Source organism: Callorhinus ursinus, unplaced genomic scaffold (assembly GCF_003265705.2).
Source record: "Callorhinus ursinus isolate GAN/ISIS: 27379988/994484 unplaced genomic scaffold, GSC_fseal_2.0 scaffold72, whole genome shotgun sequence".
NCBI classification, from domain to species: Eukaryota; Metazoa; Chordata; class Mammalia; order Carnivora; family Otariidae; genus Callorhinus; species Callorhinus ursinus.
In genome coordinates this window covers 5103320-5174210 of record NW_027397134.1, presented here as the reverse complement: position 1 = coordinate 5174210, position 70891 = coordinate 5103320, and the positions used below count along the sequence as shown (strand labels likewise).

Here is a 70891-nt window from a genome sequence, read left to right as displayed (position 1 = left end):
TGAACTCCTTTTATCCCCATGTCTCGCGCACACACTACAATGCTGCCTACATGAGTTGTGTCTTTCCACAGTCAGCCTTATTCAATCATAAAGCAAGGTTAACATAATTGTTAACCAGCATTCCAAACTCAATGACATTTCACTAGGTGTGTGGCTTCATACACATCACACAAAGCAAAGCACAGTACAAAGTAACACAACAAACAAGATACAATAAGGGATAAGCAGTTAATGAACCAAGCACAAAGTCAGTCCATGAGCATGTAGTTGAAATCAGGACTTGGTCTTGCCCAGGTCCATTCTCGGGGCTTACTGCTTATTATGTTGAAACAGTGGAGGATCTCTATTATGTTCAGAGATCAAACAAGCATAAACTTTGGAGGGAGTTGCCTTTCAAATGCAGTCAGACATGGAAGGTTCAGCATCTGGAGTGTCTGACAGTTTGCTGCAAAATTCCTCCCTTCTTTTTAAATTTAATTTTCTTATGTTATGTTGATCACCATACATTACATCATTAGTTTTTGATGTAGTGTTCCATGATTCATCGTTTGCATATAACACCTTGTGCTCCATTCAATATGTGCCCTCTTTATTTTTTTAAGATTTTATTTATTTATTTGACAGAGAGATACACAGCAGGAGAGGGAACACAAGCAGGGGGAGTGGGAGAGGAAGAAGCAGGCTTCCCGTTGAGCAGGGAGCCCAATGCAGGGCTCGATCCCGGGACCTGGGATCATGACCTGAGCCGAAGGCAGACGCTTAACGCCTGAGCCACCCAGGCACCCCACGTGCCCTCTTTAATACCCATCACCGGGCTAACCCGTCCCCCCACCCCCCTCCCCTCTAGAACCCTCAGTTTGTTTCTCAGAGTCCATGTCTCTCATGGTTCATCTCCCCCTCCAGTTTCTCCCCCTTCATTTGTCCCTGCCTATCTTCTTTTTTTTTTTTTTTAAACATATAATGTATTATTCGTTTCAGAGGTACAGGTCTGTGATTCATCAGTCTTACACAATTCACAGTGCTCACCGTATCCCCAATGCCTATCACTGGCTCTTTCCATAGTTTGGCTATTGTGGACATTGCTGCTATAAACATTGGGGTGCACATACCGTTTCGGGTCAATTCATTTGTATCTTTGTGGTACCGTATGACCCAGCAATTGCACTACTGGGTATTTACCCCAAAGATACAAAAGTCCTCCCTTCTTAAAGGAGTTTAATCAGTGCTGGGTCTTTGCAGGCCACTTACCAGCTCTTGGTTCCTCCAGGCTCTCTTGGCTTTACTGGTTATCAGTTCTGAGTGCTGCCAGTCTGTGCTGGTTTCAGTGATGTCTGGTCCTACCTGCAACGCCCTTGGCTGCTTGTCACTGCTTAACATGAGTACTGCTTGACGTGAGTGGCTCCATCTTACTCTCTACACCCCACAAAAATGAGAGCATATTTTTCTGCAATTTGCTTTCCTTAATATTTTTCCAAGTCCCTTCATGTAAAACTACCTTACTATTTTCAATAGCTATATCATCACTTATGGGGGCACCATAATTTAACCACCCTCTTCCCTTGTTGATGGACCTTTCCACTATTTGCCATTTTTTATTATTATGAACAATGTGGTGTGAAAATTAATAAAAGGAAGCCTCATTCAGAATCAAGTTAGGAGGCCGGCAGGGGGCGCTCTCAAGCCCTAACTATCTTCAGTTGCAGCCCCTACAAGAAGAGACACACCTTGCATGCGGGTATTTCTTTACTATCCCAGCAGGAGGAAGAAAGTCTTTCCTTCTCCCCTGGCAACAGCTTAGCCAATAAGAGACTGTCACAACTCTGCCAATGAAAAGCCAGTGTACTTGGAGCTCCCACTTTACTCCAATGGACTTTTTGTTTATAACATCCCCTCCCATCTCCCCCTTGCCTCAATAACACAGCATTCCTCTCCTTTGTTCTGTGGACTTGCCAGTATGGTTTTGCCTAAGTTTGTGTATCTCAGCTGCAATTCTGTCTTCTCTGAATAAACCATTTTTTTGCTGGTAAAATAACTGCTTTTCTTTGTAAGGGGTTAAAATTGTCATGAACATTCCATTAACATATATATTTGGCTTTCTTTTATAAAATAACATTTTATGGTTTAAAAATAATGCATATTTGTGGTTACATTTTTATTTTTAAAAATGGTTTATTTTTAGGGTGGAATGAGTGGATTTTTTTTTTTTAAGTAGGCTCTATGCCCAACATAGGGCTCGAACTCACAACCCCAAGATCAAGAGTTACATGCTCCACCTACTGAGCCAGCTAGGCACCCTGTGGTTAAATTTTTAAAGAAAATTACAGAAAATATAACACATAAAGATGAAAATAAAAAATCATCCTTAACTCCATTATCATGGTATATTGAGTCTCAGTTTTCAAAAGAAAACATTTAATTTACCTTACCATTTTAATAGAAGAAAAAGAACTGAAGTGAAACCAGTCTCCCTCACCCTCCAAAATCCTTCTCTATTTAAAAAGAGATTGTGAAATAGTGAGAGTGGGAACCTTGTGTTTTTTATTAAACTTTGTTTCTCTTAATAGGTATAACTTTAAATTTCCATGTAGTAAAACCTCATCACCTGCCAAGTGAAAATCAGAAGACAACTGTCACAGTTCAGTAGACAATAAATACACACACATGGATTTAAAAAAAATTTATTGAAAGGGAAAAAGATTAAAACCTGAACCCACTAGAAGAAAATAATTGAGAAAGGCTGATCCAAGAAAAGATCCAATAAAAGTGACAGATTGCTTGTAGGGGAAAAAACAATAGGCATCCTGTGAAAACACTTATTCCTGCTATCTATTTTAAAACCAACAAAGTTAATTGTGGATTCAGAATATTAATCTCACTCCTCTCTCAATTTCTTTGACCTATAAGGGGTGGGCAACTCATACTTGTTTAAAAAAACAAACAACACCTTGCTAAGCTTTGACCATGTACATTCAAGCACCTCTGGCCCAGGGGAATCTTGTTTTGACATCTTGGACTTGTTTGAAAGCAGGTTCCTACCATCAGTTGACACAGAACTTAAAGGTGAGTACTTTCAAACATGGTTTGACAATCTGCTTTGTGAGCCAGCTAGAGACCGTAAATCAGAATCTTGCCTTATTTGAGGCACTCTTTTTTCCCTCCTCTTTATTTACTTTGATTTTTGCTCAGAGACCTATGGAACTTGCATTTGAGTGACATGACTCTCCTTTGCCAGGAAGGCAATAAAGTCAACTTTGTTTTAGATGATTTGGTGATTTTTGTGTCTTACTGTTTAAGTCACAATCAGTTGTCCAAAATCATGTGCATTTTAGCCTGACCATGATTTTCCAACATAGCTTGTGTCCCCCCAGATTTTCTAACTGCTCTCTCCCTTTCTGGCAGTCAGAGTCTTTTTTTTTTTTTTTAAGATTTTATTTATTTGAGAGAGATTGAGAGAGAGCACAAGTGGGGTGAGGAGCAGAGGGAGAAGCAGACTCTCCGCTGAGCAGAGAGCCCGAGGTGGGGCTTGATCCCAGGACCCTGAGATCACGACCTGGAGCCGAAGGCAGACACCCAACCAACTGAGCCACCCAGGTGCCCCGGTCAGAGTCTTTTATCTTCATTTCACTTTTTTCTAAAAAAGATTTTATTTATTTATTTGACAGAGAGAGAGATAGCAAGAGCAGGAACACAAGCAGGGAGAGTGGGAGAGGGAGAGGGAGAAGCAGGCTTCCCATTGAGCGGGGGCTTGATCCCAGGACCCTGGGATCATGACCTGAGCCGAAGGCAGAAGCTTCAAGACTGAGCCACCCAGGCGCACTCCCTTCACTTCACTTTTAAAGATTTTCAGACTTTTACTTACTCAATTTGCACAATGACATCTATTTCATCTGTATAATTTTTGTCCCAGAAACATCTAATATCCAATTCTGGTTTTGACAGATTGTATTGTAGGTCTGCTGAATAGCTATTAGGTTGGAATTTTTTCAAACTTTTTCCTGCTTTAGTTTCACTATTTCCTTCTTTTTTTTTTTTCCCAGTCTTTTCCCTGGACTCCTTTATTAATTTGTTGGAGTACAACCTCAAAGTAGTTTTTTTTCAGAGAGGGTGTACAAGAGAAAGTTTCAGAGTCCCAGCCTGTCTTCAGATATCTTCTTTTGTCCTCACATTTAACAATATGGCTGGAGATGGACTTTTCATTCAAAATAATTTTCTCTATACAGAGTTTCATGCAACAGAATTTTCATTATTTTAACAATTGATATCAGAATTCATTTAAGGGAGGGGACTGTTTAAAGGATGGGAAAATATATACTGATAAGTTCTTGTGGGTAGAAGAGAAGGGTGGGAAGGTTTGGAAGAAACCAGGGGGAAAAGGAAATCAGCTATACTGCTCATTAGGAGACAAGGCTGGGGACTTGCACTGGTTCCAAGAGAGCAGAGGCTTGGAGAGGGTGTCTAATGCCCAGGATGTAGTAGAATATGTGGCTGTTAGGGTACTTTTAAAGAACTTTGTCCATAAATTCTTTAATACTCCTCTCTTCAAGAGATAGAGCTTAGTTCTCCTTCCCTTAAGTGTGGACTAGATTTGATTTGCTTCTAATGAATAGAAAACAAATAGAGGTAATGATGTATGACTTTGGCACTGTGGCTTCTGTCTTACTACCTTTAAGAGGACTTCCTCTTTCTTGGGATTCTTGCTCTGAGGAAAGCCAGCTACCACGCAGAAGTGGTGCCTATCCCGAGACTGCCATGCTGAGGGGAAGCCCAAGCTAGGCATGTGGAAAGGGAGCATCAAGAAAGATGTCCAAACTTCCTCCAGCTATCTGACTGTTTTCAGCTCAAGTGCCATGCAGAGACATGACCTAGGCATCTTGGTCATTCCTGTCTCAGAAGATACATCATGGAGAACAACTGAGGCCCCAGACATATGGCCCCGGATGAGCTGTCCCAGCCATCTGTAGCCATCTTAGGCATTCCAGCTGGTGTCCAGGATATCTAAGCACAGAGATGAGTCATCCATACTGTGTTCTGCCCAATTCCGACCCTAAAGAATCATGAGTATAAGAAATGGTTGTTATTTTATGCTACAAAATTTTGGTATGTTATTTAATAATAAACAAATGAAAGAATCACAATTTATAAATGTTAAACTAACTCAGGCATTCTTTTTTGTTTTTAAAGATTTTATTTATTTGACAGAGAGAGACACAGCGAGAGAGGGAACGCAAGCAGGGGGAGTGGGAGAGGGAGAAGCAGGTTTCCCGCAGAGCAGGGAGCCTGATGCGGGGCTCGATCCCAGGACCCTGGGACCATGACCTGAGCCGAAGGCAGATGCTTAATGACTGAGCCACCTAGGCGCTCCTCAGGCATTCTTTTTTTTAAAAAAAGATTTATTTATTTTAGAGAGAGAGTGAGCAGGGAGGGGAGGGGCAGAGGGAGAGAGAATCCCAAGCAGACTCCCTGCTGAGTGGGGATCCTAACGCAGGGCTTGATCCCATGACCCTGAGATCATGACCTGAGCTGAACTTGAGTAGGATGCTCAACTGACTGAGCCACCCAGGCGCCCCTAACTTAGGCATTTTTGAAAAAATCTTTACTAAACATTTTTTTTTTAATTGCAAAAGTAACACCTGTTTGTTGTATCACATTCAAATACAGAAGTATTGTTTAGCTTTGGGACCTTGTGGTACTTACCTCCATGACTTCAGTACCTAGCTCAGGACCTGGACTTCCAGAAGCTTGATAAAGTTTACTGGGTGAATGATTCTTGCCTTCCTTTTCCCATCTCCTTCCTTACCACCTTCCCTCTCACATTTTTTAAAATAATTTTATTTATTCATTTGAGAGAGAGACAGAGAGAGAGAGAATGAGCAGGATGAGGGGCAGAGGGAGAAGCAGACTCCCCGCTGAGCAGCAGGGAGCCTGAGGCGGGGCTTGATCCCGGGATCATGACCTGAGCCAAAAGCAGACGCTTAACCCACTGAGCCAGCCAAGTGCCCCTCCCTCTCCCATTTAAAAGAAGGTTAAACCCTAAAAGTTCTGAAATGGTGTGCCAGGGGTCATTTTAGCTGTTCTGGGGCTCAGGGGATTATCAGGCCTCATGGATAGTGGGCTGGCCAGGTCTCAGGCAGAAGGGTGCTGCCTTCCCCTATTCTAAGCCCATCTGAGCACCTCTCTTGATTAGAGGTTAGGTTGTGGCTTACACAACTGAACTCTGCCTATAAGTCCAAGGGTAACAACTTTGTGGGTATAGCAGCTCAACTACAATGTTATGAGGCATGTGAAGGGGGAGAAATTTCTGGGAGACAACAAGCTATCTGGCCTTCGGCATGTCATCTATTCTCTGGCCTCAGTTTCCTTTGCCAAAGCCCAGCCTGGGAAAAACCTGAGGTCATTAAAAGTGGGGTCTGACAACATCCCAAAATCCCAGGGACAAGTTCGCCCCTCTGATGCTTCAAATTCTTTAGAAACTGTGGGCTGACACCGTGGAAAGGACAAGTTACAAAAAAGTCCGTACAGAGTGTTCTCTGTTTGTAACTTTATCCAGTCCCTCTGCATAGAACCTAAGTTGGGGGAGGCGGTTTGCCAATATGTTATCTGAGGGGATGGGAGGAAATTATTCCTGGTAATTTTTATTTTCTTTTTGGTGTGCCTCCAAATGTTCTGCGGTGAATATCTATTACCTTTCATATTCAAGAAATTAAAAAAAATTTTAAATAGGCTCTTTTTAAACGTGCTCTTTGTTATGCTCAGTAGGTACACAAGTTGCTTCTAGGTAGCGGTGAAAAAGAAAGGAATCATCCGTGCAGCCTTGTTAGTGGAGATTGTGGGGTCTTCTCATGTATTAGCTTTCCATTGCTGTGTAACAAATGACTTAGGGGTTTAGAGCAGCACATGTTTATTATCGCACAGTTTCTGTGGGTTGGGAGTCCAGGCATAGCTTGGCTGACTTCTCTTCTCAAGGACTCACAAAGCTCCAGTCAAGGTGTTGGCCAGACTGCACTCTCATCGGGTGGCACAAATGGGAAGAACCTGTTTCCAAGGTCATGCAGGTTGGCAGAATTCAGTTCCTTGTGGCTGTAAGATGGAGGGCCCCAGCTTCTTCCTTTCATTGGAAGCCACCCTTCTCTCCTAGAGGCTGCCCACAGTTTCTTGCCATGTGGGCTTTCCCAAGATGGCCCACTTACTTCAACAAATCAGCAAGAGCCTCTAGAGCAACTTTGCTAGCAAGATGGAGTCTTATATAATGCAATGTAATCACAGAGGGACATCCCATCACTTTTGCCAGATGCTATTGGTTAGAAGCAAATCACAGGTCTCACCTCAGGGGGAAGTCCAACTCTAGCAGAATGGATTACTCAAAGGTGTTGTTACAAACTCGATGTTTTTGTCCCCACAGAATTCATGTGGAAGCCTTAACTCCCAGCATGTCTATATTTGGAGATGGGGCCTCTACAGGAGAAATTAAGGTCATATGAGATCAAAAGGGTAGGACCCTCATCTGATAAGGACTAGTGTCCCTATCAGAGGAGGCACCAAAGAGCTCACTCTCCTCTCACACACACAGAGGAAAGGCCATGTGAGGATGGAGCAAGAAGTAGCCATCTGTAAGCCAGGAAGAGAGCGCTCACTAGAAACCAAATTGGCAGGTCACCCTGATCACAGACTTTCACACTCTAGAACTGTGAGAGAATAAGTTTTTGTTGAATGAACCATCCAATCTGTGGTATTCCCTCAATGGCACCCTGAGCTAAGACAGGTGTGAGTGCCCGTAGGTACTGATCATGGTGGGGGCACCTTAGAGTTTGCCTGCCACACTTAATATTGTGAGGTTGGCTGGAATTTCAAGTAGAAATTCTGAAAGCTTCCAGGTAACACACAAGGTGTTAAAAAAAATGCAGATTGTCCCCATAGTTTTTCATTCTGTAGTCCAGTGTGTGGCTTGGAAAGTTTCAATGAGCTCTCCCATGGTGATTCTACTGAGGGAGTAGGTGGCCCACAGTTGAAGGTTAGAGTCCAGCAGCTTCAAATCCCCAGCTCTGCCACTTCCTAGCTATAGAACCTTAGATCAGTGACTCCTCCTTCCAGCCAAAGTCGCTTAATCTGATGTAATATGGCAAGTCCTAAAATTAAAAAAACCCTCCGGTGTCAGCAGTTCCTTTCCCTAGCCAAGCCCCAGCAAAAGGAGGCTGGAATTTCTGCCTTATACCCCCCATCCCCATGCTCTTAGTGTTTGGTGTTTCAAGGCCATGGAAAATTTGAAATCAGAAGGGGGACAGGATTTGGAGAATGTTCAAAATGGAGGTGCTTGTCCTTGCATTGCTCCTTCAGGGGGGAGCTGTAATATACCACTGCCAGTGAAAAAGGTGAAGGTCCAGGTATAGGTCTGGGGTACTGAGGTAAGAGCCAAAGTCCCTGGACACCAGGAGGAAAAGTAGTCCTTGACCATAATGTCCATGAGCAGGTAGAGAAGCCTCCATGTGGGGCCAGTTTTCTGACATCACTGACATCTGACATCACAAGAGTCCATGGCTGGGGGTGGGGATGCGTGTGAGCAAGTTGACTTCAGGGCAGTATTAAATGACCTATAGAGTGATAAAGGCAAAATTTCTTGCACTGGAGATATGGAATAAAACTCACACCAGAAAGGTGTCAAATGAGATGGTACATGTAAATTGCAGAGCATAGTGCCTGGCACATACATAACGTTTTTTTTTTTTTAATGAAAGTTACTGTTCTATTATGTCAAAATCTCCTAGTTTGATTGCCTATGATGCCTTTGTTGTTTATCCACCATCATGGATCCCACTGTTTTCCAGGCTGATATCTGTCATTTAGAGGTCGGGGTTTTGGTTAGAAATCTGGGTAAAGACCACCTACAAGCTGAGGGACTCTGGTTTTCCTCTGTAATGACTGGAATATTACTGTAATATAATGACTGAGTATTAACAGAGTTAACAGGCAGAAGGCTTAGCTCCATTCCTAGCACTAATAAATGATAATTATTAATACATATCGTAATATTGATACCAAATGCTGTCCAGAACTGGCAGACTGGGTGGCATGGATATGTTTCAGACTTTTTTTTTTTTTTTAAGATTTTATTTATTTACTTGACAGAGAGAGACACAGCGAGAGAAGGAACACCAGCAGGCGGAGTGGGAGAGGGAGAAGCAGGCTTCCCGCCGAGCAGGGAGCCTGATGCGGGGCTCCATCCCAGGACCCTGGGACCATGACCTGAGCTGAAGGCAGACACTTAACGACTGAGCCACCCAGGCACCCCTAAAGTTTTCAAATTTCTTACAGCCGTTTTTCTTGTAGGATTCTTTACATATCTTGGGCACCTTCCTCCATTATGAAGTTTCACAAGGCAGGGGTAGAAGGTGGACACCAGGGGCGCCTGCGTGGCTCAGATGGTTAAGTGTCTGCCTTCAGCTCAGGTCATGATCGGATCGAGCCCCACTTCGGGCTCCTGGCTCAGCGGGGAGCCTGCTTCTCCCTCTTTGTCTGCCTCTCCCCCTGCTCATGCTCTTTCTCTCTGTATCTCTGTGTCTCAAATGAATAAATAAAATCTTTAAAAAAAAAAAAGGTGGACACCAAAGGATTAGAGAAAGGGGGAGAAGCCAGAGCTGTGGAGAGTATGTGAGGATCTCCTCCACATTAACTTGGTGGTACCCACAGATGTGTAAAAGGAAGTAGCTGGTTTCTTGTAAGGCCCATGTGTGGGGAACATGGAAGCTTGACTCAAATTTTCTAAGTGGAAGAAAGACCAAGGAATGAGAGAAGCAAGGGAGGGGAAACAAGTAGGTTCTGCTTCTCCTTCTTAGGCTGTTAGGCCTAAGGACAAGCCCAGAAAGTAAAGCCAAAAGTATGTACTTAGCACAAAACAGGTCCACATAGATAAGGCCAGGCTCTGGAGGGCAGAATATGATTAGAGCAGGGCTCTTTGCCTTAAAAGAGGGAACTGGGAGAGGTATCCAGGCAAAAAGCCATAAACATAGCCTGAGCCCTTGTTCCTTTTTTGGGTGCCCAAGGCATGAGGAAACAGCAATCCATTTGGCGAAGTGCTAAGAACAACTTGGTATCAACTTGCTTCTCCGCCAGGGCCAAGGATGCCTGCTATTAGACTTGAGGTTTCTTGAAAATTTTCCACATTTACTTTTGATTACTGCAAGTTTTCCTGTTATTAGAGATAATGAAACATCTCAAAGTGGTTGGGGGTTCTTGCTTTAGGCCAGGAAGTGATGGATAGAAGTCATGTAACTACTTAGATCCTCTGTGGGAACCACAAGGTCTGATAGTCCCCTGTTACCGGCTGCCTCTCATGGAGACCCCAGCTGGGCCCTGCCTCTGGGGCTGGCTTCTTGGGCCATCTCAGCTCAGTCATGGTGCTGGCAGATGTGTGTGTGTGTAGACTTGGGACTCTGATTTCAGGCTTGTTTTGTCATATACTCTTCAAAATTTGTGGTGTAACTTAAATGATCACATTGTAAAACGAATAGTGTAAAATACACACAAGAATATACTGCAGCATAATTGTGCTGGTCACAAGATAACCAAAGGATTTATTTTAAAATGTTAATTCATAGTGCACTATAGGCAATGTGTTCTGAAGATGGGACAGAAGTTGAACACCATCTTGAGGACTGTCGTTGTTGTCTTTGACCATGTCAGGGAATCTTTGTGGTAAGAGTGGAGTGGGCTTGATGATCCTCCTGTTGCCCCCTCCCTCCCTCCCATCAACTCCACAGTCTTTGAAGCCCTGATCTGTGTATGTCTCCTGAGTCCTGGACCACCTAAAATAGCATCTGAACTTGAATAATTTCTCTGGGAAAACTATTTTCTCCCCAAATCCAGGTAGTCCTAGGCATCTTCTGAACTTGAGAAATCAAGAATTCCTGTCCAAAGCAGCCAGGCATTGAATCAGGCAAATGTGGCTGGGATCTTTCTGTTCTGTTGCCTCAGAAGAATGACAATGATGAGCCTGGGGCTCCCCAAGGTCCATCAGTGTTTGCCACTTGATGAAATACAGCTTTGGCCCATTTCCCTGACCTAATGACTAGGTCTGATTTCAGTTACTTTCCCTAAGACTCAAAGTCCTGGCAGTTCAGGATGGTGACCTGGGATAAAGCCATAGGTCTTCTGAGATATTCAGAATTATACCTCAACAGAAAGATATCCTTTATTCTTGTTGGTGTGAAGGACCAGGATTCTTAACTCTGTGACTTAAACTGGTTTTCTTTTTTAAAACAAGCAGCAGTTCAGAGTGCTGAGTCTCAATGTGATGCAGTGAAGTGGTGAGCCACTCATCTGTCTGGAGCATGCCCAGATTGGCCACCTGCTCTGACAGAGATGAGGAAGGACATGTTTCTATCAATGAGAATCGGACCTCCTTAATCCAGGTTTCCTGTCACATTTGCTAACAGGCCAGTTGGCACAGGTGGTATCCAAGGACCTCAGCCCACGAGGGAAATGGAATGTGACATGTTTTGCTGCCACCAGCACTCCCAAGGGTGATGGGGCAATAAGGAATTTATTTTCCTTATAAAAGAATATGATGGCAAGTTGAGGTTAAAAAGATGGCAAGGGAATGGCTGGCTGGCTGAGCTAAGAGGCTTCCAGGGTATTATTGCTGTAATATTATTGCTAACAACAACTGCTATTTACTAAGGACTTATTAGGTGCCAGGCAATGTGCTCAGTACTGTGTATTCATTCTTTCTCCTAATCCTCACATTCTTTGACACAGGGCCTGTAGGTACTCTTCCTTTTCTGAATAAATTGGCTCAGAGAGGTTAAGTAGCATGCCAGTGTCTTCGGCTTTGCCAATGCAGAAACTTCTGTGGCTCTGTCTACTGGAGTTAACAAGTTCTAAGTTTTTCTCTCTTTTTTAAAAAGATTTTATTTATTCATCTGAGAGAGAGAGCACGAGAGGGGGGAAGGCCAAAGGGAGAAGCAGGGAGCCTGATATAGGGCTCGATTCTGGGACTCTGGGATCATGACCTGAGCTGAAGGCAGATGCTTAACCGACTGAGCCACTCAGGTGCCCCAACAAGTTCTAAGTTTCTGCCTCTTATTAATTGATCTCATACTATTTTCTAACATTTACTGTGTCCTGTGCTGGTAATAAATTGAAATGGGATGGTTCAGTCAGGACTCTGTCTTTTTCATGAAAAGAGAAGACAACTCATACTGAATAGGTTTGGATTTACTGGTTTGCAAAAAATGTCCAGGGTTAGCTTAGCCTCAGGCATGGCTAGACCCAGGGGACAACAGTGTCTTTAAGGATTCTCTTTCTTAGTCCTCAGTGCATGTTCCATTCTGACAGGCAATCTCCTTGTGGTAGCAAGATGGTTACCTGCAGTACCAGACTTGTAGCCTTACAGTTCTAAATTCAGTGGATTAAAAACAAAAAGAAATGCCTTTCTCAGTTGTTTAAACACCCCCACCCTTTCACCTCTCAGAATTCTTGTTTTTATAAGATGGGTTTGGCTTAGTTCATATGCTTATCCCTTATCTAAATACCTTGACCAAGGGGCTGCAGGGCTCTGGTCAGTCAGTCTTGGTTGGAGCCAGGGGTAGTTAGCATACAGACAGAAAGTGGTGGAGGGCAATTCAAAAGAAGTGGGGATGGAGAGTAGGAATACAAAAGCAATAGATGTTCATAGCAGTGGGAACTCTGGGAGCATAAAGAATGGCTGGCTAATAAAGCCAACTAATTGATTTATGATGGGAGAAATATGCCTGGTTCATGGCCCAACCAGTAATCCACCTAGGGCATTGCACTTGTCAGTCCAGCTAGGAGCAGGTTGCTTCAGTAGCATAAAATTAGAACAGATGGAATGAGATGCTTCTAAGAAATATTCCCAACAAAGTATTTGTGGGCAGATTAGGTTCAGCTGTGAGGGACAGAAAACTTCAAATACCAATTATGTTAAGAGGATAGGAGTCTGCCTTATAAACAAAGTCCAGAGGTGAATAGTTCAGGCCTGGTATGGTGGTTCCTTATTCATCATAAACCTCGGCTCCTTCTAACTTGTTGCTCCATGACCATTCCCACACACCTCCTTTTGCTTCATGGTCCAACTGTGACATGCTCAAGTCCCCAGCCTCCAAGTCCACACTGTACTTGGCTGAATGGGAAGAGATGGGCACACACTCCTTTAAGGACAAGTTGCAGCAGTCGCTCATGCCCCATTGGCTAAAATGTACTCAGTGGGTTATACTTATATGCAAGGGAGGTTGGGAAATGTGTTTATTCTGGGAAGAACAGATACAGGGAGATAACCAGTCTTTGTCAGAATGTAGCACCCTAATGTACAGCTCTTTGCTGTAGATTGGCCTATCCAAAGGCTAAAGACCAGTCACCTGGAAACCAAGCACCTTCAAAAGGCAACCCTAAATATGTAAGACATAACTAACCATTACTCTTTGTTCTCCTCCTTTTTATCACTCTTCTATTAGCATATTCTAGTGAGAAAATGTCCAATTGCAATTTAATTGCTTCTTTAAAAATTTCAATTTAGAAATGAGTAAATTTTCTCTTAAAAAACAGCATGTGCTTCCCACAACTAGTGAAACAATGCCAATATGTACAAAGTACTAAGTTTCTCTAAACCCTTCAAGTTTACTCCAGAACTGTCTTTGTGTCCACCTTTCTCTCATAATCATTCATTCATTGACATATTTGTAGGTTTTGTTTTTACCAAAATGGGTTCACAATATACGTTACTCTGTAACTTTGTCTTTTCACTTAAATATATCATGGACACGCCACAGGTTAAGACCCAGAGGTCTGACTCATTCTTTTCAACAGCCGCGTAATACTCCAGCTTGTAGTTGTTCCACAAATGATTCAATCATTCCCTTTGACTGTCAAGTTGTTCCCATTTTTCTCCCACCACAGGCCATGTTACAGCAAACTTCTTGCACTGATGTCCTTGTTCCTTCCATCTCAGTGCTTGTAGTTCTTTGACATACAGTTCTTCAAAGTGGGACTGCTAGGTTAAGAGATGCATCTAAAAATTGTAATTGCTACAGCCAGGTTACCTTTTAAAAAGACTAGAACAATCCACACTCACACCAACAATGTACAAAAGTTTTCATTTACCCTAATTCTTGCCAGCACTGGAGGTCATTGCTGTTTTAAATTTTGCATCTGACAGGAGACCAATGGTACCGTTTTGATTTACATCTCCCTGACCATATGTACACTTGATCTGCTTTCATATGCTTATTGATATGCCCGAGAGAACAATGGTTTGAAGCATGGACTCAAGAGTCAAACCACTTGAGTTTGTGTCATAGCTCAAGCCATGTGACCACCTATTGCAGGACTTGGACAAGTTACTTTATTCCTCTAAGCCTGTCTTCTTAGCCGTACAACGGGGATGATATTACCTATCTCCAAGGTAAGTTGTATTAAATAATGCTTGTAAAGTGCCTGAAACCAATGTCTAGCACATAGCAAACTCCAAGTAAGTGGTTAGTGACTATTATTGTTGGTCTTTTAGATTTCTTGAGTTGCCTATTGGATCTTCTCTATGGGGATGATTGTTTTGTAGTAATCAATCTGTAGGAACTCTCTGTATGTTAGGGATATTAATCATCAACCTGTCACTTGTGTTGGAAATTTTTCATGTGTCTTTTATAGAACCAAGATTTGTTTTCCCCAAATTTGTTTATGTGGTCAAGTATTTCTCTAATTTCCTTGAGAACTTCTAGATTTTCTTTTGCTTATGATCCCCATCATACGATTAGAAAGCCTCCTCAAAATTCTTCCAATACTTCATTTTAACATTTGAATTTGCAGTCCCTTTGGTATTGTGTAGGTTGTGAGGCAGGTCTGGTTGCTCTCTAGGCACTTTACTGTAGCTCTAATTATATAGTAGTAACACATATCAGATTTAATTTAGAAACTTCATGGAAAGAGAACCTTGGAATCCTTTTTTCATATGAAGTACTACAGTAAACGCCAATATACAAAATTGAGCTATTTCTGTTTGAAGTGGTGAAAGGCTTGAGTAAGATAATGAAGAGCCTTGTAAAAAAAGTATAAAGTTTCAGAATAAAAGTTTAGATTTTATTCTGAAACAATGGAGGAACTGTTCAAAGGTTTTAGGCAGGGGAGTGACACAATCAGATCTGCGTATCAAAGATTACTCTAGCTGCTCTGCAAAGAACAGACTGTAATAGGACAGCAGTAGAGAAAGTGACACTAGAATGGCATCACAATAGTCCTGTCAATAGATACCCTGGACAAGGCTGATAGAATGGAGATGGTTTTGAGGTATATTTACATGATACCCCAGGAGAGTGTATCATTTACATGATACACCTTAATGACTAACAGGGATGTTAGGGGTGACAGAAAAAAGGAAGGAAGTGACAAGAATAATTCCCGTGTTCTAGTTTGTGGAGTGTGGAGCCATTTCTCAAGAAAAGAATGAGAAGAGCAGATTTTGAGGGAAAAATGATGGGGTCAGTGTGTGTGAAGTATCTGTTCATCAAGCAGGGGGATATCCAAATGGCAGGTGGACATTCAAATATGGAGCTCAGGAAATATATCTGGGCTGAAAATAGGAATCTGAAGTTATCAACATACAGTTGGAAACCAAAGAAACGGGAATGGGGGAGATTCTTCAGAGTAGGCCAAGAAGGCCTAAGACACAGGAGGGACACAGATTTTGTTGGGCTTCTCTGACTGTAAGTAACAAAAATTGGTCCTGGATACCAGGCCTTTGCTTTTAGTTGTAAAGGGATACCTTTTTACAGCCATATGTATTAGTCTGCACAGCTGATGCAATTTACTGGAAGGATACAAGGCAGTTCACAAAAATTTGAGAAGCTTAACATTGAAGAAAATCAGGAATCTGGGTAACTGAGGAAACCTTGGTAACATGAACTCATACGCCATTTACATATTATGTTCTGGTAGCATGGTAGAGGGGCAGTTTCACAAAGGGAAGGTGAGGTGCTGTTCTCAAAGGAGGCGGGGAGAGACACTGGTTAGGTAAATGCAACTGCCCACTATGTTCTATCCTTTGGCTGCCCAGGACATGCATTCTTCAACACGAATAACTTTATAAATGCTTCCATTCAACATACTGTACAAAATGGATTGTTCTTCCCAAGGTGAGAACTTAAAAATAACTTCCACTTATCACATCCAGGGTCAAACCTAAAATTTCTGGGTGATACTGTCCTTTAGTTCTTAAACCGTACCTTGAAATCAACAATTTATGCATCTGCTAGCATATTTAACCATCACCAACACACCTGTATATATTAGTGAGAAGACACTGTCAGTAGAATGGTTTCCTTATCCATTTCAAATTGTCCCACTGTCAACAGATACCTGGTTATCCACATTTTGCCTCAACAGGCACATGCTTCCAAATGACAAGGGGAAAGTATCTTTACTGGCTCCTTTGCCAATATAAATTGCTTATTTCCCCTACTCTGGGATACAGAGCAAGTTTTTGCTGCCTTTAGTGCAGACTCAATTCCAGATCTTCCATGTTCCTAAAGGTCTGAAGCCCATTTAACTCTCTGGTATCAATTTCTGTTATCATTCAGTCATTTGGTTGTAAGCAAGAGAAACCTGCTTTGGCTGACAAATGAAAAGGGAACGTATTTTAGGATATATGGTAGTCTACAGAATCAAAGAAAAATTTGAAAACTAGACCTTGCAACAGGAATCAGGGCACCATGGGGGAATGTCCTTGCACCAATTCTGATATAGCTTCCTTGGGACACTACCATCAGAATGACTCAATTCCTGATTTTGTTTGCATCACCACTCTTAAGATTCAGTCCTGGTGAGAGGGGAATTTTGATTGGACAAGCCTTGGATCACATGATCAACTAGGGGGCCACAAGGTGGAATACTGTAATCTACAGTTCCACTAGAACCTCAGAATGGAAAGGAATAGCACTCCAAAGAAAAAGTGGGGATTTATCATTAAAGGAAAGGGGAAATGGGAGGCAAAAATCAATGGATGGCCATTACACTAATATTTAAATGATGGGAAGAAGACAACTATCTACAATGGAGCAAAAGCCAGAAATGCAGGAAGAAAATGTGTCACAATTACCTAGGGGAAAAAGAGTGTGCCAAGGTATGATGGGAGCAGACTGTGCTGCTGAAAGTTCAGATAAGATGAATATGTACTAGACTTAGCAATAAAAAGGTCACTATTGAACTTGACTGTGGTATCAAAATACTGAAGGATTTCAAAGAAAAGGCAATCTTTTTCTTCTACCTACCTACTGTGAACACTGCAATAGAGGACTTAACAGATTAATCAGTTGAGAACTGGAATAATCTTTGATGAACACTGATACTAGGATATCCTGATAATCCAAAAAAACCTCATTTAAAGAGAGATGCTTGAAAAATTAAGAATCAATTACTGAGTTTGAGTTCCTCAAACAAGGTACAACAACCTTGTCAGCTTCACTAATGGAGTGATGACTATATTTATCTAAATATTCACTAACAGAAAAATGGGTATTTTAAATTATTTGACAAAATAAGCTCAGTGGTAAGTAACTTGCCCAAGTCAAACAGTAAGTACTAAATTTAATTTTTAAAATTCTTTATTTTTAAATAAAGTTTAAAAGTAATGTTAGTGGAAAATATTCAAATACAGAAATGTATAAAGCTGAAAGTCTCATGTAATCTACACTATTTGAAGAAAGCCATTAGTAGACTTTTCTATGCATCATAAACACAAATTTCTTAGTTCATACTACACACTTTTCTATTAAGTTTGTTTCACTTAATATATCATGGCCATTTTTCCATGTTCATACACAATAAATGTATTTTATTAATTTTAACAGCCATGTAGATTTTCTACATGGCTGAGCCATGTGTTATTTAACCAATCCTTTACCTATACACATTTAGGTTTTCTTCTCTATTTTTCTACCACGTAATTTTTATGCTTCTGTAGTAACTTAAACATTGTCACTTCCTGTTTCACTTTGTCTTCTGGTTTGGAAGACTTCAGTGTGGCCATGACCTCCAGTTTAATAAATACTTGAATTTGTCAAGTTTTGATGCTGGTAGACAGTATACTAGTCAGGACTGACTCAATTTTAAGCAATAGAAACCCAACTCAAAGTAACTTAAAGCAAAAAAGGGTATTTATTGGCTCACATAACTGGAAAGTCCATAGGGATATACTAGCTTCAGGCACGGTTGGATCCAGGGGCACAAACATTGTCATCAGGACTCAAGTCTCTCCATCATTTGGCTCTGCACTGGCTTCATTCTCTGGCTCATTTGATATGGTGGGCCCTGTTGGTTTGAGCTTTTCCTACTACAAAGCCAAGCAACCTCAGTAAAGAGAGCTTCTGAGCTTCTCCTCCACAGTTCAGTAGAACTCCTAGGGCTGAGTATCATTGGACCAACTTGGATCACACGACCATTCCAGAACCAATCTTTATGGTGAAAGAATGGACTATGCTGATTGATCAGGTCTGAATTACATGTCCACTCATGAAGCTTCAAGTTAGGCCAGACTGTCTGAATCATGTGGACTGAAGATACGGAAAAGTGGTTCCAAGAAACATCACAGAGTTGCTACAAAGAGATGGAATGGATGCTGGTCAATCAAAAACAACTGATGTCAATATGACCCATAATACTGAAAAAGTCTAGTATCTGTTCACTAACAGCTGGCATTTGTTACTTTCTTGACAATAAAAGTATTCTGAAAAAACATCATGAGTAAGTTTGTCCTGTCCTCAGGAAGCTTGTAATCCATTTGAATGGAGTAACTGTGTCCAATAGCATACTTTGGATGATGCAATAGTGTTTCAACAGAAGTAAACTCAGTGGCCTTGAATCTGAGAGCCCAACCATCTTGCAGACACAACACAGGACAATAAGCCTCCCCCTGGCAAATAGTTCTGCGAGGCTATTAAGTCAGTGTAAGTTTTAAGTTCAGTGGAAAACTTTTCTTGCATTCCTTTAGTCTTTTGCCAAGGTGAACCGGTACATTTCTGTCACCTCTGTATTACTGCAGAAGAGAGGAATGGACAGTGCTTTCAATCTGTAGTCCTTCAGATCTGGTAGAAGGGGTCTCAAGTGCTAAAAATGATGAAATATATATAGGTGTAGAGGCTTACTCTGCACTTAAAAAAAAAAAGGCTGCTGGTCAAGTAGTATACAGCACGGTCCTTCCAGTTGTGAACATTAAGTCCTGGGTGTGTGTGTGTGTGTGTGTGTGTGTGTGTGTGTGTGTATGAGATGCAGGTTGCTTCTATTCAGAACTCCTTGGTGGAAGTGAGTGTAAGATAGGCTGATACCAGTTGTAGTTCTCTCATGCACAGCCAGTCTGATTGCCAAGATGTCAAAAAAGGCATACAAGGGCTGAGTCTAAACAGGCAAACACGGTACCTTCAGCAGGGCTAGCCACACCAATAGCCAGGATGTGATCTGGAAAAATGGGTAGATTGGTATCGAAGCTCTGTAAATTAGTTTTTACCCTGAGTACTCCAGGGTCATTCCTTAGGGTTTACTCTGGATACGATTTTCTGATCTTAAAGGGCCAGTCAGGTATAGCAGCTTTCATTTTTCTGCTTATCTGCCCCAGAACTTTCAGCTCAGTAGAAGGCTATATTCTCAATTCAGACTTGAGGTTCTGTTGAGGAGTCTATGCTACATCTGGGAATGACAAGGTTGGGAGAGCCAGGTTCATGAAGGTTGGCCCTACTCTCTTTGGTAATCAAGTCTCCATCTTCTGAAACTCAGCCCATCTCTGAGAATCAGCTTATAAACAAGGCCTTAGATTGGTTGGATGGTGCTGCTGAAAGACTTAGACTGAGATCTGAGGCAGGGAGATAGTAGTTAAGATCCTAGGTTTGAGTTTTAGGCTTTCTTCATTTTCAACCATCAATTCTTATACACAGCGTACATTAGACTCTTGAACAGATGATCATCCTCACCTTAAGCCCCTCATTTTGACTGCGTTTGACAGGATTAAAGGGAATGACTGGCAGTGTAGATCAGTGTCTTTTTCTGTAAGTACAGAAGAGAAAATCGAGCTGACATTTTGAAGGTAGTAGAAAAATGGAGTTTGTAGATAACTTCTTATTAACAAACAATAGTTGTATATACAAGCAAGCTAGTCATGAGATTTTTATTAGTTGAGGATGCGCAGGCCTTGTTTGATTTGTAGACAGAGTCATGTAATCAGGGTTAGTCTAGAGAATAAGAGACAAAGATACAAAGAAACCATTCCCAACATTTAACCAGTGCATTCATTAGAGTATAGTTGAGGACAGCTGACCCTTAAGCAGACTGTGAAGTAAGGGATTGAGATTTTTCTCATGACACAAATTGAAGTCTACTTGTTTGACATGATCTGGTCTGGGAGTTCACGAACTGAATCCATCCTGCAGAAACAGGTTAAGTGTCTTAATGCCTGAGAGTATCTCATAGCAAGGAATGAAGTCAGCCACTCTGAATCAGTGTAAAACAACAGTATAAAACAGATGAAATTCTATGAAAACATCCACAAAGACAAGACACTGGTCTTGTAACATTAGGAAGAAGCTGCAGGAAGCTCTTGAGTCTACTGATAAAATCTTAGCTGCAGGCTTTGTAGATTTTCAAGTCAGTCTACATTTCCAGCATAAAGGTAGATGATATGTAACTTGAGATGCCCAGCAAGCAAGCTACCATGGCCTGGTCAAGAGGCCTACCTCCATATATCCCTAACACCTGCAGTTGATGGTACCAGACATCAAAAGAGCCATCATAAAAGAACACCTCTCACTGGTTATAAGAAAATTTTCCAAAAGATCGCATTTAAAATCACAGAGATGAGAGAGGATGTTCAAAAATAGTCTCCTGTGGATCAGGTGTTACATGTAGTTAGAGCAGAGTATTCGTAATTGTTGGAGCAGATATGCCAATGATGGAGTAAATTTTTTTAAGGTTATTAGCTCATTTATCCTGGAAACAGCAGTTAAACGGAATAATAACCAAGGAGCAGCGTAACTGCCACTGGTTGAGTCATAGTGACTTGTGGTTTTGAGAATAAGATGAATAACCAGGTATCCTTTTAGGTAATGTTGCCAGAATTTCAGTTCTACTTTCATAGTTAATGGTTATGCCTTGCACACGAAGTAAAGTACCATGGCTGATGATGGGAGGTCCAATGTACAAGTTGGTCTAATATGGCCTCAATGAGGCACCATCAACTTTAGTACCAGCTTCAATACCTGGCGATTCAGGTATCCAAGGAGGATCAAGACTTCAAAGTTACATATTTCAAGTACCACTAGAACATCTGGTGTTTGTTAAAGAGGCTGGGTAAGGGGGTGTGTCAGTGTGGCGTACATATGAATTGCTGACTATATTGAATCCCAGTAATCACTGACTTGAAATCCATCTGGGGGTACAGGGCTGCTAATCTAGGTCCATCTGATACCACTTTCAGCCCACATGACTACTCTGGGGGGGCAAAGATATGCCCATCTTCTTGCACTTTTCTGATTCTGCCCACAGTAAGTATTCCTAAGAATGTGCAGCATCAACTGAACACGGACTGGGTTGGGTAGAGGTACAGATCAGAATGCCATTCAGGTTGCACATGTTGTCTAGGGCAGTGGTTTTCAAACTGTGTTCTGAAGAATTCTAGGTGTTGTAAAGAAGTCTCCTTAGGGGTCACCATGGTGGTAAAGGAAGATGCTTGTGTGGCAGGTTTCAGGCCCCCCACTCCTGCTTCATCTACAGCAGCTTCTCTTTTACTCTGGGCTTCCACACAGTTTTCATCCAAAGGGCTTCATGGTCACAAAGCCTTTGGAAAACCAATGATCTAAGAATAAGTTGTTCACAAAATGCTGAAATACAAAAAATAGGTCACAGAAACCAGAAACTGTGAGCAAAGTCTGTGGTAAGCCAAGAAGGTGTTTTCCTAGTCATTCTTTCCCTAATAAGGGCCACATTACAGAATGATGAAGTTAACATTCAAGTTTGCTATAAATTCTGATGGCCTCAAATTGGGTTTGTGACTATCAGAGAACAGGCTATTGGTTTTAAGTGACAACAGCACTGGATTTTTGCAGTCAGCATACGTCTGCAAAATGCATTCCATTTCTTTGCAAATATTATCCCAAGTCCATGGCTAGATGACTTCTCTTCAAGCACTGGTAAGATCTCAATGGGCCACAACTCAAATTCTAAGAAAATATTTCCTTCTCATCCCTCCTCCCCCTTTTTTCCATCTTTCTCCTCCTCCCTTCCCTTCCCTATCTCCTCACCCACCTGAGATTCAATGCCTTTGAGCTAGATTTACAGCACAATTCTAAGGACAGAGAAGTATATTGCTAAATGTCATGGAACTCATCCAATTTGGGGGTCAACATTAACTTTTCCCCATTCCCTTCCCATATATCCTCACAGATCCTCTAGCGGTTCCTTTAACAGAAAAACAGAGGTAATGGTCAAGATGTAGGACTCTCAAATGATAAAGACATAGCAATTCAAGCAGTTATTGACAAAGTCAGAAATGGGGGGAGGGGCTTCAAAGATGCTGTTTACTCCTAGGTCTCCAGTACTGGCTATACTGCATTAAAGCAGTTTCCCCATTCCATTTAAAGGAATGCTGCAACAATAACATTCAGTGTTTGATTATACTTAGGACACACTGGGCTAAACAGCTCAATGAGGCTCTTTGTTGCAAGCCTTCTGAGATCCTTTAATACACTACAGTCAATCAGGGGAGGGAACACATATTTTACCATCTTACAGGACTATGGAAGCTCTATGTATACATGTTATGAGTATGCATCAAATCTACATACACACATATATGAACAGCACTGCTCTAAAAAAACATAGGACTCATGTCAAGTACATGTTTGGGGGTAGAGGACCATAGATAAGATCTTGGTGTCTAGGAGTTATTAGTAAGACTTAGAAAAAAAAAAAAGAGGACAAAACATGAACAGGGATCTCCAATCAATTAGGCCATTTGGGAAGACGGGAATAACAGATCTAAAAGTAGGTTTGTGTTTCATGTTACATAGTCTTATTGTCAGATGAACGTGTGCCTTGTTGACTGGAATAATCTGCCACTATTGAGACAGTCCACTCTTAAACCTTAGGGGTATTGCCATGGAATTCTGGTCTAGGTACAGCCATCACAAGATTACACTTATGACATCCTGACTGTCTGAGGGTACCAGATCAGGAAGTTGAAAACTTTTCTGGGGTTACCAATCTCCAGTCATCTTAACACTGCAGGGTAAAGTCGAAGCTAAGTAAATTCCATGGAGAGAACTGGACTGGGAGTCAGAAGGCCTGACCTCTACCACTTTTGTAGCCGTGTCACCTTGGATAACCTTTTAAATTTCCATTTCCTCATTTGCAAAAAGGGATTATAATTTACTGTGTTATTTTGATAACTGAGATTAATGCATGTAAAAGTGCTTTGAAACTATAAAGTGCTATATAAACATAAGGGATTACCATTATATGTTCTACCTGGATGTATCAAGATGCCTTTTCTGGAATTTGACTGCAGGTTTGTGAGAAGCTGTTAGATAAAGGGATTCCTTGGTAGAATTCCTTAAATTTGTGTGAAAAGTTCTGGTTCCTGAGTAATCCCAAAGATGCTATGAGTTCACTGTGCCTTTGTTTTAATCCCAATATCTGCTGGTCAGAATATCTGCTTTCTATTCAGTAGGCTACTATAGACTTGAAGTGGAAAAAGAATAAGATCCAGTGACCTGGAGAGGATCCTAGACACTTCATGAATTTCAATCATTTGAAATTGTGGGGTATGGTCCAATGCTGTTCTTGAAAAGATGTTGTCATTCTTCAGTGTTGGTAACTAAAAATCCTCTGGTCCAAATTTATTATGTGTCTCTGAAGGCTTTAACTGAAGAAATGAAATGCACACTCAAGGAACAAATTGGGCCTTTGTTGTGATAGCTTCAGCTACTTGACTTAAAAGTTTGACTTCACTATAAAGGGCTGTGCTGAATCTGGGCTGGAACAGGACAGGAGTGGAGGTGAAGGCCACATCATGATGGTTGAATGCCTCTTGGATCACAGTGGTCCACTGGAATGGTGTCTTCGTCAGCAGTTAAGGTGAAGGAATCACCAAGGGCAAAAATCCAGGTACCAGATCTGTAGGCTGATGGAATAGTACAAGGAAGGTGGTCAGAAGGTCCAGGTGAACACTCAGCAATCAGGAGGCACAGGACTGGAAGGGACAGGAACAAAACAGGTAAGATAACAAATGCATGGAATTACAAACACAGGACACTAACACTAGGGTGGGTGTGCTGTCAACATATCAGCTGCCTGATGGGTACTCGTTCTCAATAAGCCTAACTAAGAAGCTGAAAAATGATAAATGGGGAGTAAAAAAAGCTTTCTGATTAACAATCAGTGATGATAATTGTTCTCGGGCAGGGAGTGCTTCCTGACTCTTGAGAACAAACTGTCTTAGGGAAGCAGCAAACAGGAATTGCCCTAAGTCTCGTAATTTGGGGGAGTGATTTGATTGTATTCAGGCTGCTGAGTAGTGCCTGATTGGGGAGAAAGAAGTGGCTCCGTTGGTAGCACAAGAAGAACTGATCATACATACCAACACCAAAGGAGATCTTGTCCTTCTTCCTTTTCCAATGCTTTCCTCAAATTATCTTACGACCTGTACTTTTTTAAAAGCTGTCTTTAACTTTCATTTTAACAAGATCTCATCTTGTGTGGGAGAGAATAAGGTACCCGGCGAATAAGACCCTGGTATTTGCACCCTTCTGTTAATACCCTATGCAATCTTTCAGTTTCTCTTCATGTCTGAGGGCTCCCTTAATCTTTTTAAATTTAGAATTAAAAAAAAAAAAAAACCCCACCATGAAACACAGAAAGAAACATGATCCATAACTAGTGATCTTTTTCCTAATCAAAAGTAATTAGGTTACCACACAGCAATTAACCAAACACTTACTGAGTGTTTATTCCGATAGCCCGCTCTCTATAAATTCGCTCTCTAAATTACTCCTTTCTAAGAAAGGCTCCATCATATGTAGGTAGTACATGCGGGCAAAAATCCTTAAAACAAAGCCCTTGCTTTCAAGGGGCTTGCTATCTGGAAAAAGAGCCAATGCTTGCAAATGACTACTTTATAACGTATGCTATGCAAAGATAGCTGAAAGCTAAACAACAGAATATAAAACTTAAAAAAAGATAAAATTAAGAAGTCTCATGGAAGTAGAGAGCATCTGACGTGGATATTGAGGAAATGGCAGTGTTCTGACAGGTGAAGAACCAGAGGAATACATTCCAAAGTAGAGCATGAACAAAAGTGCAGAGATGGTAAGTAAAGAATGAGGCATTTTGGAAAATGGCAAGTACCGTAGTTCACTTTTGATGGAGTGTTGCTAGAGTTTGCACTGAAGGTCTGGCAGAGACTCAGGTCTTCAAATTCCCAGTAATGGTGCTGGTGGCAGTGCTTGTTCAGTTGCTGTCTCTTCTCAAAGAAAGGTCAACAGCCCCCAAATTCAAAACCAAAAATATTCAGCTCCAGAGTTCCAGTCACATCCTGACACGCTCTTCAGGTCCCAGGTGTTGAAAATCTGGAAATCTGGAGTCCATGCCGTGGCTACATAGAAAAGCATCTGCTCCAGCTAGTGCAGAACACTGTAGTGAAACCTTTTCGGCCTCCTATCCTGGACATCTCATGTTTTGTCACAGAATTTCAAGCTTTGAGTTCCAGTTGTTTTTTTCCTCCTTTCTCCCGAGGAAAGCATCTTATAAGATCACCACAGTCTTAAGATTCTTTTGAGGTACATCCAGATAATAACAAAAGAGCTAAAAGACCAACATATTTTTTTCCAAAACAGTCCTTTCTCTGGAAGTGAGATCATTTGTCTTTGCCCTTTACGTAAAAGGAATAGTCAACTGATTTTCTCAGACATTTGTATGAAATAACAAAACAGGTAAACACCTAACCAGACAAAATACACTTAAATGTGTTTATGTTCACTTGCTTAGAGCTGTACCACTGGTAAGCACCACTCCACAAAATGAAAATGTTTGAAATCCAACTGTTCAAACATTTCTATAGTGTTTGCTGGACAATGGCCTGGAATTTGATAAAAGCAGCTGACAATTAACAAAGAAGCAATAACTGGCATTTTGGCCATCTTAGTAACACACTTGCAAGCAAATAGAATACAAAGCAGGCCTGGAAAAAGTTAAGCATTGAAACACTTCCAAATCTACTGATTTTGAAGTTCAGCAGAAGTCATAACAAAACTCTTCAGAGAGTGTTAACCTTCAGTTAATAAAGATAAACCCCCAAACATCTTCAGGAATTCCATGCCTGGTTTAGTCTGTACCAGTGAGTCAGCTTCCTAAAAATCCACCTGCACCATTAATTAGCTGGACTCGGCAGCACCATTTAAAAATAAGCCTGCTCAGTACCAACCGCACAGACTAAGAATATAAAATAGAAGCAAGTAATGGATGGCAACCATGGTTGTGGAAAATGGTCAATGAAAGAGAAAGGTAGTCAGGTACCAGTATAAGCAGCAGAACACTAAGAATTGCTGGGCCAAAGATTCAACAGGCTTCTTGATACTAGAGAACACACCCATTTCTAGTTTTAGCTGCTTTATGTTGGGTGCCATTGAACCATACCAACGTGTCAGCCACCCTTCAGGCACCCCATGGTAAAGGAAAATGACTCAGAATAGAAGCCAAGCAGTGGAGTGTTGTTACCCCAAATATCCATTATGCATAGAAACAGCTCACATATCCCAGGGATTCAAACAGGGGCTTCAAATCGGTTGTGAAGGGTCCCAATGACATCTAGGCCTCAGTTTCCTCCCTGTGGCATAAAACAATTGTAGTTCTTAACTCTTCTGTGTTACAGCCCCCTTTGATAACTTGCTGGCGATGGATCCTCAGTCCCCAAAAATGCACACTCCCACTATTTCTACATACAATTTTGGGGAGTTTGGGGGATCTCCAACTTCAATCCAAGGTTCCCAGGTTCAAAATCCAAAAACTGGGCAATTGCTAACTTTTCTTACAACTCAAAAAAAAAAAAACCCCATTACAAACAATAATCATCCCTTACGTACACCGACGCTTTATACTTTACAAAGCGCTTTCAACCCCACAAACATTGATAGGCAGAGGAGGAAACTGAGGCGCCGACAAATTACAGAGTGATTTGCCTAAGGTCACTCGGCCAGCTGGTGGCTAGGCCCGGAAGCAAACCCAGCTCTTCCGACTCCGGGGCTTGTCTCCCCACCCCGGAGCTGCCGCCAGAGCTCCCGCCCCTCACTAAGGGGGCATAAGGAGGAAAAGGCAAAGTAGAAAGCCCACCACCAACCATCCCCCAGCGCCCTCTTGCCCCCCCAACTGGGTCCTTGCAGGCCCCGAAGGGTGGCGCCAGGCCTCCAGGCCGGCCCCGGCCACCCCCGCCTCCCCGGCCGCGCCAAATCCCGCCGCCGCCGCCTCCCCGGGAGCGGGGCGGAGCAGCTGCCCGCCGCCGCCGACCACCCGGACGACTCCTCGTCGAATCGCAAACGCATAGGCCGCCGCCCGAGTTCTGCGTACGAGAAGAAAGACGCGGCGCGAGCGCCAACGGCCACCGGGCGCGCGCCGCGGCGGCCGGGCCTGCGCCCCAAGAGCTGGATGCCAGAGCAGGAGAAAGAGCCGCCAACCGATCGCTCGATCGACCGCGCGCCCGCTCCTTCGCCCTACCAGACCGGGGAGGGGGGGAGGGCGCGCCAGGGCTTCTTCGAGTTAGGGGCCTGACTCCCCGGCGACGAGACAAGATGGCTCCTCCGGTCCGCGCCGCAGCTACCGTCCCGGCTGCGTCGCTCGGCCCGCCCCCGGTACTGTTTCTTTAAATGGCGGAGAGGGTCATGAAAGCAGGAAGAGAGGTGCGCGCTCTCACGTGACAGGGGCGGGCCCGGCTAGCAAGATCCGGTCACGTGGAGACCCGCTACCCGCCAATCAGGAGGCGTCGCATCAGGGCGGGGGCGGGAGGAGCTGCGGCTCTGTGATTGGCTGAATGCGCCGCGGAGGCCTCGGGGGCTTGGGGCGTCGGGGAGTGCGCGAGGCGGCCCGGGTTGTGTGCAGTAGCGGAGACAAAGCGGTGGCTGAGGTGGCTGTGGCGGCTGCGGCAGCGGCGGCAGAGCAGCCCTAAACGCCGAATTCCGTGGTGCTGAGTCCTGTCATCATCTCATCCAGCGCGGCGCGTGGGCGGCTGGTCTCGCGGCGGCGGCGGCAGCGGCGGAGGCAGCACATGGTTCCAAGAGCGCGCTGCGGTTGTTGGGTTCCAATTCCGTGGGGAGGGACAAAGGCAGCTTTGAGCACCGGGCAACGCCCGGTCGGGTTGTGCGCGCTCCACACAGCCCTCGATCCGAGCCTTGAAAGCTGGGACTAACTCCTTTCAGTGAGGAGGCGGCGGCCTCGGAACCGAGGCCCAGGAAGGGCCTGAGAGCCGGAGGCCTCTGTCTGAGGGAAGTGGGGGAGGGGCGCTGCCCGCCTCAGGTGATTTGGGCGGGTCAGTTCTGAAGCATTTTTGTGGGTCAGTGTGAGGTAATTTGACCCACTACCCTGAGGAGATTGGGACGGGAGCACACACTAGGTTGGGTCTGGGCTTTGGAAACAGAAATCATCTTCAGCGCTTACGGGACCTTTCAGTTGGGAGGTGGTGAAGCCGGAACTAACGCCATATGCACTCCATCGACTTCATGGCCGCCAGCCTGGGGCCTATTTAAGAACCCTGGGATCATTGGTGGTGAAGAAATGGGTGACTGTCCAGTTTTATGACAGAAGTTGGTAAATTTCCGGATTGGTAAATTTTCTGATCGGAAATTCAGAGGAACACAAAAACTCGAAGAACGTGAAGATGGAGCAGTAATAAAACCTCCAACTCCAATACCATCTACTCCAAGGCCATCTACATTCAACTCCTTGAACTATCGCAATTGAATGCTAAAGCTCTTTAAGACTACAGATTTATAACAGTTTTTTCCAGAATATTACATCACAGTCATCAAGAAGATAAAAAACTTAAAAGCGAAATCAATTGTAGTGGTAGACATCTCTTAGAATATATTTTGGATAGATACTAGGTAACCTTGTTTTAACAGTAAGGAGCACAGACTTACCAAACCTTTACTAGAAGGAATCCTGCAAAATCTGTTCCATTGTAAGGTTATATTTCCCAGTTAGTGGGTGAAGGACTGGAGACCTCACTGCACTCATGGCTTTCACAAATTACAGCAGTCTGAATCGAGCTCAGCTAACCTTTGAATATCTGCATACAAATTCGTAAGTATCCTTTAGGTGCCACTGAGGTCACTGCTAACTCATGCCTTGATAATACAGAACTCCTTTTCCCAGAAAATTCTGCTTTTTTACTTTTGGGGATGTGTCACTGGATGAGTCTTGAGCTCTGTATTGAAGAACTGAGATCAGTGAAATATTTGTTGCTAATCCAGAAGAATATGATCTTCATTTGTTGGATCAAAATATATTTGACCAAATGCAAATTTTAGTTTTTTTGAAGCCCATATTTTGAGTTGTTTCACTCAAGTGTTTAATAGGAATCCAGCAAATACTTTTCTTTGGATCGCCAGAAGTTGGACTATTCTAGAATCAACTGTTTCTCTTTAGTGACAACAGCCAAAACAGTTGGGTTATAACAAGTCTTTTTTTTCCTAACAAGAAAAAAAAAGAATGAAGATCTTTAAATGACAACTGTGAGAAGAAATTATTAGTTTCTCTTTTCAGCAAACAGTTGGCCTTATCTTCCTGGGAAATTCGTCCCTACATCCAGTATAGATTTTATGTGCTAAGCAGGAAATGGTAACTTGTTTAAACCCACAATTTAGCCTTTCCCCAAAATGTGTGCAAATCACAGAACACGTGTGTTTATGGTTCTTGAGTTCATGAAGAGATTATCATTATCCCATGTTGACCTGGAATGTTTCAGGGTTAATTCTTATGCCCACTCTCTTGGAAGTAATTCGGTGGGATCATAACCACATAGTGTTTTAACACATTCGTTTGTCACTTTGGAGATGAAGGTAAGTATTCTACCATTTTAGTGCCTGGAGAAGTGATGAGCAGCTACATGAATGGCCCAGAGATCTGACGAACCACCCTGAGGTTTGAGGATATAGACTTCAATCATCTAGGAATAGTAAAATAAGTTTTAGTTTTTTATGGGAAAGGACAATATGTTATTTGTGATGAGAGTAGTTTTTTGTTTGCTCTTTTTCTGATCAAGGAAATAAGTTTTTTCTGGGTAGTGAAGTGAATTGCCAAATGGTGATAGCCTGGTTTTATTTTTGTTTAGGAATCTTATTGAACTCAAAAGTTTTAGAGTAGGTACTGTAGAGGCCATTTAAGTGAAGTCTCATGCTATTGATGATGAATCTGAAACCCACTTAGATAAGGTTGTAGATCAGGCTCGCTTACCTAGTTGATAACAGTCTTGGGCAAAATCTTCAGTATCCTTTTTTATATTTGAACTGCCATGTTTAAGAACAAGCATTTGAAGGCCACTTAGATGTTCACAGGTGATTGGGTTTGATAAATGGTTACTTCAGTTCTGAATTGTGGAACGAGAGTCCAAATTTGGAATGACAGATTATATGATAACGTTGGAAGACCATGAATGGGACTTGGGAAACTGGGTGGGTTGTTCTAGCTTCCCCCAAAGACTTTATTTGATAATAAAATAATAGTTAGAACAGTTAATTGCTTCTTGCTACTTCTAAAGATGTGTAATCTTTATAGTAACCTTGCTGGAGTAAGGATTATTCCTATTTTGCAGTTGAGGAAACAGGCTCAGATTGAATAACATGCCAAAAATTACACAACTTCTAAGTGGCAAATTTAAGGCATCAAGATTTAAGGCAATAAGATTTATTTGGCCACAGTGGTTAGTGTCTTTAACCATTAGGCAGTGCTAACTCTAGTCAGTTTTACCTTTAAGGGCTTGTTTTGCTTCTAAAGCAAACGGTTTACTTCCTACTTGGAAGATCTATTCAGTTTATCAAAAACCTTTAATTTGAAGTTCTGGAATATTACTTCTTTTGCTATCTTACTAATAGGTGAACAGAACTAAGGTCAAGAATTGAGCTCTAGTTAAGTCACTTGTTTAAAGTGAAACTGGAGAATTTCTGTGAATTTGACTTACCCGTATTGAATTGGAACCACCTGCTTGGATGAACATTTAAGGGTTGGATGTACCATTTTGGAAGCTTTAGATTTTCTAATCTGGGTCACACCTTTGAAGTTGTCTATTTTTGCATGTGTCCAGTCCTGCCAGAAGAAAATATGAACCCTAGAATACCATGATAAGTTAGCTTATAACCAATTTCAAAATTTATCGTGGTGACATGAATGGAAATTCATTTCTAGAGGAAACAAATTTTTAAATTTTTGTAAGATGTGACTTGTTATTCCTAGTGATGGTGGATGGATCTTCTCTGTGTTAAGTGATATGCAGTGTCACCTTTAGAAATAGGAAGATTTGTTTTATAGTACTTTCTCCTTTGGTCTAATTTTTAAAACATAAGACCATAATAGTGTGTCTGACATCTACAATATTGCCATATTGTGAATTATGAAAGGTATGGCCCTTTGCTTACCCCCCATGTAATTTGGACTTGCAGGCTGAACCCAGGCAGGCTAGAAGAATAGAAAGTGTGGTGCAATGGAGGGAGCATGCATGGGCTTGGAAGCCAGCCAAGCTTGGATTTGTCTTTTTCCTGGCTGAGTCTTTGGGCAAGTTGATTTCCCTGATCCTCAGTTTCTTCATCTATAAAAGGGGGCTAATCCAACAGTTTGAGGATTATGTAAAATGTTTATAAAGTAATTAGCTCATGCATGGTACATAGTAAACATTGAACAGATGGTGATTATTTATTCAGTGTATAATTTATATAAACCAGAAGTGGTCAGTGTAGCAGCTTGCTCTTTGGTGGTAGTCATTAGGCAGATACATTCTTAGTAAATTCTGGAGCATTTGTTGGAGACAGTAAACATCTGTCTTGAGGGGTTTTTTTTGTTCTTTTTTGTATGATGTCTAGGGTAACTGATGGTTATTTTGGTTACATTAGCATTAAGATTTAAGGCAGGCCTGGGAGAGTCTCATGATAACATGAAAGTTTTAGGCTAATTCCTTTTAATACAGGGTGTTGCTAGTATAAAATGATGTTACGATTTTTAAATAAGAACAGTTTTATGCTGTTACTGCTCTTTAGTGTTGGGTTTTGTGACTACTAGTAAAAAGTGCATGAGCAATCTAGGTGCTAGATTCCAGATATAGTGGTGGTAGTGATGTTCCTTTTTGATAAGGTGCATATCTTACATCACTGCGGTACTGCTGAGTGGTCTGATAGAGCAGGATGCTTAAGTATAAGATTCCTGCTCTCTGTGTCTATTTCTGTTGGCACATTTAATAAATTATCTTGGCAATATGATTTTGGCTTGTTTTATCTATATATGTAGTGAATATAGAGGAACGTGCCATCTTTAGAGACTTAATATTTTTTGGGACTTAGTTGAAATGTGGGTTAACACTAAATATATTAAAGCCATTTGAATGTAAAATGGTTGCTCTAGTTTCTCAGCTTTATTTTCTAGCAATTAAGGCAGTTAACTGTTGTCAACATCTCTAAGAACACAGGAGAAGCTATCACCGTGTGATGGACTTGTGGATAATCTATTGGCTTAAATTCAGGTTGAGTATAAATTGGGACACCATTTTCCTTACGTAATGAGTAGATTTACCCGTGAATTTGTCACTGGAAATGCTGAGCTGCAAAACTATTTTGATCATGGCACAAACAGTATAAAAGCCAATTGAAAATGAGAGTTTGCTAAAAATCCTTGTCTTTTTCCATGTGGTTGACCTTTCTTGGATAACATGCAAAGAATCTTTACATCTGTGAAAATAATTTTCTTTGATATTTAATCAAATACCTGTTTCAAATGCTAGCAAGCAATGAATGTGTCTCTTTGAATATTATTTGAAAAAAGGAGAAATTATGTCGGTATATTTCTGGTTCTTATGATTTTAAGAAATATTTAGAACTCTGACTTTGTTAGTAGGACCCATCAATCATTTGAAGGTCTAGAGAAGATGAGTGTTGTCTCTGCCCTTCCCATCAGTTGTCACAAAAGACCCCTTTTATGATGTGTCAGTACATATCACGAAAGTATCTGTTAGCTACGCTTTAAAGTTATCTGTTAACTTACCTGAAATATGTATGTGTGGAACAGCATTGATACTCTATGGAACAACAAAGGCCATTTGGAATGTTTTCTTTAAATTCTGAATTTATAAGGCACATTTCTAAACATTGTATAGAAAGCAGTGAAAACTTAGCCAGAGATACTTTGTGCTTGCACTTTTGAGATCTTACTGAATTCTGAATGTCTCTCCTTTTCATGTGAAGCAGTTAGAAATATGTATTGCTGAGAAGCAGTTGCCATTTGTTTTTTATTTCTTTGCCCTGATGGCAAAGGGTATCAAAATTAGTTTTCAAGATTATTTGTATTCACTATTCTCACTACCAGAGGCCAGTACTTTATTCTTAAACATACTTATTCCGAAGATTCCTGCATACAAGTTGTAGTCCCATTCTTACTATGGTTGTTTTCTCTTTGTTGTTACAGGAGCTATATTTCTGAGTTTCTTTGACCATGGTTAAAGTACAGGTTCTCACTGAAATGAGAACTTTTACAGTAGAATTTGTTATTTTATATTTTTATCTAACCTCAAAATTAAAAACATTTAGAGTATAGAAAGCTAACTCACTTTGTAAGTTTCTAAGCCATTTCTAAGACAGGAAAATGGTTGAAAGTTTGAGAGCAAATGTTAGATTTACTTTTAATTTATATTACCTTTAGCAAATCACCTTAATTTTCTAACATTTCTCCCTATTTAGTGTAGTAATCTACAGAATACTTCTCTTTTCTTCAATTGATAATTTGAAGAATTTAAGATGATTATAGAGACTTAAATTTTTAAATTAAAGATCTGTTTTATGCAGGTTTTTCTCTTAGAAATTGTTTTTCTTGTAAAATAGTTAAGGATTGGATTTTGGTCAGAAGAATTTGAGCTCTATTTTCTAAATTGGAGATAAATTTCTGCTTTGCGCTAAGACATTTGTTGGTGCCACCTGTGGATTAGCAGCAGATATATTCACTGATCTCAGGGCAAAAAGTTATTCCTAAAATTCCAAGAACTGCTTTTTCTTCTTTTTTTTTAATAACTAGTAGTTTTAATTCAGAATTTGCTATTGTAAAAATTTGTAGGTTTATTTGAGGGAAAACCAGTGTTCCTGGACAGTTCAGTTTTGGGTGTTTATTTTATAAGCAAATATTTTACAATTTGTTTTTTGTTTTACATGATATAGTAAGTGATCAGAGATCCTAGACACTGGTTATTTAATTTTGGTGTATTCTAAATTTTCAGAAATTTTCACTTTGTCTAGTGGCTGAAATGGTATACGAAAAAATCAGCAGGAATTTATTTTTGAAAAATTGATGATGGTAATGTATTATTTAGGTTAATGATTTTGTTTTTTTATCAAAAGTCAAGGTTTCTAGATGAACACATCCTAACTTTTACATCTAAAGAGGACTATTATGGGAAACAACACAAATTAAAGAGAATGTAAATGGAGAAAGAATTTAAGGATTCATCTTCTGCATAAATATCATATTTACTGAGTTCTGAATACTGTGGTAATTGTGTATTTACCTAACCCAACTTTGAGCAGTCTCCTGGAAGAGAGATGACCTTCTTAAAAGGGCTATCAGGGACCCTAGGAAGAATATACCAAGCTGTCCTTCTAAGAGGAAAACGTACAAGAGGGTCTTCAATTCCTTTCTTTAATGTGGAGAAGGTGGTTTTTAGCTAGAATTGAAATGTCAGGAAATAGATTATTCTCTCCTTTCTCCTCACTTTCATATGGAATATTTTGCTTACAAACTGCATAGAAACAAATGGGTTTTCTTTTTTCACCAATGGATAATATGCAAGTATTGGTAAAGCAAAATGTTAGCAAGTTGTCCATTGAGCATGCTTAGAGATATGCAGAAACTGATAGCTGGTTAAGGCAGTGAAAAATAAAACACATTTTTCTAGGCAGAACATGAGTAGTGAAAAAAACTGCTTTTAAATCTGTAATATACATAGAAATCTTAATGCTTCTCAAGGGTTTCTTAACATAGTAAGAATAAACATGAGTAGATAGCAGAACCTGATTAACATTTGAGGGGGTTTAGAAGGCCTTTAAAAGACTCTAATTGTGGGGAAGTTTAAATTTCAGTAGTATAAATTGACAGCACAAATGGCAATTTTAGATTTTTTTTCCCTAAAAAATAACATTTTATAACCTTATTAGGTGTCATAGTTCAATTCTGTAATTCTTCTGCTGATTCTTAGTATTTATCATTTCAGAACTACTCATGAATTCTTGTTTGGTGCTCTTGCTGAACTGGTTGATAATGCAAGGTATGTAGTCTTTAGGCATACAGTCTGTGCTTGAAAACTTTTTGGGTCATTGGGACCTTTGTTTCTGAAGATGTGGGAGGAAGACAATTCTGTAAGCAGCTGTAATTCACTCCTAAGAGGTCTCTTACCCCAGAAGTATTTTTAATAGCAAGTTAGTTGATATTTCCAGTTTACTTGATTGACTTTAATTCATCCGTTGCTTTTCCTAAAAATGAGCTTATGACCCCCAAAGTTACCTTCCCTTGTGTATTAGAGCAAGATAATTGTAGTGAAATGCAGGGAATTAAGATAGAAACGTAGGAATCAAGTTAATGGGACAGGCAAGATCTGATTTAATTTGTGCTGTCAGAACAGTACACCATTTAAAGTTTTTAAAATTATGCCACAGATATGTGTGATCTCAGAATGTATATTTTAAGGTCAATGACACCAATTGATCAAAGTGTCTTCTATTGTTAGCTGTGTTTGGAAAAAATTCTTTAGCACTGTGTTATGCTGAGTTCTTAGTGATGGAAGTCTATAAATGTTACTGTGTAAGACTGGAAAGAAGTTTGGTTTGGGTCAAAGATAAATAGCAACATCCAAATCAAGATTCTGTTAATAATTATGAAAATATTATCTCAGTTTTGTTTTTGAATGCAAACATAAAATTCAGACACATTGCTTATTGATGAATAATGAAGGAAGAGGGTAAGAGTGGAGAGTACTTTTTTTTTTTTTGGTAGAAGTGCTTTCTAAACATCCCCAATTAATGAGCTTGCCGATAATTTTCTGTCTGTATCTGTATCTTATACTATAATCATGTACCATTATTAGTTTTATTGTTATTCACCGGACTGTTTATGGAACTGTGCTTGTTAACAGCGGTTTAATCAGAAAACTCCCATTTTGTTTCAATCCTGGTTGACTCATAGTTTTTGTATTTAATTTAAAAATGCTGTAGCTTAATGGAACTATGTTTGAATTTGCCACTTGTTAGTTTAGTGAGACCATGGTGTGCTGTGGCAGACTGCCTTTTCGTATATCATATGGTGAACTGGAGATTCCTGGGAGTATGTGTTCCTGGTCATGCACACATATTGCCCGTCTTTCTCATATTTGAAACTGTTTTTATGTTTTTGGGAATAGGTACATGTAGAACTGTATGGATTTGAGTGGGTTTTTTGCATTTAGAACTTATGAAACTCTCTGTGCCTCATTTTCCTTCCCTGCAGTTGGCAGAATTGGACTAGATTAGTTTCAAGCCTTTATTGATGACTGAACTTGTATTTCAGCTGGTGGTTGGAGTCTAATGGAGTGCCCCAACTTCCTTTCTAGGTTAGGGAGGATAAGATTACAGGCTTGTCAATTAGTCTGCTGACTGTAATGTATATACTATGAAACCTGATTTTTCATAGGTTTTGTGGCAGATGATGTTTTTCTTTCTTTTCAGTATCTAGTACAAAAGAAAAATGGACAAGTTATTGGAAAATTTTTTTATGATGGCTGTCAAATTAGTGAGAGAAATATAGTTGTGAGTCATTTTTTAGTGTGTAAAGGGGAATGTTCTTTCATCCTCTAGGATATTTTTACTGCGAAATCTGAAATCCATATTAAAAAGATGTGTCCAGACCCTATGTGTCATGTGGTTATTTTAAATAATTTAGAGCTTCAGCACTGTTTTACAGACACATAAGGAAAATAGTGTTGCCAAGTATGAAAGTGTACTTTAATGGATACAGAATTTCTGTGTGACTTCCTAAAAATAGACTTAAAATAGTATGCATTCTGCTTAAAATACTATGTATTTTGATGGTTGATATTTCATATTTCATTTGGATCTTGATTTCTTTTGCAGAGATGCGGATGCCACCAGAATAGATATTTACGCAGGTAAGTTAGACGTCAGTCCTTTCTTCTGATGTTCAGTTCTTTGAATGCATGTATGGCTATGCCTAAGAAGAAATGCCTGGGAGAGATGGAAGGATTACTCCAGGTCATAGGGTAGAAATAGGGCAGCTCTGGTCAGGCATGTAATAGAAACCAAGAATATTGGTGTAAGGAAACTAACATGTGGTTCCCAGATCTATAGATCTATCTATTTATTTATTAAAGATTTTATTTACTTGAGAGAGAGAGAGATAGCATGAGGAGGGAGGAGAGGGAGAAGCAGGCTGAGCACGGAGCCTGACTAAGTGCTCCATCCCAGGGCCCTGGGATCATGACCTGAGCCACCCAGGTGCCCCTGTAGATCTATTTAGATAGCCACTGAGAGATTTATGGGATGATGGAGTAGAGTAGTGGGGAGTGAAGTGACCAAGTACTGGTGATTTTACTGGTTGGATTACTGATCGGTTGATTTTACTGGTACCTGGAGCCAAAGAGAGATCCTGTTGGAGGCCAGTTTCTCTCTCTGTAACCTCAGGGAGGACTTAGAGAGTTGCTGGTGTCAGTTGCACAAAACATTTGGGTTAACTGGGTTGGCACTGGGGTTTGCTAAGGAGATGTTTTCAGGCAGAGGTGTCAGGAAGGAGAGCTGCTTTGCTTGGAATATAAAGTTTTTTTTTTTTTTTTAAGATTTTATTTATTTGAGAGAGAGAGCAAGTGCACGAGTTGGGGGAGAGATAGAGAGAGAGGGACAGGCAGACTCCGTGGTGAGTAGGGAGCCTGACGCAGGGCTTGATCCCAGGACCCTGAGATCATGATGCGAGCCAAAGTCAGATGCTCAGCCAAATGAACGACCCAGGCACCCCGGAATTTAAAGATGTTATTAATGGTGTCTCCTGTTTTGCTTATTTAATTGGCTCTGCTGTTTGGTAGTAAGATTCTTTTTTTCTGGAGTGGGTGCAATAGTGGAATAATTCTTAGTCATTATCACTGGCTTTTTAAAAATTTTAAATTATTATTTTTAGTTTGCTTTCTGCCTGTTAAGTGTATGTACCAGCATGTTTCTGGTCATTTTAATGTTAGAAATTTGGAAGCAAAATAGAGGAAGATGGCTTTTAAAACCAATTTGACTAGCGTAGTATGTGTCTCTGACAAACTTTTCTAAAGTCTTGAATAACATTGACTAGCTTCTGAGAAGACTGAAGTGTTTTTGTGGGAATATACACTTACTTACCAAATAACCCATCTTTGTGGACTCATTTCATAAATGGGAACAAGCAAACTAAGAGGTAATTTTCAGAACCTCCAATGTTACATAATTTTATGAAGAATCTCCCAGATAGGATGACTTTCTCATCTCTGGTACACTTTGGAGCAAAGAAAATTCAGAACAGCTGAAAGTCAGCTGTACTGCTTAAATTCTGAAAGCCTTCTGCTCAAAAGGCTATGCCAAAGTGGTGAAAATAAGACTTCTTTTATTTTTAGAAGAAAGGAACAAAGTAAATATCAGGTGTTAGGGATACATCTCAGAGGCACGGCAGAAGAGTGTTACCCTAAGGCCAAATGGAGGCACCATTCCCAAGTCACAGTGTGCATCTTAGATCTCAAGTGTACTTTAATGAGGAGCAGTTACAGCTATCTCTGAAAGAAATGTTGTTTTAATCGTTGCACAGATGGTAAAGCAGAGAATGGGCCTCTATTCCAAGTGACATTGAAAGGACAAATCATCATAGCTGAGTCTACTTGAAAGAAGCATTTTAAACACAGATCATCCCTGCCTCCTCCTACCACCTTTGGTGGGTGAATTTCACTAAGAAAATTTAATCCTTGACACTCAGAATGCAACAGAACGGTTGGATTTCAATTTAAATGAAAAAGGCCCGCTGTGCATTTATTCTGTGCTCGGTGTTCTTACTCCTGTTGTGCTTTGGGAAGAGTCCAGAGAGGATGTGATGGGGCCTTTTCTAAGTTCTCATTAGAGAATTTAAGTCTTTAATTGGAGAAGACAGTTAGCACTCTGCAGATGGTTAGAGAACAATAACTTGATCTTGAGGGAACTGTCAAGGCAGTTAAGGATTAAATGGTGTGATAGAAGTACTAAGCACTACAGCATTTTATTTTTATTTTTTATTTATTTTTTTAAAAGATTTTATTTATTTATTTGAGAGAGACACCGTGAGAGAGGGAGCACAAGCAGTGGGAGTGAGAGAGGGAGAAGCAGGCCTCCCGCAGAGCATGGAGCCTGATGTGGGGCTCGATCCCAGAACCCTGGGATCATGACCTAAGCTGAAGGCAGACACTTAACGACTGAGCCACCCAGGCACCCCACACTATAGCATTTTAGAAAAAGACTTGATTTTCTCCAAATACCTCAAGATTGGGTATCTTGGCTGAGATATCTTTAACTTCACACTTTTCTTTCTTTTTGTTTTTTTCCTTTTTTAAAGATTTTATTTATTTGACAGAGACACAGCGAGAGAGGGAACATAAGCAGGGAGAGTGGGAGAGGGAGAATCAGGCTTCCCATGGAGCAGGGAGCCTGATGCAGGGCTTGATCCCAGGACTCTGGGATAATGACCCAGGCTGGAGGCAGACGCTTTAACGACTGAGCCACCTGGCTGCCCCAACTTCACACTTTTCTACCTCAGAGCCTTATTAACACATTCAACAGGAGGAATAAAAGCAATCTCATTTTATCAGTACAATGATAAAATTAGTAATACCCTAATAACTATAAAGTTCTTATTGTCAGTACACGGGGGAAAGTATTTTCCTGACTCCCATTCTGAGACTAGATTGATACTGAACTTGGAAATCCCCTTAAACATCAGATTTAGTTTGAATTCACTAAAAAGTCATGTTTTAAAAAAAGAGTGACAAAGGAACCAGACTCATAAAGTGTGGAGGTATTCATTTACCCAAAGCATTCCTGTTAGACGGGGCCAGACAATAATGTGCCTGTCAGAAGTAGACTCCATATTTTTACTGACTTTCTTGACTTCCTTGGATAGGCAGTGCCATTCCTCAAAGAAAGATCCCCTTTGTGATGCTAAACCATGGTTAGTAAGTGGAAAATTAGAGCACATGTAACTGAAATGAATACTGCTCAGATTGTAAAAGAACAATGAAGAACTTGGATATCATTTTATTACAACTTCTGCTAAGGACAATATTATTTTCTCATCTCTGATTTTTGACTTATGAGTTCCATTTTACATTTCATCTCCTGCTTCTTTCTGTCTTCTCCCCAGTGGGAGTTGGATGATGGGATGATGTCAGGCTAATTTGGAGAAGCCAGACTTGGCCATATTGGGGGGAGCTTAGATGTGCATCCTTCCAAACTCATTCTGATAACCTTACATAGCTGCTACCAGGATCTGAAGCACAACTATAAAGAAGGCAGTTTGGCTTTGCCTTCCCTGTCTTGCTTCCAAGATGTATGATGGGAGTGGGAGCATACAACACCCAGCTGCTTAGACTCTCCTCTCTCTAGAACTCCCCCTCCTTCATCAAAATCCTTTGCTTGGAGGCTTCAGATAACACTCAACTGACTGATAAGTAAATATCAGGTGTTAGGAATACATCTCTAACTGGTGGGATGTCTAGGGAGATCGTTTTGAGCTATCTGGTTCTTGATTCTCTAGCTTAGTGCTTCTCACAGAGTGGTCCACTGATGGACAGCATCAGCATGGGAGCTTGTTAGAAATGGAAATTCTCAGGTACCTCCTCAAACCCACACAGACTTTGTGGGGTGGAGCCCAAAATCTGTATTTTTAACAAGCTCTTCAACGGATTTTTATGCACAATACATTTTGTTCTAGCTGTTACTCTTAATCTCCTGCTTAAACCCTTCTGCTTAACTGATTTGCTACAGAGAGTAGCATCTATTGGACTGTAAGCTCCATGAAGGCAGTGGCCATATCTGCATTGTTTACTACTGTCTTTATCACAGAGCCAGGAACAGAGGAAGTGCTCAGTAAATACTCATTGAATAAACAAGTAATCAGGATAAGCGTTGTAGCCAGGTGATGATGCCACATTGCCTATTTCCAAAGTTGAAGAAGTGACTGCTGTGTCAGCTAGTCTTTCTTGGCCCTGAGGCAGTATTGCTTATGATCATGTGGACTTGGGTACTACTAGCTGCTTACAGGCTGTTGATCACTATGTGGCCAGGAGGATCCTCTACTGGTGGAACTTTTACCCTTGTAAACCATATGAAAAATATTTAAATGAAGTCCTTGAACAAGGAAGGGATCTCAGACCCACTGTTAAGTGATGATTATGTGCCTAACAAACACAGGAGCCTTGCAGTAATTTCCTATATAGTGTTCCAGGAATGCCAGTTGGCTTGAACCAGTTTCTAGATTCCAAAGCAGAATCTTCATGAATGTCTTATGGCTGAAGTGTACAACAAATGGCTCTTGGCTAGATTTAGAACACTTTTTTTTTTTTTTTACCATGCTCTGTATCTGTCCTAGTTTGAGTTTCCATGTAATACTTTGCTTCCTCCAGAAGGAAATTTTGAAGCCTTTTTGCACTTTTCTTGCACTTGCTCATGCTTAACTAGATCTCACTTGGATTCTCCACACTGATAAGAGGCACTGCCATAAGGAGAAATTTTCTTATCTACCTTACATGCTTAACAGGAAGGTCCTTGCTCTTGAACTTTCAAGAAGCACTTGTTATTAATGTTTCAGCAAAGTCAGCTTCCTGAACACTTAGTGATACTTGAAAATCTGTGGTTTATAGTACTTTTAAAATTGTGTTTTATTTTATTTTTTTTTTTTAAAGATTTTATTTATTTATTTGAGAGAGAGAGAGAGAGGGAGAAACAGCATGAGAGGGGAGAGGGTCAGAGGGAGAAGCAGGCTCCCCGCTGAGGCGGGAGCCCGATGTGGGACTCGATCCCAGGAGTCCGGGATCATGACCCGAGCCGAAGGCAGTCGCTCAACCAACTGAGCCACCCAGGCGCCCCTAAAATTGTGTTTTAAATTACACTAACTAGTCAATTTAACAGAGGGTGGTCATGACTCACTTGAATCTTTAGCCCAAGGGGAGGACAAAGAGTATTTTAAACTGGGATTCCTCAGCTTTGATAGTTGTATAAAGTTAGTGAACCACAGCTTGCGGGGAACAAAAAAGTAATCGGGAACTAGGCTCCAAAGCAGCCTTGGGCTTGTCCCTGTAGTCCCTTACATAGATTTTTTCCTTTTAGTAGAAGTGATCTCCTGATTCCAAAGCCTGTGCTGTTCTCCTTTGTCAATATAATCCTCACCTTGGAAACTCCAATATCGCCCCCTTCTCTATTTGGGAATCTCTTCTTTAGTGTTTGTGACATGCTTAGACCCATACTACTTTGAGTAACCACCTGCTGCTGCAGAAGACCCACTGAAATGGCAGCCAGTTTGTTTTGTTCCCCTTCTGTCAACCAGGAAGCCCTGCCATGGCTGCACTGTCAAAGGACTTAATCCTCTTGTCAAAAGACTATTCTTCCTTCTAGTCGAGCAAGTCCAGCTGGGAACCAGGCAGTTCTCACTGCATGTTGTGCCATCATATTCCTAGGTTAGGGAGCCATTTCAGGGACCCATAGCAAGCAGAGGATGTGGCAATGAATACAGATAGCCCAGAAATTCAAGTTAGCCTGGGGGTAGTCATACACAGACTTAGCAGTTTCTCTGGGTAGTAACTGCCACCACTGTGCCCACAGCATGTCTGGCTTGATCACATTGTCTGAAGGCTACCCCAGATTTAACCCACAAAGGAGATGCCCTGTTGAATTTGAGCAGTGTTGATAAGGTACAGTGTGTTGTAGTTGGAGTACTTTAGTGACTTGGGGTCCATAGCGGAGGGCAGAGGTGGAAGTAATCCAGGTGGAAAGAGGCAGAAGGATGATTGAGGTTTGCATTAAATACATGCATATTCAGGGGTGCCTGGGTGACTCAGACAGTGGGTTCAGATCATGACCTCAGAGTCCTGGAATCGAGCCCTGAGTTGGACTTCCTGCTTGGTGGTTAGTCTAGTGGACCAGGTATTTCCTGCCCTCAAAGATTCTGTCAATCTTTGTCATTAACTAGAAAGCATTGGAGAACCTTTGATAGTAATGTCTACCTTCAAGGACCCCGACATGTACCTTCTAATAGACTATTAGAAAGAGGAGCTAGGTTTGTCCTAATGTTTTTGGCCCAAATGTCACATTGATCCACCTTTGACCTTACCCATTTTGGCGCCCTCTGGTAGGTAACTACCCAGTAATGGCAGCTGCTTCTCTTACAGAAAGGCGAGAGGACCTTCGAGGAGGATTTATGCTTTGCTTTTTGGATGATGGAGCAGGAATGGATCCAAGTAAGTGATGAGATTTCTTCTTTTGGGGAGGATGTAACTCTTTTTACTAAATACTCATTGTGTTGTTTTTCTGTTGCCTTACTGTTGTGACTAGAAGATCCACCTGGAGAGAGAAAGGTCTGTTGCAACATCTCAGGCTTAATTCCACTAATGGATTTGCCAGGTCTTGTCCTAGCATGGGAGATAGGATCTGAATGGCAACCTGAAGTCAGTCAGATTACCCTGTCTCTTGACATTGTATTTATCAGCTTGCACAACATCCTGGAGCTGGAACTACAGAGGTCTTCCTCAGCCTTCATACCATGTTCTGGTAACAGAATAAAGTCATAGTGATGGTGGTACTAACAGGCCAGTCAGAGGTTGTCTCCATTTGCCTCATGGTTCTGAATTTCCTTGGGAAGTGGTTTTAGTAGACAGACAGCCCTGCTCAGATTTAACAAAGCTCAGACCTTTTATTTTTGAGGATCCTGGGGAAGAAATGCAAATGCTTCACTTTGTTTTGTGCCTGTCACTTCAGGTGACGCTGCCAGTGTGATCCAGTTTGGGAAGTCGGCCAAACGAACACCTGAGTCCACCCAGATTGGGCAATATGGGAATGGGTTAAAATCGTAAGTATACTAGAAGCCTGTCGTAGGACTCAATACAGAATCAAGCAGAACTCTCCTGCTGTTGTCCAATGAAAACTTTCTATTCCTTATCCTTCCATTAGTGTAACTCTGGAGCAGAAGAATTAAATCAGAAAGAAGTAGTAGTTTGGGGACTTAGCAACTGTCGTTCAAAGATTTTATTTATTTATTTATTTGAGAGAAAGAGAGCATGAGAGGGGGGAGGGTCAGAGGGAGAAGCAGACTCCCTGCTGAGCAGGGAGCCCGCTGTGGGACTCGATCCCGGGACTCCGGGATCATGACCTGAGCCGAAGGCAGTCGCTGAACCAACTGAGCCACCCAGGCGCCCGCAACTGTCGTTCAGCCAAGTTTTCCTTACAGATTGAAAGAATGAACATCCTAAACCATTTGGGGTGAGAGAAGCAAGCTATAGGTTTCTTTTGGCAATGTGCTTTGGAACCGCATTTTTCCTCCTGATGAAAATTCTTATTTTTACCCTGTGGTTTGAGGATGCAAGTGGTTGTTTTGCGGGGTTCGGATGTGTTTGAGATGCTAAAGGGGTTGCTTCATGGCACAGCAGTGTTCCTTGAGCACCTGCCACATGTCATGCTTTGAGCCAGGCACTGGGGATCCAGAGTGAGTAATAGAGATCTGAACCCTCCCTCTCAGAGGACATGGTCTCCACTTCTGTGTCCTGCTAGACCCTGTAGCAGCGACCTACCTAATGTCTTCAGATCCTTTGGGACTTCTTTCTTAGCCCTTGGTTCCCACTTGTTTGGTGTTTGGAATGTGTTGTTCTGGTTTTGAGTGAAGCCCCAAGAGAAAGGTTTCTATTTCTGAAATGCTCACTTCCAGCTGTACATACCTTTGGACGGAGTAAGATTTAGTGGAATTGGAGTTTGTACAAATGGAATTCTGAGTCACGTTTCCAGTCTTGCTGTGGAAACGTGTTGTTTTGTTAGAGGGTGGTGCTTTGGTCAGTCAACAGTATCAGTTGTCCCTCACATGCAGCATGCTTTAGATGTGTGGCAGGGAAAGAGCGTGCTTCCAAAGACATCGGAGACATGGTACCTGGACTTTTTGATTTGTCTTTCAGGGGAGAAACCAAATGGTAATAACAAGTACTTACCATGTGCCAGGCACTGTGCTAAAAACTTTACTTGGATGATCTTATTTAATCCTCCTATTCTCACTTTTTTTTATGTGACAGACAAAGCGAGAGAAGGAACACAAGCAGGGGGAGTGGGAGAGGGAGATGCAGGCTCCCCGCTGAGCAGAGAGCCCGATGCGGGGCTCGATCCCAGGACCCTGGGATCATGACCTGAGCCGAAGGCAGATGCTTAATGACTGAGCCACCAGGCGCTCCTATTCTCATTTTTTATTCTCATTTTCCAATGAGGAAATTGAGATTTATGGGGATGAAGTGATTTGCCCAGAGGTATACAAATATTTGCCTGAGTGTAGAGCTGAGATACGAACCAGGTCCTTTTGACTGCAAAGCCGGAGCTGTTATCCATCTCACTTCAGTCATGCAAATTAAAATTCAAATCTCATCTCAGCCACTTAATTATTGCTCTGAGCCTCAGTTTCCTCCTTTGTAGATTGGGATTATAATATATGCCAAGTAAGTTAAGGATTAAATACTGTCATTGCTTTGAGAGCCTTAGATTAGTTTCTGGATTCTTATTTTATTTCTCCTTTGTTCTTTCCATTAGCAGATTCCTGGTCTAGGGTAGGGTCTAGGAATCTATAGGTTAGGTTCCGCAAGTGATTCTGGTGCTGGTGCCCTAAATCCCAGTAACTGAGGTCTCTTAGAGTCAGTGCGAAAGAAGTCCTGACTTCCCATCTGGATTGTAGGCCAGCCTCCTCCTACCTGGTTTTAGCAGTTTTGTGGCCGCAGGCAAGCTGTTTCACATCTCTGAATATCTGTTTTCTAATCTAGAAAACGGGGTTCTATTCTCTGACATTCTCCCTTACAGAGCAAGTTTGAGGCGCAAACTAAATATGACTCTCACGGTGCTTAGAAGACCAGGAAGTTGAGAGTGTTCTCATTAGCATATTTTAGTAGAATGAGTTTCGTAAAGGATGCATTGAGTTGGAGCCATCTAGTGTTGAGAGTGTATTTATTTTGAAACCAGAAGTTGAAAAAGAGTTTCAAGAGGGAGTGATTTGTGGTGAGAATAGGGCTGAGAAGCAAGGAAGCCAGCAGAAAGGTGGCATTTTTGGGGTTGTTGCTCTTCAGCTTCCGAGGTCAGGATCAAAGAAGGAAGAAAGGAAGCACAAAGTGAGAGTTTTTGCCAAATTAGGGCAAGAACAAGCTTTGACAGAAAGCAAGGTAATATGCCTCATTTTGCTATCCATAAGCTTCAGGGAAGAAGGAGGAGGGCTGTGAAATCTGTCAGAGGAAGCAGCATTGCCAGCATCTTGGGAACTGGAAGAGGAGAAAGAGAACTTGGCAGCCCCCACGGTGTCTCTGGATAGTGTCCTGGGCGTTTTCCTGAGCATTTGGGGAAATGGGACATGGCATTCATTTATGTGTTTGGCATGCCAGCCTGGTTTGTATTTGTACAATGAAGAGAGTAATGAGGCTTTCCACTGCCATCCCCTCCCTGGGGTATTATGAAGACTAATGAGATAATAGCCATAAAGCCCCAGAAGCTGCTCAGAAGAAAGGAGCTAAACAGCCCCGTTGTTCACTGGGCAATGAACTGTTGGAACTTCTGCCCTGTTCCATGTTGCGCAGAAAGGCCTGTCTTTGCCTGTTTCTCAGATGATTTAATGTGGCCAAACAGGAAGGAAGCAGTTGATTCCATTCGGACTTTTGCCTTGTGGAACCCAGCCTCAAGGCACATTTCCCAGAAACCAATTGCATCTAAAAGCAGGGACCGCCTCTGTCATAAAGAGCTTGAGGTGGCGAAACAATTTTGAGACAGAAGATGGTTGTAGTTACAGGACATGAGCCAATTATAGGCCTCCTTAAAAACTATGATTAAGAAGAATTATGTTGTGTATGGTTAGCCCCTATATTTGGCTGAGCCTTGGGATCATACTGGGTTTTGTTTTTTTTTTTTTTTGAGGACTTATGAGTGTAGACTGTGGGCTGTGCCCTTGATGGTACTGCCATTTGATGAGTGAATGAGAAGGGAGTTTGTGTCAACAAAGGAAGGATCAGATGGGAACTGGATGTGGTTAGCATGGAAGATGATATGTTGAAGGTATCGGTTCCTGGAGAGAAATCTGATGGTGGCACAAAGAGTACAGCAGTCCTTGTGTAGCTGAGATGAACCTGGTGCATGGGCAGCAGGGTTACTTACTATGTGCAGCAGGTCGGGAGTTAACTTGGGGCTGACGATCCGTGGTCAGTGTGCCCTAGAAGGGTGGTGGGGAAGCCTTGTATGGTGGGTAAGTGCGGTCAGGCTGGTTGTGAGGAACAGTGAAGGCTGATGGAAAAGTAGAGGGAATGAGGACTGTGGACCTCTCATCTCAGGGTCCTGCGAGGGAGGGAGGTCTTGAGGAGAGCCCTTCAAAGGCAGTTTCAGTCATGTCCAGAGGGTGAATTTCCTCCTTTTTCAGATGAGTTTTTGAATCCCTGGGAGAATAACACATTTCTGCTTTCCTTTCAGGGGCTCAATGCGCATTGGGAAGGATTTTATACTCTTCACCAAGAAGGAAGACACCATGACCTGCCTCTTTTTGTCTCGGACCTTTCATGAGGAGGAAGGCATTGATGAAGTAGGTCCTATCCTCGTGGCCTAAGTCGTCATTTCACATTTCCTGGGTCTGCTTAGGTTATTTGCGATGCTGGGCTCATTGGGGTTGCAGGATTGCAGCAGTGCCTCCTTATGGGATTAGCTGGTTGGATGAACTGGTTGAGGGGTTAGGCAGACCTCTTAAGTGTGAGAGGAAGTAAAAATCTCAAAGCTTTAGAGAACAGTTGTCCTGTTTCTGAGAATGAGGCCATCAGGATGGCAGGAACCAAGAGTTGGATTTGCAGCTTCTCTAGACCTGCAGCCTAAATTTAGTCTGGCGGGGTGTTAATATGAAGAGTTTTATCAAGGGGAGTGTTTTTCCTTCTTTACTGTGGGTGGAGATCACAACCTGCAATAGTAATAGGAACTAATAATAGGAGCAGCACTGTCTTTCCCATATGATGGTGATTTTGTGGAATGTGCTATGAGTGTATTTTCCTTTTGAAGAAATATGTTGTTTTAATCATTTATATCAGAAGGTACAAGTAAGATACTTGTGGGGCCTGGGCAGGTAGTGAAGCAGGTGAGTATATGGAAAACATCATTGTAAGTTCTTTGCTAAATGACAGATGACACTTAGCCCTAGCTCATCATTGCTGTGCTGGAAAGAAGTCCTAATGAATTTGGAATATTCTGATTTTAAAACATTTCAGTAATTAGGTAATTATGTAAGCTAAACACATGCTCAGTTGATTCTCTTTGTGGCCTGGTGGCTCAGCCATCTACGGAGTTGGTCTGGTAAGGTCTGTGCTTCCTCACCAAGGGGGGTATCAGAGACAGTTTTAGTCTGCCCAGCCTCAGACTGGACTCTTCCTTTCATGTGTGGGAGGTGATGGCCAGAGCTGTAGAGACGGGGCTGAGAGAGGGTCTGCAGAGAGAAATCTCCAGATAGGTAAATTTAGTCAGGGTTTTAATCTGATTAATCTCTCTTGGTTAGCTGTGATTAGATTTGTGCTGGCCCTATTTAGATGTGAGCTTAAATCATAGCAAATTAGTTCATGGTGGGAAGGAAAGGCTGTCTTTTTCCACCACCTTTACTTGGCAAGCCAGTGGATTAGTTTGCCTTTTTGGTGCACTGTGTCAGTTCATCTATCATACATGCAGTGAGAGAATTGCTACAGCTGGAAAGAACGCTCCTGGGAGAAGGTAGGGCAGGAGAACTTTTGCCCAGGCTGTGGTTTTCAGGAATGTTTCCTGTTGGACTGTGGGTAGTGGGAGGAGGGTGGTCAAGTCCATGGAAATAGTCTGTTCAAGGCCCTGAGGGAGGGTGAGGGCTGTAGGAAGGGACTTGGCAGAGGGACTACCTGAAGAAAGGTGGTGGCCTCTGGACAGCAGGGAGAGCTAGGTCAGGCTTGACCTCAGGGCCTTGGTGAGTACAGGACTTTACTAACACCAGCCTTCAAAGGGAACTTAAGCAAGGGTGTGGCAGTATCAGATTCCCTTTTAAAAAGATCAGTTTGGTGGGGCCCCTGGGTGGCTCAGTCGGTTAAGGATCTGACTCTTGATTTCACCTCAGGGCATGAGATGGAGCTCGGCATTGGGCTATGCCCAGTGCTGAGCCTGCTTTAGATTCTCTCCCTCTCCCTTTCCCCCTCCCTGCCTGCTTGCACTCTCTCTCAAAAAAAAAAAACAAAAACAAACAAACACAAAAAAATCATTTTGTTATTGTGTGGTGATTGGATTGAAAAGACAGGAGTTGGAGTAAACTAGTTGAGATTCCCTAGCTGTGTGTAGCCTGGCAGGACCACAGCAGGGAGGTCCTTTAACATGTGGGACCCACAAATCTGGTGTTTGATCACTGGAGAGGGGAAAAGGGAGGAGGGTCATGAATGATGTAGGTTCTGGTGTGGTAGCTGGGGCATGATGTGGACTGTTTGGAGCTGGTGAAGAATAAGAGAGTAGCATCCTGCTCTTTGGTGAAGAGTGTAAGTTCTCCTGGACATGGAAAGTTAAGTTTGGGTCGTGAGCTTGGGAGACCTGGGCTCTGGGATCCTTGGTAGCAGATGAGCTCACCTAAAGGAGTGTTCAGAGTGAGAAGAGGACCTGGGAATCTCAGGGATACTTTCCTCCAGGGAGAGGAGAAGGTGGCAGAAGAGACAGGAGTGACCAGATGGGTAGGAGGAAAACCAGGAGAGTGGTCACATTGAAATTAAGGAAGTGTCCTGATGGCCGGGATGGGTGCCAGTGGAAGTGTATGCTGTTTAAAGCAATGCTGTTATCACCTGGGGCTGCTGTGAAGAATGGGGGTTGCAGAGTCAGGTACAGATTCACAGAACACAAATGGAATTCAGTTCCCTGGGTGAAAAGGCTAGGTTGAAATTTTTTCCTTACTTGGTGCTAGAAGGTCACTATTTTGGATTGTACTCCAGTGCAGACTCAGCCAAGATTTCAAAATAGATCATTTTCTACTGGGTAGGAATGTGTCCAAACCAGCTCTAGGGATGAATACCATTAGGCATAAAGCTTCTTAGAAACCAGTAAAATGTCTCAGAACCCTTAACAGTTTATCACCGTGGCACTTTTTAAAATTACAGAATCCATTTATTCTTAGGGTGGGCCATTTGATTTGAGATTTTGAGGTACCTGGACTGGTTTGCTTTACAGAGGGAATCAAGCAGTCATCTATCCACAGGGCTCCTGGGCAGCTGGCTGGGAGAGGAGCACATCTAAGCCTCTGGGTGCGGCACTTGAGGGTAGGGTTTTTAGAAGAAAGAGTAGGATTTTTTTTCCCCCAATTTTATTGAGGTACAATTGATAAAGGTAGGATTTTTAAAAACATAAGATTAAATTCCATAATATGGAATAGTGTATTAAAATACAGGTACAGTTGAGAGAATAATTATAAAGTGAACACCTAGGTAGTTGCCATAATAGACTGATACTAGAAGCCCCCAGTGTGTCCCCTCACTAATTGTATTCCTTATCATACCTCTGAAGGAACCGCCTTCAGGTAACTTTTGTAATGATTATTTCCTTGTTTCTCTTTATAGTTTTGGCACCTGTGTTGTGTATGCATTCTTGAGTAATAGTTTAGTTTCTCTATTTTATGATGTTCATTTAAGTGGGCTCATACCATAGATTTTTTTTTTTCTATTTTGTCTTTTTCACATAACGTTTTTTTGTTGTTTTTGTTTTAGTTAGGGGGAGGGGCAGAGGGAGAGAAAGAATCTCAAGCAGGCTCCATGCCCAGCACAGAGCCCAACGTGGGGCTTGATCTCATGACCCTGAGATCATGACTTGAGCCAAAATCAAGAGTCAGACCCTTAACCGACTGAGCCACCCAGGCGCCCCTCACCTAACGTTTTTGAGATCCATGCATGTTGTTGCTAATAGCTGTTAGTTTGTTCATTGTCATTACTATACCTTATTCCGTTGTATAAATATATGATAGTGTAATTTATCCATTCTGTTTTGGATATTTATATTACTCTTACATGTTTGCTGGTACATGTGTGCAGAAGACACTCCCAGAACCTGGGAGTGGAATTGCTGAGTTGTATGTTTATATGTATCTTCAGATTCATGAGATAAGTACAAATATCTTTTCAGTAGTAGAGAGAGAAGAATTGATATCAAATTGGGAGAATGGCCAGGGCCATCCCAAGCAGGGAACTGCCCATGCAAAGACCCCCAGGGCATAAATCAGCATATCCCAGAGGACCTACTGCTGTGAGGCTGAGGCTTGGGAAGGGCAGAAGCCACAGAGCCTCTGGTGTCAGGCTGCAAAGCTTGGACCTCACCTCTGGGGCAATGTGGAGCCACTGTGGAGAGGGACAAGATGGATGCACATTTTGGGGGAAGGCTATTCTGGGTCCTCCCTCAAAGTGTCTGCCCGTGCTTTCTCCAAAGGTGATAGTCCCATTGCCCACCTGGAATGCTCGGACCCGGGAACCTGTCACAGACAACGTGGAGAAGTTTGCCATTGAGACAGAACTCATCTACAAGTATTCTCCCTTCCGCAATGAAGAGGAAGTTATGACTCAGTTCATGAAAATTCCTGGAGACAGTGGTAAGTAGGCTTGAGCTTACAGCCCCTAGAATCCAGGAGCCATGAGTGGTGTGGGGATGACCAGGTGGTGCCTGGCAGGACAAAAGGAGGATTTGTTTCCCAGGAACACTGGTGATCATCTTCAATCTCAAACTCATGGATAATGGAGAGCCAGAGCTAGACATAATCTCAAATCCAAGAGATATCCAGATGGCAGAGACTTCCCCAGAGGGCACGTGAGTGTGGCTGGGAAGGGAGGGAAGGCTTGGAACTGGTGGTCCATTTTCTCAGGGAGAGAACGCTCAGGAGGTGACTTTAATAGTGAAGGGGGGATGGGGCTCATTCCCTGAATTTCCCGGTATTGGAGTTGTTGAAGCTGAGCACTCCCAAGTTTTCTTACCACAAACAGGATGAATAGGACCGCAGCTCCTCAGCTAAGCCAAAAGAAAAGATTAATGATCCCTTGCCCCAACTCCTTGATTTGGAAACCGAGCCTAGAGACAGGATGGGTTTTGCTGGGTCTGTGGTGGGGCCAGTGGTAAGGCTGGGTCTGATGTCTGTGGAGTGCCTGTGCTGGGGATGTGAAGGGTGTGCTCCCCACATGGAGGGAGCAACCCTTCAGGGTGGTGAGAAAAGCCAACATGTGAGGTGGAGGGTCTGCAGAAAGGCTGTTCTGTCATATCTTTGGTCAAGCTGGTCGTGGGGTGGGTGATAGCACTCCTCTATTCCTGCCACCTCTAGGAAGCCGGAGCGGCGCTCCTTCCGTGCCTATGCTGCCGTGCTTTATATTGATCCCCGGATGCGGATCTTCATCCATGGGCACAAGGTGCAGACCAAGAGGCTCTCCTGCTGCCTATATAAGCCCAGGTAGGGGTCTGCCCACCCTGGTCTGCTGTTCCCTTGAGCTGAGGATAGGGCCGTGGCTGTATTTCTCGGGGGCATTGTTTGAGTGATGCTAGGAGTGATGATAAGAGGCTCTGACAGTGTTGAATGCATCTGGGCCTTTAAGCTACTTGTGATTTACTGCATAGAAACTTCTAAGTCTTGAGGGAGGGACACAGATGGCTGAAGAGCTGTGGAGGTTGGCTGGTGAAGCTTGTTGAGTGTGAGTGCCTTCTGTGACATGGAGGGTACCCTGCCTGGCACAGTGAACGGTCTGAGCCTCTCAGCTTCAGGACCAAGGGGCCTTTAGACACTACACAGGAGAGAGCAAAGGCCCTGGCTGATTGCTGAGATTTGTTTCTGCTGTGGATTATTGATATACCTGGTATGTAGTGGGGTTGCTTATCAAAGATGGAGAAAGGGGCAAGTGGAGTAAGGAATTGGATATTTTGCTAAAATAAGTTTGTTGCTGGGGCGCCTGGGTGGCTCAGTCTGTTAGGCGTCTGCCTTTGGCTCAGGTCATGATCCCGGGGTCCTGGGATCGAGTCCTGCATCGGGCTCCCTGCTCAGCGGGGAGTCTGCTTCTCCCTCTGCCTGCTGCTCCCCCTGCTTGTGCGTGCTCTCTCTCTAATAAATAAATAAAATCTTTAAAAAAAATAAGTTTGTTTTTGACTCATCATGAGTACAGTGCAGCTTGGAAGGGGGCAGGAAGGCAGGGTGCTTTCTGAGTTGCTCAATTGCTGTCCAACCCCGCTGCTGCTTGGGTCTTGAGGTTGCTTTCTCCCCCTCTTCAGGATGTACAAGTACACATCAAGCCGTTTCAAGACTCGTGCAGAGCAGGAGGTGAAGAAAGCTGAGCATGTAGCACGGATTGGTAATGTGCACCCCCCACCCCCCTGGGCAGGAGGGGGGATCAGGTTGGGATTGTCTGGGGGATGCTTGTGGCCAAAGCAGGATCCAAAAACTCTGTCTAGCACCCAGGGGCAGGCTGTTCTGAACCATGGGTCTAGTTCCTCTTGCACCCCTGCATGCCAATCCTCTCAGCAGTTTTTCCTCCCCAGACTCTACTTTCTCTTCATCAGCCATTTATAGGGACTTAACTAAACCAGTGTCAACTCCTTGGCTTGCTCAGAGTGAAGAATCTCACACTTTTCTTTGGCCCACATACTTGCGAAATTGGTTTTCCTGACTCCAGGGCAAACATCTCAAGGTCTCCCATGCTGACAGGGCTTCTTGGCTGCTTGATGGAGAGTGATTGGCTGAGGACTTGGATAACTTCCAGCTCCTGCTGAGGATGTAACTCTGGTTCCTTTGGGCAGTTTTTGACCTGTTCTGGTTCATTTGTAAAGTTTAAAAAACATGTCTCAAGTATAAATAGTGCCTGTTTTGTTTGGGACCTCCAAACAAAAGGATTTTCCTTTTTGTACTGACTGCATTCCAGGCAGGGAGGTTGGAGGTTGCTCTCCCAGCTCTCCTGTTCCTTGACAGTGTACACACATCTTGCCCAGCGGGTACTACACTGTGGGATTCAGGAGGGATGATTAAGAGTTTTTGAACCTTTGTATTCCTTATTCATGGTTTCTTCTGGATTTCAGCTGAGGAGAAGGCACGGGAGGCAGAGAGCAAAGCTCGGACCTTAGAAGTTCGCCTAGGTGGAGACCTCACACGGGACTCCAGGGTAAGGCCCCAGATCTGAGCAGCTATTGTCTAGCATTTCTGGCATTAGCATCCCAGAGCTGGCCTGGCTCAGCTCTAGGCTAGTCATGAACTCCTTACCCTAAAGCTGCAAAATGGATATTAAGATGATGTTTCCATAATCATTATTGAACACACTGTGTGGCAGAATCTTGGCTAATCATTTCAACATCCTAACAACCATATGGAGTGGCCACTGTTAGTATTCTCAGTTTATAGAAAGGGAGACTGAAGTGAAGATGGTCACTTGCCCCAGGTCACACACAGTAGTGAAGGGGTCTGAGCAGTTCTCTACCCCACAGTGTGTTTTTGATTCCATGTGATTTAAATTGAGAAGTTTCAGATGTTTTTTATAATACTGCCTGCTGCGGTCCAGAGCACCTCCTCCCCTCACTTGGTGCCAACGTACGTTTCCAGGTGATGTTGCGTCAGGTCCAGAACACAGCCATTACCCTGCGCAGAGAAGCTGATGTCAAGAAGCGGATCAAGGAGGCCAAGCAGCGGTGAGTGCCATGGCTGGTTTGTTTTTTTTTTTTTTAAGATTTATTTATTTGTCAGAGAGTGGGAACGCACACAAGCAGGGGGAGTGGTAGGCAGGGGGAGAAGCAGGCTCCTTGCTGAGGAAGGAGCCCGATGCAGGACTCGATCCCAGGACCCTTAACCAACTGAGCCACCCAGGTGTCCCTGGCTTTTGGTTTTTTAAAATTACGTAGCTTTTGTACTCAAAATTAAAGAGCTTGAGGAATCCCTCCCCACCCTGTGAGGTTGCTATTCTGTCACAAAGATTGCTTTGAGAGAGCCATTGATGTGATCCCAAATGCTTGTCAAATACCCACTGCAGGTTTTTTCCTGAGCTAGGAAAAGGCAGGGTGGGCCCACTCCCTGGTAGACCTCTCTTCCTGGCAACTCCTGTTCTTTCTTCCCTCCCTCCCTCCCTCCCTTCTTTTTTTTTTTTTTTCCTGTCTCTCCCTCTCTTCACTCTCTTTCCTTCTTTTTTCTCCTTTTCATTTAAAGGCTATATAAAATGCTCATTGTATAAAACTAGTAAAACAGACCAGTTTTAGAAATATTTTAAAACTCCCTTACATTTGTACCATCTGGTAATATCTACTCTTAATATTTTATCCCTGGTTACAAATGTGGAGTAATGCTGTAGATTGAGTTTTGGACCTTTTTCATCTAGAATGGGCACTTGTCCTGACTTACTAGATGATCTCCATGTCCCACCTTATGTCTGGAGCTTCTTGGGGCTCTGGACATTGAATTCCTGGGTTGCTGCTTCTTGGCCTTCCTGCCACAGGCATAGGTTTTTGGATTCTTCTGAGTGAGTGTGCTGCTCATCCATCTGCTTTTCAGCTCCATGATTTTATTTATCACATGAGGGTCTCTTCCCTCACATACGTGTTCATTGTTCTAGTGAATTTTTACCTTTTTAAAATTTATTACTGTCTACATTAGTGGAGTAGGTATGATCTTGTGTTTAGTCCACCATGTAACTATCTTCACAGAGATTTGCAGCAGCTTCACAGTATCCCATTCATACTTAAATCTTAACGTCCCTGTTTTGTTACCAGAAGCCAGCCAAAGTCACATGCTTTTAATTAGGGATGCTTAGAGTCACTGCACAGTACCATCTCCCTTCCAAGTCTGATGGGTTACACTTTGACTGGAAATGCGAAACTTATTCCTTAACATGTCTCAAGTTTAAGCTTAAGCTAACATATCTTCCAAGAACATGGTGTTTGTGTGTTCGTGGGTTGATCTGCTTAAATTTATATTGTGTCTTCTCAGAGCACTTAAAGAACCTAAAGAACTGAATTTTGTTTTTGGGGTCAACATTGAGCACCGGGACCTGGATGGCATGTTCATCTATAACTGTAGCCGCCTGATCAAGATGTATGAAAAAGTGGGCCCACAGCTGGAAGGGGGCATGTGAGTATTGCCCAAGGAGAGCTTTTCAGCCCAAGGCAGTGGGCCAGTGGGGTGACAGAGTTGTCTTTTTTCCTCCCTGCAGGGCATGCGGTGGGGTTGTTGGGGTTGTTGATGTGCCTTACCTGGTCCTGGAACCTACACACAACAAGCAGGACTTTGCTGATGCTAAGGAGTACCGACACCTGCTGCGGGCGATGGGGGAGCACCTGGCACAGTATTGGAAGGACATTGCCATTGGTAATTCCCTTTCTGTTCACTTCCAACCTTAGAATACCCTTAGTGCCCAAGGATGTAAATTTAGGAAGAGCGAGAGGCTGGCTCCTAATATGATGTGTGGGTGTTTCCTTTCCAGCCCAGAGGGGAATCATCAAGTTCTGGGATGAGTTTGGCTACCTCTCTGCCAACTGGAACCAGCCCCCATCCAGCGAGCTACGTTATAAGCGCCGGAGAGCTATGGAAATCCCAACCACCATCCAGTGTGGTGAGCCGGTGGTCGGAACCTCCTCTTGACTCTCCACCATAATCCATGACCCTCTTCTTTCTATCCCCTTGCTGGCCTCCTGACTTGACTGACATTCATGGACTTTGGGTCCCACTGGGGCTGAGTCTGTTTGGTGATGGGCCTGGGAGCTTAGCCTTGGGGCCGTGTCAAGTCCCACCTGTCCCTCCTGAATGAGGCAGAAGGTGTCTAACCTGCCAGGCATCACTTGGTTTGGTACCCCATTGTTAATGGTGTGAGTGATGATTGAGCCAGGGTCCTGTTGGGGGAGGGGGAGAGGCTGGGAACATTGAAAGTCCATGATATAAAGTGTCTGTTCTTGCTGGGATCACTGTCCCTGAGAAGAATTACCATTGTGTAAGGAAGGCAGAGTTGTAGCCATGGAAAGTCGGGGATATCTTTGCCTTGGGCCTGGTTGGGAGGAACCTGTTTAGTAAAGATAGTATGGGGCATGGCTGATGTTTGTGGGGGTGTTTTCTGTGTCATAGATTTGTGTCTGAAGTGGCGAACCCTCCCCTTCCAGCTGAGTTCTGTGGAAAAAGATTACCCTGACACCTGGGTTTGCTCCATGAACCCTGATCCTGAGCAGGACCGGTGAGCACTTGGCTCTAACAAGGAGATTGTGGGTATCTCCTCTCTCCCCCACTGTATTCTCCCTACCCTTTGGGTAAATAACTTGCTGTGCATCTTGAGGTCAGTGCTGATATCCTCACATCTCTGTCTTGCTACAAATAGTAAGTGCCCTGGAAATAAGAATAGATGTCTGTCCTGCAGTGAGTATTAATTCTATACATTTGGGAACCCTGAGGTTGTTGCTGTGGTGAGAGACAGCATGGGTTGGCTGAAGAGGAAGGACCGTGTCCTACTTAGGGCCCTGTTTTGCCGCAACCTCCTTAACACCCTCTTTCTACAGATGTGAGGCTTCTGAACAGAAGCAGAAGGTTCCCCTGGGGACATTCAGAAAGGACCTGAAGACACAAGAAGAGAAGCAGAAGCAGCTGACAGAGAAAATTCGCCAGCAGCAGGAAAAACTAGAAGCCCTGCAGGTGCGTGGGTCATGGGCAGTGGTCAGAGCTAGCCTGTGTCAGGTCTGTCTGGGATAGGAACAGGAACCCTCAGTGGCTCCCTGGTTCTTGAGTACATTAATGATGATCATTTTAAAAAATCAAACTGTTTTGTTTATTTGTTCCAATGTGGGCAGAAAATAAGTATTCTACCAGAGAGGTAACCACCATTAATTAACATATCTTTCTAATTTTTTATGGGTGCCTATGTACCACATATATTTTATAATAAAAATATGGAAATGATGTGTTATGACACACACTCTTTTTAGTGCATACTTTTCTTGGGATAATTTTCCAGAAGTGAATTTGAAAGAGTAAAAGGGTTTGTAAAATCTTATGGCTTATTATAACTACTTCCAAGTCATTCCCCAGAAGATGTATCGATTTCTGTTTTTTTACAAGCAGTATGTTTATTTTAAAGTTTTTTTTGCAAATTCAACAGGCAAAGGTACACATCTTATAATTTGAATTTCTTTCATATTTTTGAGTTGGACAATTTTTTTGTCTATTTGTTTCAGGGTAGCTGCTTCTCATGTATTTTTTTCATAATTGATTTGTCAGGTTTTTGAGATGTAAATATGGTACTAACCCTTTATCATTTTTATTATAAAAAGTTTTTTATTTTCTGGCTTCTGTGTCTGTGCAGATGTTCACACTAACCTGGATGTCTTAGGCCTGCCTCCCTGTCTACTGAATCCCACTTGTCCTTTCTGACCTTTTCCATCAGGCTTTTCTTACCTTTTTTGGCCTCTTTTATAGGAATTTAGTCCATTGACACTTTTTCCTGGTCTCTCAATTGTTAGATTAATCACATAGAATCCTGTAGTTTGCTGATGATACAGTGTCTCTATTTTTTGTCTCCTAGTGAGAATGGGAATCTTAAAATAGTAGAACTGTGCCTAGGTTTTCTTTTTTATGTGCCCACTATCCCAAACACATAGTAGGGATCCAAAGAGTTTGCTTGAATGTACCAACATATGCAAACAACCTCATCATCACGTTTGCTGTGCAGAAAACCACACCTATCCGGTCCCAAGCTGACCTGAAGAAATTGCCTTTGGAAGTGACCACCAGACCTTCCACTGAGGTAAAGCCCAGGAAGGGGGGAAGGGCTTTTCCTTAGGTGTCTCGTGCTGGGATCAGCGTTCTCAATTCTCTCCGGTTCTCTTTTAGGAACCTGCACGTAGACCTCAGCGACCTCGGTCACCTCCTTTACCTGCTGTGATCAAGAATGCCCCCAGCAGACCCCCTTCCCTGCAAGCTCCCAGGCCAGCCAGCCAGCCCCGAAAGGCTCCTGTCATCAGCAGTACCCCAAAGCCTCCTTCCCTGGCAGCTCGGGAGGAGGCCAGTACATCCAGGCTGCTGCAGCCACCCGAGCCACCCCGAAAGCCTGCTAGCACACTGGTTAAGACTGCGCCCCGGCCTACCCCTGTGGTGCAGCCACTGTCACCATCTCTGCTACCCAACTCCAAGAGCCCTCGGGAGGTCCCAGCTCCCAGAGCCATCAAGACTCCAGTGGTCAAGAAGCCAGAGCCACCCAATAAACTCTCCCCAGTGAGATGCTTTTTCTCTTCCAGCCCCGAGTCTACTCTCAGTGGTGTAGGAATGGAATCAGGCTGTGTCAAAGCTATATTGGGGGAGCCTCACTGGAGATCACCAAATCTAAAGCTTCCTGTTGCCCCTGAGGAGGAGTCTCAATAGCTGAAGGGACTTGATCTGGTCAGGGCACAGAGCAAGTTGGTTTCCTGTCCAGGGAGCTCTTCATTGCTCCCTTCGAGTTTTGGTCTGCTATAAATTTGAGTCTCCTCCACCAGCTTCTGTGGTGTAGATGTAGGTTGGCAGCCTGGTGACCACCTTGCTGGGCTGCAACAGTGGTCAGCATGTCTCAGGGAGGTCACAGCTGGCTGGCCAGGCAGGCTAAGGGAGAAGTAAACTGAGAGGCTCCCCCTATGACAGCTTTGAGCAAAGGTCCTTGTGGGCACAGGGATCAGGAGGTTTCTCTATACTGAGTAATGTCGGGAGGCTCAGCCTTGGGGGAACTGAAAAGCACACAAGTGGAACAGCTCCTTTAGGCCAGATGGAACCTTCCTGCACTTCAAGGGCTGACAGGGCCCCTCAATTCCCTCTCCTCTTGCTATAGACCACTCCTGGTCGGAAGCGGACTCTTGGGGTCTCTGATGAAGAAGAAGCTGAAGAGGAGGCTGAGAGGAGGAAGGAGAGGTCTAAGCGGGGCAAGTTTGCTGTGAAGGAGGAAAAGAAGGACTTGAATGAGGTAGGTGGTCCCAGGTGAGGTTAGAACCTCCTTCCCCAGGGTTGCAGTCTGCACCAGCTCCGTTTCTGTTTTGTGATTTGAGCCTTCCAGAAGCCCAGTTCATCTCTGTAGGACTCTTAGTCACACAGATGACTTAGAAACATGGCGCCAGGTAGGCTTCTGAGTGAGACTGGCTTCTGGCTCTCATCACAGGCTGGAGGTCACACACCAGGGAGGCTTGTGAAACCCTTTGCTTCCCTGTGTTTGTGACTTTCCTTTGCGTACTGTCTTGTTTATAAAGGTGGCAGAAGGGTAGATACTCAAGGTAGTGATTTAGAGAGCAGCTCTTGGTGAGACACGGAGATGTAAGTGGCTACATAAGACAACATGAGGTGACAGCTAATGACCCTGGGTCGCCAGTCATGTAAAAATTTTTTCGGGGGCACTGGGGATGGTTCTAACAGACTCTGTTCTCCTTACAGCTCTCGGACAGTGCTGGGGAAGAGGACCCAGCTGATCTTAAGAGGGCTCAGAAAGGTGAGTTTGGGGAGGTACCTGGCAGCCTGTGGGGGAAAAGGGTAGTGGGGTTCCTCAGCCAGCAACTGTTTATCCTGAAGGCTCTCGAAGGCTTTCCTGGCTCTGGGCTCTTATGTAGCAGTGGTTCCAAGTCTGATCCCGAGAAGAATTCTGAAGATAGCACACCCTTATGTGTATTTTTAGCACAAATTTCTTGGCTTGCACCTCTGGCAGTCACTCATCCTGCTGCTCTTTGGCACCCTCACAACAGATGGGGGAGGAGATCAGGGTGGCTGGGCTTCATGTTCCTGGCAAAGTACAGGCAAGCATTAGGGGTTCTTGTCTCTGCAAATCCTGGGACCGCCTCTCTCAAGGTGGCCCTGGCTGAGTGGGGAACTTTGTTAGTGTTCTGACTTCCGTTCCATCCTCATTCTTTCAGATAAAGGGTTGCACGTGGAGGTGCGTGTGAACAGGGAGTGGTACACAGGCCGCGTCACAGCTGTGGAGGTGGGCAAACATGTGGTGCGGTGGAAGGTGAAATTTGACTACGTGCCCACAGACACCACTCCGAGAGACCGCTGGTAATGCTCCTTTCCAGAGGCTGACAGAGTTGGCCTCCCAGAAGGTGGCCCATCCTGGGCGCCTGGGGCACACATGACACAAGTGCTTGTGTGCCTCCTAGGGTAGAGAAAGGCAGTGAGGATGTGCGGCTGATGAAGCCCCCTTCTCCGGAGTACCAGAGCCCCGACACGCAGCAGGAGGGCGGGGAGGAGGAGGAGGAGGAGGAGGAGGAGGAGGAAGAGGAGGAGGAGGAGGCGGCGGCGGCCCAGCAGGCTGTAGCCATGGCAGAGCCCTCTACTTCTGACTGCATCCGCATAGAGCCTGACACCACTGCCCCGAGCACCAACCACGAGACTATTGACCTGCTTGTCCAGATCCTCCGGTAATGTGTCTTCCCACTCTGGGGCTAGCTGTGGCTCTCCACACTTGTTCTTGCTATTCTGAATTTCTGTTCCCGCCGCCTTCTTTCTTTAGGAATTGTTTACGGTACTTTCTGCCTCCAAGTTTCCCCATCTCCAAGAAGGAACTTAGTGCTATGAATTCAGATGAGCTAATATCATTTCCTCTGGTGAGTTTGGCCTGACCTTTATTTTTATTCTGTATGACCTCTCAGCTTAATGCTTTTTGTGATTGCCAGCCCTTGCTGTGTCCCCTCACTCCCCGTTCCCCCGTAGCTGGATATGATTGATGTGCGGAAGCCAACCACACCCTACCATAAGATGCTGGGGCTGAGTCCTCACTTCGGGACAGCAGGCCTGGTTTGACATTTTAGAATGAGTATATCCTTTTTTCTCTACCCCAGCAGAGGGAGTAAACTTGTCCCGGACAACAGTGAAGAACTTAGGCTCAAAGTACCTAAAATGACTCTTAGAGCGAGGTAGAGATGTGTTGAAAGTAAGCACTGGGTGTTACTATGCTGATGTGGCACAGGCCCTGTGCTGGACCTCTTAATGAGCAGCAGAAGAGAGTCCTGCCTCCAAGTGGCTTAGGATTCAATAGAGCCTGAATTTTTACCAGCAGTTGGATATGAGACTGTGAGAGCAATAAGTGCTGTGGAAGCAGGTGGTTGGGCTGTGGCAGCCTTGGGAAGGGAGAGAGCAGCAGTCTGAAGTGCCTCTATAAGTGACAGGGAAGCTTTGAGGTAAGGGGACTTTGTGAGCAAGGGGTCAGAGGGATGAAACTTCCCAAGTCAGGGCAGCAGGCTGTGTGGTGAGCAATTAGGCAAGAAGAGGGCCTGAGAGCCAGGATATGGTGAGTCTTGAATGTCTGGTCTTAGGCATAGTGGTTTAAACCTTGAATAAAATGAAGGGCCAGCAAAAGTTTTGAGCTGGGGGAATTGTCAGTCTGAACCTGGTCTAGGGCAAGAGTCAACAAACTTTCTGTAGAGGGCCAGTTAGCAAATATTTTCAGCTTTGTGGGTTATATAGTCTCTGTGGTAACTACTGAACTCCACTATTACAGCGTGAAAGCTGCAGTAGACAGTTTGTAAAGGAATGGATATGGCTGTGCTCCAGTAAAGCTCTATTTACAAAAACAGGTGGCAGGCTGATTTGGCCTGGGGCTCTAGTGTGCTGACCCCGCCCTAAGAGGATACCTCTTGTGGTAGTATGTTTGGGTGGGATGGGTGGATGGGAGATGCAGGGGCAAGGGGGCGGGTCCAGTTGTGACAGCTCAGAGGTGAGGGAACGGGAACTTGAGCCAGAGTGGAGGGGGTGGACTGGTGGGTGAAAGGGCCATGTCAGAGGTTGTTGACTGGAGGCAAGTGATGGGGGAGGAGGCAGAGGCCATGTGCTTCTCTATGTCTCAGGCCTGTGGGAAGTGATGACAGAGCTATTAACTGGGAGAGAAAACAGAGGGTGAGGGTAAGAGAGGTGATGAATTGTGATATGTGTTGGGCTGGAAGCACCAGCACCTACATTTCTGGTGATGTCCAGTGGGCAGGTGGAGATTGGGGACTGGGCACTTGGGAGGGGTAGGAAGGCCAGGGCTGAATATGGGATCTGGGAGTTGTCTTTCATTGAGCGGGATAGATAATTTTGTGGTTGGAATAGCTTAAGTTTTCTAGGGAGGAGTTTCTAGAGAACAGAACTAGAATTGAAACTGCAGGGCTAGTATGTTCAAGACCTTGGGCCCTCGTATGGCAGCTGTGTGCTTGATGGTTTGCCAAAGAGGAAAAGATGGGGTTTTAAATCTCCATTCTACTTAAAAAAAAAGAGTTGAAGAAACAGGCTCAGAGAGGTGAAGAGTCTATTGTGATAGAACCCAGATTTGAACCCAGGTACTTCTTCTTTAGGACAAGGGTCTTGCCCTTCTTCCAGTACTGCCTTGCTTCCCCATGAGATGAGAGGGTAGGTGCTGGCAAAGGAAGCTAGAGGATGGCAGAACTCGTGGTAGCTTCCTCAGAAAGTTCCATGCCTCAACTCTTGTGCTTGTTGAGGTTGCAGGTGCTCTCTGCAAATCCCAGGAACAAACCACTAATAGGATGGCTAGGGTGGCCTGGCATCCTCTTGTCAGTCAGATTTGTTGATTTTGGCTTGAAGCTGTCAGACTCAGCGAAGCCTGAGTGCAGTGGGGTCTTTGCTGCTCAGACCAGAAACATAGCCAGGATCATCTGAGCCTAAAAGTCTGTTAGCTTATGCTTATAAAAGGAGGTATATCACCAGTGCATCAACTTCAATTTTTATTTATTTTTTTTAGTATTCCATGATGCATTGTTTGCATATAACACCCAGTGCTCCATGCAGAACGTGCCCTCCTTAATACCCATCACCAGGCTAACCCATCCTCCCACCCCCTCCCCTTCAGAACCCTCAGTTTGTTTTTCAGAGTCCATCATCTCAATGCATCAGCTTTATAGTCTGCTGACTGTAATGTCTAAAGTAACTCAAACTAATTTTTTTAATGTCAGGGACACAACAGTCTAATGTTCATTATGCTCTTGTCAGTCTGTAAAAGATCTTTTTTGCCATCATACTGGACTAGGAGTTCCATAAAGTTCTCAGGAGTCCTGCAAATATTAGATTTAAATACATATTTTTAAAAAAGTAATATAACCATTTAAATCTATAATAAATAAAAAGTTTAAAGAGTTAAAGAACTAATCATAGGCTCAAGACATCGTATACTGAGTTTTAATATTTTGGAGTCTGCTCACTTATTTTGTGCTGCCAACATAATTTTTTTACATAAGACTTCAAATTTCTTTTGCCATCTTGGTTTAATAGGATACTCTACATTGTAAGGTAAATGACAGAGTTAAGTACTTTCCGGTCACACTTTTTAAAAACAGCAGTCAGGAGCCAGTAACACTTTTTAAAATCAGTCAGGAGCTCTTCAATGCCGGTAGCTCATACATCTTTATAGAAGCATATAAACACATGAGTTGATAAGACTACAGTGGTCAGCCAGAACCACTCATTTTCATTAAAATGGCCTTATTCTCATTGGTGATTTAAGAGTAAATGATGTTATAAATTTGAGTTTTGAAAATAGATACTGCTCAGATTTTTTTACAATTAGATTCCATGTAACATTTCTTTTGAAATGTTCTGCTACCTTTTAAAAGTTTGAAAAGCCTCATGTCTAGAGAAACTGCTAGTTTACCATCACTACCCCACATCTTGGAAGTTTCAGGTACTCAGGAAAGATAGCAAAAGCTCTGATGTTGCTTATAGAAGTGTACTACACAAATCTGAAGGTATTTGCCACTGGTGGGTGCTTGATAAATATTTCTGGAAGAGAACTTTTTGTTCTTACATTGTGGGGCGTGACTTGGAATGGGCTGCTGAGAGGACTATGGTGAGGTTAGAAAGGTGTGAGCTGGGAGAGGAACTCGTCCTTTTTGTGCCAACTGGAATTGAAGAATCATCCCTCACTAATAGCTTGCTGTCTGCCAAGGGCTGAGGGCTTCACATCAGGTGATCCTATCTCCCTCTCATGGCAGCCCCATGAGATGGGCATCAGGTTTTTCCACTCTGGAGCTAGAGAGCCCGCTTGTCCCTTGTGTGTGACATCCCTTCACGCTGAACATCCTTGTGCTGAGCCAGGGTGGGGATACTAGTGCTAATTTAGAGGGACCCTGGGGGCCCCTGTAAGTTAATGCAATCATCCTGTGGGTTCCCTCCCTACAGAAAGAGTACTTCAAACAGTATGAAGTGGGACTCCAGAATCTGTGCCATTCCTACCAGAGCCGTGCCGACTCACGGGCCAAGGCTTCCGAGGAGAGCCTGCGCACTTCTGAGAGAAAGCTCCGAGAGACAGAGGAGAAGCTGCAGAAGCTGAGGACCAACATCGTGGCGCTCCTGCAAAAGGTGCAGGAGGTGAGCCAGGCAGCCCTCTCATTGCAGCTGGACCACCTGGTGTCTCAGGGAGGGGGGCCTGGGCACCTCCTGCTCCCTTCTCCCCACTCACAGGAATCTGTGGTTCCAACCCTGGCTGCACAGCATCCTGACCAGAAGGGCTGGAGGTGGTGCGGCTGCCTGGGCCTCATCCCAGCCAGACCCACGGTATCAGATTTTTGCCCTTGTTTAGATCTTCTGGTTTACAACCTGGTTTGAGAATCCTCCAAGCCATAAAACAGAAAAAAGTTCTCGCTTTTCCAGATGACGCCCAGATTGGGATTGGGTTGCCCAGAAGTGGGGAGTGCCCCTGTAGGGTCTTAGTCCTTCACCAGGGCAGTGAAAACTGTGGACTTGCTCTGTGTTTGTCCTGTGGATACCGGGTGAACCAGATAGGCAAGATAAGATCCCTACCCTCATGGCCCAACAGTCTGGTGCACAGAATTATTGATGGGGGGAAGTGCTATGAAGTAAATACAAGAGAAGGAAAACATGGAGGCCACTTTACTAGGATGTTCTCGCTAAGAAGGGGGTATTTGAGCTGAGTAGAATCAGTCATACAAGATTGGATGTGAGTGCTTTGGGCAGAGAGAAGAGTAGGACCTGAGGTCAAAGGCAGGGACTTGTGGGTGATAGAAGAGGCAGGCCTACGTGAGGTGGGCCGTCCCTGGAGGGGTATGGCACAGTCCTTTTTGCAACCTAAGATACTTACTGTGGTTGGTTGTAGGAAGTCCTGGAGTTGGGTGGAAGTTAGAAGCTAGGGCTTGGGTGAGGAGGTTCCCACACTTATCTGGGTGAGAGATTTGGTGGCCTGAATCTTGGATGGTGACTGTGAGAAAGACAGATTTGTAATATTTGGGGAGAAGGAAGGAAACAGGGGTGATACTAATGTTTGTCTTGAGCCCCTGGGTGAGGGAAGGTGGTAGCCTGTACTGAGATGGGCACAAGCCGGGGTAGGGTGATGCAGTTGGGCTGTTTTGAATACTGAGTCTGAGAAGTCTGTAACACATCTAAGGCACTGGGAACCTGGGGTAAAGGCAGGGCAGGAGCAAGAAATCTGGGCGTCATCTGTGCACAGAGGATGGGGAGGGGGAGAATGATCAAGATGGGACAGGCCTGACAGCAAGGGTGGAGGCGGGGGTTGGGGATCCTGGGCTCAGGCTCCTTTGCCTGTGAGAAGGATGGGGAGGTGGCACCCCCCCCACACACACCGCCTTCTGGGCCCTAGCTGATTGCTCCTTTCTATTCCAGGACATAGACATCAACACAGATGATGAGCTGGATGCCTACATCGAGGACCTGATCACCAAGGGGGACTAAGGGGCTCAGAGACAAAGATCAGCTCCTCTGCCCTTCAAGGCAGAGTTCGGGGGGGGTTGTTTTGTTCATGGGTTGGTGGACTTACCTTGATTTGACTCATGAGACATTTGTGCTTTTGGAGGGAAAAATACTCTGATTCTTTGAATCTTCCTCCCTAAGTTTATAAATATTTATTTTTTAAAAGAAATAAGATGCTGCGCCTGCTATGAGACCATACATTTTTCTTTTGGTGACTCTTGGGCAAAGGACAGAGAACCAGGATGCCAAGCTCCTTCTCTTGGCTCCTGGCTCCTCAAGATACAGTAAACCCAGTGTCATCCATAAGTCAGGCTTCAGGGGCAGGGCTTAGCTATTCTAGAGGATGAACAGTGTTGATATCTGAGGAGTGGGCAAGGGAAAGAGCCCTCCAGAGTTGTGCTTCTCCTAGGGGCTCTGATCTGGGGGACCCCTGGGGGTAGGGGGTCAGGATAGAGGCTCACTGCTGAGCAGCTCCCTTCTCAGGTCAGGGACATGAATGTTGGCCCAAGCAGCTGTCAGTCATGCTGTGGCATTGTCCAAACAGCTTGGGGAAGAAAGATCCTCCCATTCAACCCCCCCCCATCCACCATTCAAGTTCTCTCTGTGGCAGTGATTTCCTCAGTTAACCATGGATAGTGAGGTTTCCCACCTCAAAAACTTGAGTCCAGGTTGAGTAGTAGATCTGACTCTATTGGAATACACACTGAATGAATGTTTGAATTCCAAAGGATTCTTTTTGAGAAAGCTCCTTATGACAGAGCCCCTGGTGCTGATCTGGTGGTGACCTCTGCCTGTGGGTTTGGCAGGGTCTGGAGGGAGCACACTGCCTCAGATGGTGCTGGCTGATCTGGAGAGCCTGCCGCTGCTGTTTTTACTGTTTCCCCTCTGCCTGGCCTCACCGGTCCCTGCTCTGGGCCAGACAGGAGAGGGGTCACTGAGCCACAGGGACCTCAGAGGCAGCTTTGTAGGAAGCACACCATGCCTTCCCTCCCATCTAATCACAGCCTCATGCAGCTGTGTCCTTCAGGTGACTTCTCAGGGTCAAAGACATGGCAAGAGTTGCTGAGTTTCTCTTTAGTGGTCATTGGAAAAATTCTGGTTTGATTTCCCCCAACTCTCTTCTCTCTCCTCTACTGTTGGGGACTTTGGGTTTTCTAGAGGCACAAGAACTATGGCCTGGTACCACTGGTCTGTGATTCAAACCTTTCTGGGTGTGTTTCTGGCATCTACCCACTCCGGGTCAACAGTGGCCCACATGCCACTTTGTGGCCTCTGCACAAGACTGGGAGGCACTGGTGAGGGAAGTCTTTACCCACTTGTGCATGTGTCCAGAAGCACCTGCAATTTGTGGGTTTGGGGCTTCCCCAAACCACATCCCTGGGGCAGGGTTATTTGGGGAAATACCACTCAGAACCTGGTCTCTTCCTCTGGAAGATTCTTTGAGCCTTGGGGTTTCTTGAGCTGGTGAGTCCTCTCCTGTCCACCTCGCTCTCTCCATCCCAGGCAGCATGTGGTTCATTTTTGTCCCCAGACCTACTGTTTTAATCTAAAGGAAGTTGGTTCTCCATTTTTACCAGGGGTAATACCCAAGTTTTTTATTTACACACCTGTAATCAAAATGCAATACTATAAAACTTTTACTGGTGAGACTCCTGAATGCAGTCTGTTTTCTTCTGTTAGTAAAATCTAGCACTTTCTGCTTCATTTTTTCTACCACTATGGTTTTAAACTGTCTTCAGATTATTCCTCATCACCATCTTTTTCAATATTCACCCTCCGTAACACACACAGAAACAAATGCTGAATTTCATAAAACATTTTAGCTTGAACTTCATGTGCCCATTTTGCTGTGTAAATCCAATCACAGCTGTACTGAATGTAGCCTGTTGCCCAGACAGAGGTCCTGCCATTCTGGGTGGGAAGATAAAGTGCAGGGTTCCTCCCCTTTCCATGTGATGGGACCTGCTTGGAACTTTCTGAAGACTTGGGAGGAGGGAGTGGTCTGGCTGGTTTGTGGCCTGAGGGTCCATAGCACAATGGCCGCAAAAAGGTGAGTGAGTACAGCATTGCCTGTTTTTAAGGAATGGGAGCAGTGGGGACTTTCGTTAGTTTTTAAGTGACACGCATAACAGTAAAAATTCAAACAGTACAAAAGGCTGGAAAGCCTGAAAAGCAAGACTCCGTTTCACCCTTGATCCCTGTTTTCTCCTTGAAAAGAATATCCATGCTGAGCACACATCTGTTCTGTTACTGCCTGTTTCCCAATCAGTGTATCTTGGAACCTGTTTCAGAATAGCCCATATGGGTCTACTTTTTTCTTCTGCACAACCTCATAGCATTTAATTGTCTTGGATTTGGATGTACTGATGTTTTAAGAGTCTCCTACTTAACAAAATTTGGGTTAACATTTATGAAAAATGCTATGATGTGTGTATTATTAACTCAGATCTATATGTATGTATGGTAAATTCCAAAGAGAAATGGCTGTGTCAAATGGTAGATATTAATATTAAAAATACTAAGATACAGCCCAGAAAAGACCTCCTACTTTAGCTCCTACGAGCAGTGTATTCCGCCCCCCCCCACCACACTTGTCAGTATGCAGTCTCTTCCATTCTGTGTACTAATCTGAAAGGAGAAAAGTGATATATTTTTGAGTTGAACTACGATTGAGCACCTTCATTGGCCAGTTGTGTCTCTGATGCAGTCTGTAGTTCTGAATCTGGATTAGGGACTTTACAAAAGTGTTTACAAAAATAGAAGATGATAACCAAGGGGTGAAGTCTTCAGGAAAATGTTCACCTTGTACAACCCATTCAGGCCCCAAGTGTCCCATGGATTTAGGATTATAACCCCCACTTCAGGATCAGTACTGTATTACTAGGTCAGGACAAAGGTTTAACATGTTTGTTTACTCAAGGAAGGCATGGGTTAATAGGTTGAGAAAAACTTTTCTGGTTCCTCCTTTATCTGAGTGACACTACTTTTTGGTTGCTCTTATTGGGTCCAGTTCCCCAAGTCTACCTAACTGCCTTTCAGACCTGTGGTTCAAGCAGTGGTAGCCAAGAATTTTTAGCTCTAAGGACCAGTAAGTGATAAAGCTCAAATTTCTTTGCCATTTACATAGAATACAAGGCTTGACTGGAGTGGGCAGTGGCTCCTGGTTACTTGTCCCTGTCGGAAGATTGTTCTCTAGCTGGGCCAGGCTATAAGGGACCTGTTGGTGGTGGTCACTAAGGTGCTTGAAACATCCTCAGAATTCCACTAGAGGGTTTTGGCCTTTGTTGGAGATGGCACCTCTGAGGCTTCCTTTTGAATGACCGCATTGCTTTTGGTTCCATGGCCAGCTTGGCCAAGGGAGGCAGAGCTCCAAGGGAACACGCTTTCTTTGCTGCCCTGTTTTAGGCCTCAGACTGTTCTGTTCTCAGCACTAATGGGGTCACCCTCCATAGTGAGCAAGACAAAGACTGGACAGAGGAAGGCCCTGGCAAGGAACATCTCACTCTGCAATGAGCCAAAATATTGACGAGTGTCTCCCCGCCCCCGTGGTCGTCTAACTAGGGCTCCTGCTGGGTCCTGTAGAAATTTCCTTCCAGCTCACAAGGCCTCAGACCAGTCATTGCCCATCCTGGCTTATTTAAGCCATGAGGCTAGTTCACCTTAAATTTACTCAGAGGCCCCTATATGTAGATAGCCACTAATCTAGGGCTGGTCTGAAGTTGGAATGGAG

The 70891-nt window shown here is 43.4% G+C and overlaps 2 protein-coding genes across 5 annotated transcripts; one reads left to right on the top strand and one right to left on the bottom strand.

Annotated features, from left to right (window-relative positions):
• Positions 1-18130: 18130 nt before the first annotated feature.
• Positions 18131-28744, bottom strand: LOC112813236 (taurine up-regulated 1 protein). Its single transcript, XM_073886792.1, has 4 exons — positions 28720-28744; positions 27997-28188; positions 25384-27779; positions 18131-24229 (listed from the first exon to the last, which is right to left on the bottom strand). The coding sequence occupies exons 1-3, from the start codon at positions 28742-28744 to the stop codon at positions 27322-27324; spliced, it is 675 nt and encodes a 224-aa protein (XP_073742893.1). The 3' UTR covers positions 18131-24229; positions 25384-27321.
• Positions 27810-67293, top strand: MORC2 (MORC family CW-type zinc finger 2). 4 transcript variants are annotated; one of them, XM_025858269.2, is made up of 27 exons: positions 27814-29325; positions 35480-35533; positions 37371-37405; positions 43673-43741; positions 44259-44349; positions 47970-48078; positions 51945-52104; positions 52208-52319; positions 52825-52950; positions 53760-53839; positions 54561-54643; positions 55078-55163; positions 56452-56592; positions 56675-56829; positions 56945-57073; positions 57580-57685; positions 58005-58137; positions 59171-59245; positions 59332-59712; positions 60299-60430; positions 60892-60946; positions 61365-61506; positions 61608-61868; positions 61961-62054; positions 65617-65805; positions 65899-65991; positions 67075-67293. In XM_025858269.2, the coding sequence occupies exons 1-27, from the start codon at positions 29258-29260 to the stop codon at positions 67141-67143; spliced, it is 3228 nt and encodes a 1075-aa protein (XP_025714054.1). In that variant the 5' UTR covers positions 27814-29257; the 3' UTR covers positions 67144-67293. The 4 variants fall into 4 exon arrangements, with proteins under 4 accessions (XP_073742854.1, XP_025714054.1, XP_025714056.1 ...); XM_073886753.1 differs by having other exon boundaries at positions 27810-29325; positions 65617-65991; XM_025858271.2 differs by lacking the exon at positions 65899-65991 and having other exon boundaries at positions 27815-29325; positions 65617-65796.
• Positions 67294-70891: the final 3598 nt, after the last annotated feature.

Bases quoted from the DNA above. Each gene is read 5' to 3' on its own strand.
- LOC112813236 (XM_073886792.1), bottom strand. From the start codon at position 28,744: ATGAAGTCGATGGAGTGCATATGGC. The intron at 28,189-28,719 runs GTTAGTTCCGGC...TTCGGCGTTTAG, and splicing joins GTCGATGGAGTGCATATGGC to GGCTGCTCTGCCGCCGCTGC. The intron at 27,780-27,996 runs GCGGGTAGCGGG...CCTAACTCGAAG, and splicing joins GATGCGACGCCTCCTGATTG to AAGCCCTGGCGCGCCCTCCC.
- MORC2 (XM_073886753.1), top strand. From the start codon at position 29,258: ATGGCTTTCACAAATTACAGCAGTCTGAATCGAGCTCAGCTAACCTTT. The intron at 57,074-57,579 runs GTGAGCCGGTGG...TCTGTGTCATAG, and splicing joins CCCAACCACCATCCAGTGTG to ATTTGTGTCTGAAGTGGCGA. The intron at 58,138-59,170 runs GTGCGTGGGTCA...TTTGCTGTGCAG, and splicing joins AAAAACTAGAAGCCCTGCAG to AAAACCACACCTATCCGGTC.